This window comes from Fundulus heteroclitus, chromosome 13 (genome assembly GCF_011125445.2).
Source record: "Fundulus heteroclitus isolate FHET01 chromosome 13, MU-UCD_Fhet_4.1, whole genome shotgun sequence".
Lineage (NCBI taxonomy): Eukaryota > Metazoa > Chordata > Actinopteri > Cyprinodontiformes > Fundulidae > Fundulus > Fundulus heteroclitus.
This window is the reverse complement of record NC_046373.1, coordinates 24,802,715-24,874,803: the sequence shown is the minus strand read 5'-3', so window position 1 is coordinate 24,874,803 and position 72,089 is coordinate 24,802,715. Positions and strand designations below refer to the sequence as shown.

At 40.4% G+C, this 72,089-nt stretch overlaps 2 protein-coding genes and 2 long non-coding RNA genes across 4 annotated transcripts in view; all 4 read left to right on the top strand.

Annotated features, from left to right (window-relative positions):
• Nucleotides 1-3,599, top strand: part of LOC118565455 (mucin-5AC-like) — a gene marked incomplete at its 5' end in the record, with an annotated part of 6,998 nt that extends 3,399 nt beyond the window's left edge. Inside the window, 2 exons of the mRNA XM_036145883.1 lie at nucleotides 1,554-1,578; nucleotides 3,495-3,599. Of these exons, the coding sequence (XP_036001776.1) occupies nucleotides 1,554-1,578; nucleotides 3,495-3,599 (130 nt within the window). The remainder of the gene's footprint in view (nucleotides 1-1,553; nucleotides 1,579-3,494) is intronic.
• Nucleotides 3,600-36,504: 32,905 nt separating this feature from the next.
• Nucleotides 36,505-39,450, top strand: LOC118565454 (integumentary mucin C.1-like). Its single transcript, XM_036145882.1, has 6 exons — nucleotides 36,505-36,538; nucleotides 37,286-37,635; nucleotides 37,736-37,740; nucleotides 37,982-38,089; nucleotides 38,207-38,532; nucleotides 39,026-39,450. The coding sequence occupies exons 1-6, from the start codon at nucleotides 36,505-36,507 to the stop codon at nucleotides 39,448-39,450; spliced, it is 1,248 nt and encodes a 415-aa protein (XP_036001775.1).
• Nucleotides 39,451-45,297: 5,847 nt separating this feature from the next.
• On the top strand, nucleotides 45,298-48,852 carry LOC118565276. Its single transcript, XR_004932296.1, has 2 exons — nucleotides 45,298-46,965; nucleotides 48,345-48,852. It is a non-coding gene; the product is annotated as an uncharacterized LOC118565276 (long non-coding RNA).
• A 4,786-nt stretch (nucleotides 48,853-53,638) lies between these two features.
• LOC118565275 lies at nucleotides 53,639-55,251 on the top strand. Its single transcript, XR_004932295.1, has 3 exons — nucleotides 53,639-53,999; nucleotides 54,993-55,053; nucleotides 55,161-55,251. It is a non-coding gene; the product is annotated as an uncharacterized LOC118565275 (long non-coding RNA).
• Nucleotides 55,252-72,089: the final 16,838 nt, after the last annotated feature.

Below are 72,089 nucleotides of genomic sequence, written 5' to 3'. Positions count from 1 at the left end.
ACGACAACGACAGCTGCTCCAACAACAACCACAGGTGCTCCTACAACTCCCGCAGCTGCACCAACCACAACAACAGCTGCTCCAACCACAACAACAGCTGCACCAACAACTACCATATCTGCTCCCACAACCACCACAGCTGCTCCAACAACTACCACAGCTGCTTCAACAACTACCACAGCTGCTCCAACAACTACCACAGCTGCTTCAACAACTACCACTGCTGCACCAACAACTACCACAGGTGCTCCAACAACTACCACATCTGCTGCAACAACCACCACATCTTCTCCCACAAGCACCACAGCTGCTCCAATAACTACCACATCTGCTCCCACAACCACCACAGCTGCTCCAACCACAAGTACAGCTGCTCCAACAACAACCACAGGTGCTCCAACAACTACCACAGCTGCTCCAACAACTACCACATCTGCTCCCACAACTACCACAGCTGCTCCAACAACTACCACTGCTGCACCAACAACTACCACAGCTGCACCAACAACTACCACATCTGCTCCCACAACCACCACAGCTGCTCCAACGACAACAACAGCTGCTCCAACCACAACAACAGCTGCTCCAACAACTACCACAGCCGCTCCAACAACTACCACTGCTGCACCAACTACCACAGCTGCTCCAACAACTACCACATCTGCTCCCACAACTACCACAGCTGCTCCAACAACTACCACTGCTGCACCAACAACTACCACAGCTGCACCAACAACTACCACATCTGCTGCCACAACCACCACAGCTGCTCCAACAACTACCACAGCTGCTCCAACAACTACCACAGCTGCACCAACAACTACCACAGCTGCACCAACAACTACCACAGCTGTAGCAACAACTACCACAGCAGCACCAACAACTACCACATCTGCTCCCACAACCACCACAGCTGCTCCAACGACAACAACAGCTGCTCCAAAAAGTACCACAGCTGCTCCAACAACTACCACAGCTGCACCAACAACTACCACAGCTGCACCAACAACTACCACGTCTGCTCCCACAACCACCACAGCTGCTCCAACAACTACCACAGCTGCTCCAACAACTACCACAGCTGCACCAACAACCACCACAGCTGAAGCAACAACTACCACAGCAGCACCAACAACTACCACATCTGCTCCCACAACCACCACAGCTGCTCCAACGACAACAACAGCTGCTCCAACGACAACAACAGCTGCTCCAACAACTACCACAGCTGCTCCAACAACTACCACAGCTGCACCAACAACAACCACAGCTGCTCCAACGACAACAACAGCTGCTCTAACCACAAAAACAGCTGCTCCAACAACTACCACAGCTGCTCCAACGACAACGACAGCTGCTCCAACAACAACCACAGGTGCTCCTACAACTCCCGCAGCTGCACCAACCACAACAACAGCTGCTCCAACCACAACAACAGCTGCACCAACAACTACCATATCTGCTCCCACAACCACCACAGCTGCTCCAACAACTACCACAGCTGCTTCAACAACTACCCCAGCTGCTCCAACAACTACCACAGCTGCTTTAACAACTACCACTGCTGCACCAACAACTACCACAGGTGCTCCAACAACTACCACATCTGCTGCAACAACCACCACATCTTCTCCCACAAACACCACAGCTGCTCCAATAACTACCACATCTGCTCCCACAACCACCACAGCTGCTCCAACCACAAGTACAGCTGCTCCAACCACAAGTACAGCTGCTCCAACAACTACCACATCTGCTCCCAAAACCACCACAGCTGCTCCAACGATAACAGCTGCTCCAACCACAAGTACAGCTGCTCCAACAACTACCACATCTGCTGCAAGAACCACCACAGTTGCTCCAACAACTACCACAGCTGCTCCAACTACAACCACAGCCGCTGCAACCACAACCACAGCTGCTCCAACAACAACAGCTGCTGAAACAACAACCACATCTGCTCCAACGACAACCACAGCTGGTGCAACCACAACCACAGCTGCTCTAACCACAATGACCGCTGCTCCAACTACATCTACAGCTGCTTCAACAACAACAGCCGCTGCAACCACAACCACTACTGCTCCAACAAGAACAGCTGCTGAAACAACAACCACAGCTGCTGTGACCACAACCACAGCTGCTGCAACCACAACCAGAGCTGCTGCAACCACAACAACAGCTGCAGCAACCTCAGCCACAGCTGCATCAACAACAGCTGTTCCAACTACAGCTACCGCTCCTCTAACAACAACCACATCTGCTTCCACAACAACCAAAGCTGCTGCAACCACAATTACAGCTGCTCCCACTTCAACCACAGCTGCTCCAATAACAACCACAGCTGTTCCAACCACAACCACAGTCACTGCAACCACAACCACTTCTGCTCCAACAACAACAGCTGCAGAAAAAACAACCACTTCTGCTCCAACAACTACAGCTACTCCAACGACAACCACAGCCATTACAACCACAACCACAGCTTCTCCAACTACAACAACGACTGCTCCAACTGCAACTACAGCTTCTCCAATGACGACCACAGCCGTTGAAACCACAACCACTTTTGCTCCAACAACAGCTGCTGAAACAACAACAGCTGCTGTGACCACAACCACAGCTACTACAACCACAGCTGCAGCAACCTCAACCACAGCTGCATCAACAACAGCTGCTCCAACTACAATCACAGCTGGTGCAACCACAACCACAGCTGTTCCAACCACAACCACATCCGCTGCAACCACAACCACTTCTGCTCCAACAACAACAGCTGCTGAAACAACAATAGCTGCTGTGAGCACAACTACAGCTGCTGCAACCACAACCACAGCTGCTCCAACAACTACCACATCTGCTCCCACAACTACCACAGCTGCTCCAACAACTACCACAGCTGCACCAACCACAACAACAGCTGCTCCAACCACAACAGCTGCTCCAACAACTACCACAGCTTCTCCAATAACAACCACAGCTGCTCCAATAACAACCACAGCTGGTCCAACTACATCCACAGCTGCTCCCACAACCACAGCTGCTCAAACAACAATCCCAGCTGCAGCAACCTCAACCACAGCTGCATCAACAACCTCAGCTGCTCCAACTACAACCACAGCTGCTCAAACAACAATCCCAGCTGGTCAAACAACAATCCCATCTGCTGCAACCACAACTACAGCTGCTCCAACCACAACAACCGCTTTTCCAATGACTAAAACCGCTGTTCCAACAACAACCACAGCTGCTCCAACTACAACCACAGCTGGTGCAACCACAACTACAGCTGCTTCAACCACAACGACCGCTGCTCCAACTACAACCACAGCTGATCCCACAACAACCAATCCTGCTCCCACAACCACCACAGCTGCTCCACCAGCAACCACATCTGCTCCAACCACAACCACAGCTCCAACAACAATCAATGCTGCTTCAACCATATCCACAACTGTTCCAACAGCAACACCTGTTACTTCAACTACATCCAGTGCTGTAACAACTGCCTCCTCAACCTCAACCCCTGCTGCTGCAACCACAACCACTCCAACGACAACCACAGTTTCATCAACCAGTGCAACAGCTTCAACTGTTAAGTCAACCCAAATTAATTCTTCGCCAACCACATCAAATGCATTAACAGCCACTCCTGCATCGTCTATAACCACAGCAGTAACAGTTAGTACTGCTCCAACAGCATCAACTTCTTCTGCAACCCAAATCACTTCTTCTACAACCATAAAAAATACAGTAACAGCCACTGCTGCCCCAATAACAACCACAAGTACAGCTGCTCCAACAACTACCACATCTGCTCCCACAACCACCACAGCTGCTCCAACAACTACCACAGCTGCACCAACCACAAACACTGCAGCCCCGACAACAACCACATCTACAACAACTACTGTGTCCACAACAACAGCCTCTTCAGCTGTGACTGAGAAAGCAAGTTTCATTTTGCTCACAGTTGTCATTACAGCTGCTATTTTTTTCTGAATGTAGGACTTGAAAATGTCATGTTATGACAAGACTTTGTCATTAATTATTTATCTTTATTACTGTTATTTCGCACTGTGTATCAGCTTCAAATTAATTCTAATATTTATAAACCTATTTAATATTTAATTTATAGTTATATAATCAATCACTGTGCTTAGCATTAGTATCTAGTATCTGTGTTTTCCTTTCCAAAGAGAAACCCTATGTATTTTTTACTAGAAATGTTCATCATCCAGAACCATATTAGACACACAGAAATTCATGCAATTACACATAGTATATGTTTTTTGGAAGATGTAATCTAATGTGTTGTCTACAGCACTTGTCCTGTTTTTTTTTTTTTTTTTTTTAGAAAAGTGGCTAGTCCTAGTATTCATTTGTATTGTTCCTGTACAAAGTTAGACATTAAATGTGCTGTACATGCTGATTGATCACTAACTGTCATTTGACTGTATATATATTTCCAACAAAGACTTTTTAATAATAAAGTATAAACGGAAATTATTCAGACAAATTTGATTTTGTGTAAGTCAACGACACTCACATTAACATAACCATTAGCATATTGCAGCATTATAATGAATACACATATCATAGTGTTCATTGAAGAAAAAAAACATATTGTCTCATTATTACAATGTCCAAATGACACATTCATAACCAGCTATCCATCTTCTATATCAACACGATCATTTTCAGAATTATTGGACTGTATCCTTGCAGTCACTGAACAGGAAGAGGACCGTTAAATCCTCAACTATTTTTCAGTCCATCACAGTTTGTTACAAATCATCAACAGAATGAAACAGACACAGATACAGTCGGGGAGTAAAAGTCTAAAATAATGGGTTGAACCTGACATGGTCTGCCATACTTTTTTATTTGTGTTTTCTCTATTAATTTTGACCCTGGGAACCAGCTTGTTCATCTCAGTCTAAGTCTCCCCTATCTGCTGCTCTATGTGTCTGATGTTTAGTTACTCCTCTGCCTCCTTTAGTGATAATGGTACGTGTTATAAATGTAGGCTTTTTGTAGCTTTGAAGGTGAGGGTGTCAGAAATGAAGGCCCAGCTCCTTGCGTTTGAAATACCAACAGATAGCCGATGCCCCATATCCAGCGCGGAGCCACAGAGATTAGCTTCACATAGCAGTCCCCCAGCAGTATCTGAGCAGCCGGGCAGCCAGGGCCGGCTGGGTGACAATACACAGGAATCATAGCTCTAGATTCCAGCCCCAATGTCACCACCAACCCATCTGCATTTCCAACAGATTCTCTCCACTCAGCAACACACCTGCTGAGAAGCCGACTCTAGTAATTGACAGCGCCATGGTCAGAAACCTGGCACTAGAGACACCAAGGACCTTAGTCAAATGCCTTCCAGGGGTCAGAATGGGCAACATCAAATCCCACCTGAAACTGCTGGCTAAGAAAAAGTGCAAATACAGTAAGATTGTTATTCACGCTGGCAGTAATGACATCCTGGTTACGCTAATCAGAGGTCACTAAAGTTAGTGTTGCTTTGGTGTGTAAGTTTGTTAAAAAGATTTTCTCTAGTCCCCTGCCTGATCTGACCAGTGATGACATGTTTAGCTGCATGTCATCATTCAACTGCAGGTTGTCTAGGTGGTGTCCTGAAAATGACGTGGGCTACACTGATAACTGGCGAACTTTCTGGGGAAAACATCATCTGATCCGGAGAGACGGCATGCATCCCACTTTGGATGGTCCAGCTCTTCTTTCTAGGAATCTGGTTGGATTTATTAGTTGTCCAAAATGCTGAAAACCCAGGGTCCAGACCAGGAAACAGAGTCATAGTTTAACACACCTCTCTGCAGCTTCTGAACTGTTCCCTACCCATTACCCCATTCAGACAGTGTCTTTCTCATGGCCAAACCTAAACAGATTAAAAACTGATCTAAAAGGGGCAAATCATAAAAATCTCATAAAAATCAATACAACCCAATTTCCATAGCTTCACGATGGATGAATCTAACTATATTGAACAAGTACTTATTTATTAACATAGTACAATTTTTCAGTTCTTCCTCCTTGTCAGGGTTTAGTTTTGGTCTGGTTTTATTTATGGTTAGTTTTCAGTTCCTCCTCCCTCTCTCACTCAGCTTACCCTTCACTCCCTCCGCAGTGAGTCACACCTGTTGGTCATTAATTAGTCAGACTCACTCCACCTGCCAGCCTCCCTACATAAGCCTCCCTCTGTCTTCACTTCCCTGCCCGTCCGTCTTTAGAATCCCACTAACTCCTCGGCTGTCTACCTGAGTTTTCCCTGCTTGCTGGTGGAAACCTGCCATCTCTGCTTCTCAAGTTAAGTTTTTGCCTGTGCTGGATTCTTCCTGTCTTGTAGTGATGGTGAGATGAAGCCTCATGAGGCATTGAACCACTTGAGCCAACTGGTTTGAGAAATGTTTAATTTCTTGAAGCTTCATGTGCACACGAAACCACCTACTGGCCAGGTGTATAATCACAGCCAGCTGTATCTTAACATGTGTGATGCATTGATTTTTTTGTCTATTATGGCTCTTGGGAATGACTTCACAAAAGGTGTAGGACAAAATCATTTGTCTACATAAATTATGTATACACATATGTGTATAATAAAATATTGTTTGAATGTATTCTCTGTGTGTAATTATTCCCAAAATAGTAGTGTCATGTGATATGGCATGTTGTGTAATAATGTTTTTCTGTGACTCCAGAAAAATGGCATGGGCTCAATGAGGCAGAGGACAGTGAAAGTGCTTGTGGAACTAGGGAGGGGGTAGTGAATAGGCTAATGCTTGTGTAACTTGGATGATTTCATGCATTTTTATTAACAAACAACAATTTCTCCACAGTTTTTGGTTTCAAACGATTTCTCTTTTTTGACACTACTTCTCCAGCCTTTGAAAAGACACGCTCACATGGCACAGATGATGCCGGGGTGCATAAATAAATAAGTGCAAGTTTGTACAGATTGGGGTACAGTGACCGATGATTAGCCCAGTACTCCAGGGGGTTCTCCAGCCTGCTTATGTTTGCCACTGACAGGTAGCGCTGGACCTCTACGGTGGCATCTGCTGACACATTTTGAGTCCTCTTTGCCTCCATGACACTAGTGTCCAATCTTTGCCAAAGTCTGCTACCTAAATGGAAACCACAGGTCATGTTAGTAAGTGTTGTAATAGGAATAAGTAATCTCAGAATGTAATATAAAAGATTACCTCCAGTGAATTCTTGACAGGTGGAAGCCTGGGGAATCTCGTGAGTGTTCTCTTCTGTGTTCCGTCAGATGACGGTGACACACTCTGAAGTCAAGCGCTTCACTGCTTCAGCAGCTTTTGTGTTGCTCAAAAATGCTATAAGTTTAAATCGTGGGTCCAGGAGTGTAGCCAGCAACAAGATGCTCATTGACTGGAGCATGTGCAGCTTCTCCCTGAGCTGTCTGATGAGCTGCTCTCCTTTTTCCACTGCTACTGCAGGTGCCGACTTGGTGTCTTCCTCCTGAAGGGCTTTCTCTATCATCTTCAGGAGGGGGATAACTTTTGATGCCGACACGTGTTCTTCTGCAGAGAGCTCCGTGGTGGTATCATAGAAAGGAGAGAGTAAAAAAAGGCACGCTACAACAATGTTAAACTCACTGACAGTGAAAAAGGGAATGTGAGTGTGTAATCCAGCCAATGCCGCTCCTACTGGCTCCCTCAACTCCACCAGACGTTGCAGCATCAAGTAGGTGCTGTTTCCATCTTGTTTCCACCTCCTGCATCAGCTTGGTTGCTTGCATGCCCAGCTGAAGCTGCACTTGTGTAAGCTTCTCCTTTAAAGATACAGAAGAGTAGGCCATTAAGTCACTGCAGTAGGAGTACAGACAAGCTATTAACATTATATATTGGAATAAAAGAAAAGAGCATACCTTAGCAGTGGTGCTGCTTCTAAAGTAGCCAACCAGCTTCCTTGCTTTGGCCCGGGCGCCAGAGAGCACAGGGTGCTGGTCAAGCGCCCTCTTCACAACAAGATTGAAAGTGTGAGCAACACAAATGTGGTGGCGAAGCTTCAGCTCTCCATGCATGTCACCTTGCCTGAGATTCCCCATTCCTCCATCAGGGAGGCTTTCACACAAGCAATATTTTCAGCAGTGTGAGACTGGGGGAATGCCTGCACTCCCAAAAACACCAAGCTCAGCTTTTTGTTCTCCTCCACAAAGTGGCATGTCACTGCCAGGTAGGCATCCATGTTGATGGATGTCCACATATCTGATGTAAGTCTAACAGCAGCCACCTTCTCTACTTTAGCCTTAGCATGCTCCTTAGCAGACTCATATTTGGCCTCCACCATGGCCTTCAGAGCCTAAAGGAAGAAATATATATATATATATATATATTGCTGAATTGTGACACATACAATAATGTAGTCATTTGTTTCATGTGTGGACCCACACATACCTGCCTTGTAGGGAGAACATAATTGGGATCCAGCGTAGGCACAAATGTCCTGAATCCAACGTCATCCACAATAGTGAAAGGCTGGGTATCCTTCACTATCATGGAGACTAGAGCTTCATCCAGCTCTTGTTTTCTGGCTGGTTAAAAGGGAATAAATACAGTGCCTGTTACCTGTATTTATTTGCACAACAAGCAAACATCAGCATACAAAAAATGTGATAGTGTGTCTGTAATATAGTAATGAAATACCTTGGCTGGGTGAAGCTCCAGTTTCCACCCTATTCTCATGCAAGGCACGGTAGTGCCTTAGCATGGATGAGGTGTTATTATTGTACCCCAACTCCTTGGAGCACAATAAACACCTCACCTTTACAGAAAATAAGAAACAGTGAAATATACAGTTCCTCATAAGCAAACCTAATGCATCTTCAAATGTTCAGTTCACCTTACATTGTTAGGGCTTATCAAATCGAAATGTTCCCACATAGGGGAAATCCTCCTCTTTCTCGCCGGCTCCATCCTACTCCTATCCTGTCCTCGCACTCCTAAATCTCCTATCTATCTATCTATCTATCTATCTATCTATCTATCTATCTATCTATCTATCTATCTATCTATCTATCTATCTATCTATCTATCTATCTATCTATCTATCTATCTATCTATCTATCTATCTCTCTTCTAAACTCTCCAAACACCAAACTAACTGTCTCAAACTAAATAACCACTATCCAAACTCTGCTATCCAAACTATCAAAACTCTATCCACTCTCTCAACTGACCGCAACTCGCCTACAACAACCCACATTTTGAATGGAGCCTGGGGGGTTTCTAAAGCTGTCAAACCCCGCGCCAAAATCTGAGCCACTTCCCGAAGCAGTCACGTGGTACAGCCAGGCAGCGAGGCTTCGGACGTCATCATTTTCGGCTCCTCCCCTAAATGAAGCAAGCTTCGATACGCGCATTTCTGAAACGCCCCCTCCATTACTCGACACACGCCTCGAAGCCTCGGCACATCACGTAACATCACTACTGTCTTGCCTCAATCACTAGTTTTGCCTCTGCCTGTTTGCTGGACTAATTAGACACCTCTCTGACCCAAGCCTCACCATCTGTTGGAATAACCTGTCTCTTCTGTGCTCCAGTAACCTCAGCCTGCCATTGGCATTACATGCTGCATCTGGACATTGTCTGCCAGCCCTCTGCGTCTAGCCCAGCTTCTGTGGAATTATACTACCTCATCTGTGCAGCTATCCTGCTGTGGTTCTGGCCTCCAAGCATTCACCTAGTCGTGCTGTGACTCTGGTCTGCGAGTATACACCCAGCCAAGAACTCTCTCTGGGCCGTCAGCTCCTGCCTTCACCAAGACCTCTGTTCCAGTCTCTTTGGTTTCGTCATCCACCTTCCTATTAATAAACTCTCAATTTTAGTCACATGTGTGTGGTGCAATCTCTGGGTTCCTACATAGACAAAACATGACACAGTTTTTCGATTTTCTTTTTATTCAGAAAATGATAATTTAAGTTTAGGGGAAACCGTTACAAAGCATTATACTAACTGAAAAAGTGTGACATGGATGACATCTTTATTAATGCAATTGCAGTTATTTATATTGTTCTCTACAGTGAGTACTGTATTTTTGACCCCAACATTTAGATTTTATCAAATAATAAGGACTATTTGCAGTATATCAACTTCTCAGGAAATGGTGTAGGTGCATTATACTGTTGAACATTATGTCTTGTGTTTGTGTGTTATCTGTGTGAATTATAGGCTGGTGTCTCACCAAAATGTCATTATGGTTAAATGATGAAAATATTTTTGTTTAATAAATTAAAGTGCTTTTAACTAGCATCTTAAGGTCTGGTTGCAAATACTGAAAAGCAAACACATGAAGATACATAAACATGACATAATACTAGAAAGGGTTCAGTATGCAAAATTAAGACATATAACTAATAAATATATTTTTGTAAACAGAAAAAAATATCCAGATGAGAATGAAGATTTTATGGATACTGTTTGTTGTTGCTGTCATGGTTTAGTTTTGATTCGCTTTGGTTTACTATTATTCTCAGTTTTTCCACCTTGTTTGGGTTTTAGTTTGTTAAATTTTAGTTTCCTCCTTCCCTTCCACCCAGCCATCACTTCACTCTCCTTGCAGTCAGTCACACCTGTTAGTAATTATTCAGTCAGATGCATTTCACCTGTCTTCCTATTTAAACCTCCCTCTGCCTCACTTTAGTGCTGGTCCGTCTTCTGTTCTCCACCTCTCCATGTCCAGTCCCCGTTTGCCTTGGAAGATTTGTTTTTTGTTCTTTGCTTGAGAGAACCGCTAACCTGACTAGCCACCCTGGAGAAGCTCTGCTCTGTTGCCCTGACGTTGCCACAGGGTCTGTTTGCTTCCTGGCCACTTTGTAGTTAATGGACTCCTGCTCCGGGTCGTCAGCTCCTGCCATCCTCTACACCCCTGTTCCCGTGCAGTTTTGTCTCTGGTCTCATCATCCAACAACCATCTCTTCAATAAAATCTCAAAGATTCCTTCCTCTGTGTGTAGTGTGTTCGGGTCATCATAACAAAACGTGACAGTTGCTGGTAAGTGAAAAAATATGACACCAAAAAGTGCTGTTGATAAATACCAGAGAAAGAGAATCATTATGTTGTGAATACTTTAATGACAGTTGCTGTTCAATTTAATTTAAGCATAGCCACAAGAACAGCCACTGCTGCTCCAACAACTACAGATGTTCCAACAACAACAGCTGCTCCAACAACTGCTCCAACATCAACCACAATAAATCGTCTTCTGTTTTCTTGTTTCGTATCGTCCACCAGGCCTTACTCTGTTTTCAGATCAGTTCTCAGACTTCTCATCTGATTTAGGATTAAAAACTGATAAGGTTATTATAGTGGGGGATTTTAACATTCATGTTAACACTGAATGTGATACCCTTAATGTAGCCTTTAAAACTACACTAGACTCAACTGATTTAGGCCAAAATATGGATAAACCGACGCACCCTTGCCTTCCTAATTGGACCTGACATGCGGTATTGATTGCAAATAATTAACAGTATACCCTCACAACAATGTCCTCTTTGACCATTTTAAATAACCTTTGAGTTCAATTAATAAGAATAAGCTTAAAACGTTCCTTTTTGTCAAAGCTTTTAGTTAGAATGGCTTAGGGTACCCTAGGCTATCCATGTAGTTATGCTGCTATAAGCTTAGGCTGCTGGAGAACATCAGGGTCTATTTTTCTCACTCTGCTGAGTTCTCCTACTGTTCTCCAATTTACATTGTCTGTTGTTATTTCAATTTTTAACAATTTGTTCTCTGTATTTTTTTTCTTCATCGTAGGTACACATGGTCTGGCATTCTGTTCACTGTGACATCACCCAGGGGAGACAGATCATCTGCTATTACTTTCTACATAGAAAAGATTCCTGGATCCTGCTTTGCCTTGCCTTGGATCAGTGTGTGTGTGTGTGTGTGTGTGTGTGTGTGTGTGTGTGTGTGTGCATGTACAAGGGGTAGTTTGCCGTGTCCCAGCATGCTTACTGTTTCCTGTGGAGGAGCTTGGCTACCCATGCTTTAAGGTGTTAATCAGAGACATGGCCTGGTGATAGTAACTAGATCTATGTTGAAAACTGTTGGGAAACCAACATAAATTTCATGCAGTCTATGGAGTATTTTCAAGAAGGAAATGAGGGACACCTGAGCCAACAATGTCGGTAACCTGACTCCGCCAGATGGATTTGCTCCGCATATCCGTCTGGAAACCTTCCGTTGAAGTAATTTTGGGAAGGGGCGAAAATACTGGTTGGCTGATTGGCCTATGTTGGTGATAGACGGGCCAAATAAACCAATCAGATTAACGAAGCATATGACGTACTAACAGCAACGACGAAAACACAACCACAAGCTCTTGCCGAAACCAGTCGGGAGAAGAGCAAAAACATCTTTTCCTCTGAGAAAGGCCTCCAGAGCAGTGTTTTGCTCTTCTTTCAGTGAAGAAATACTCTGTAATTCCGATAAAACTTGCTCGATAGCCACGCTAACGCTAGTTTCATCGGCTGAAGCCGCCATGTTCTTTAGACTGAACTGTCACGCTTCTCGTTGCGTCACACCTCAACCCGCCTCAAAGCCAATGCTGATTGGACATTCGTTTGGTGAACGCCTCCAAATTTTCTTTACCGGGAAGTAGCCAGACTGATATGCGAGTGAAACCTTGAAAGCTCGCGAGATCAGGATGGTCTCACGAGGCTACAATGTCGGTGAGCTGGAGCCTGTTATTAAAGCCATCTGGTCTTCTTTAATGCTACAGTAAAGGCTGACCGGATCTATATCATACTGTAGTAATGCAGTGATCCATGCAAGCCCCAACCTACTATAAAATGCATAAAAAAATCGTTGTCATTGCAACTGTGCATTTGAACAAAACTTGTCTTCTGGATGTAATTGATTTCCGTTAGGGAGCGTTGGGCAACTTACAGCCCCAGGGACCAATCTGGGGCTAAGCGTCTTGCTCAGATAACTACAGTGGTAGTCTGCAATGTTCAAACTGGTACTTCTCAGTACTCTGCTCTAACCACCAGGACACCATTCTCTGCAAAAGAGTACATTGACACCCTTCTCAATGATACAAGATTTCTCTAACAAATTTCTATAAGTGTTATAAAATAGAGCTAGATATTCTAAGAAACTGAACTTCTGGTTGCTCTTGGCTGTAAGCCATATCATTAAAAAACAACTGAAAAAATTAATCTGTCTATAGGTAATGAGTCTCTAGATGAGTTTTACTTTCTGAACTGAACAACTGAAATAAATTAACTGAGATAATATTGTAATTCATTGAAATGCAATTGTAGTAATCCTTCCAATAATGTTTATCTATTTTAGTATACACTTAAATTTCAATGACAACTCTAAATAATTATATTGGTAAGGCTATTCTGTAAATTGTCTGAGGCTTTCATAACATCTAACCATGATGTCTCACCAAGCTTTTTTAATCAGAAAGGTACTCCCATTTTTTATAAGCGGAAGGGAAAAAAATAATAACCTTGCCTAACAAAAGAGTTACTGGCATTTATGAAGGACAGGACAAACATTTAAAAGAAACGGCACACCCAGTGATTTTTAAATAATGTTCTCAGGGTCATTAGTAGCTGCTCTGAAGCAAAACAAATAATGAATTCACTGGAATCTTCTCTCAATCCTTTTTGCAGACACAACTGGAATTTAATCAGGGGTCAATAAAAAACTATACATTTGCTGGTCACAAATGTAGAGGAGGTAATCAAGGGAAAGCTATGGAAGGAAAATATGCTGTAATTAAAAAGTAGATTTTTTACAACATTTATAAAACAGTGCTGGGGTTCAGCCAAGAAATGCAGAACAAACCAAGACAATATAAAAATTATTTACTCTTAACAGCAGGGTTAAAGCCTTTTAATAGTTTGAGAATATTTTTGGTTTTAATGAGCTCTTTCTAATGAATCTTCCTCAGGAAAACATCACTTGCCATACTCATATGGATCAGTTTCCTCTGTACAGTCAGACCTTTTGATGTTTTTGGGTTTGCATCAAACAAGTACATGTGAACACAGCACAAAAACTGTTATTCTAACAACACTTTATAGGATGAGCCCTAGTTCTGTATTACATGCCCTATTGTTGCATTTCATTAATGGTGCATTTCATTAAATGTGTTTCCTTGTTTTATTCCCACTTATAATCTGTTTTGTTTGTTAGTTTTCCTCCATCATCGGTAAAACACAATTATCTTGTGAGGAAGTATGGGCACCGTTGTTGATAAAAAATGTGTTTAGTGTTTTATCAACATTTAAATTTCTCCTCTTAAAAATTGCAACTGTTTTCAAAATATTGAGAAATTATTTTGGGAATAAAGAGAAAAGCACTGGCAAAAACTTCATTATTGTTCATTTCCAGGTGGGGGAGCACCACAAAACATTTGTGCTTAGGGCCTAGAGTCGCCAACTACCCAGAATTAGCCGGGACTTTCCGTTTCCAAAGGTAGGTGTCCCGTGTTTGACACTCATTTTCCCCTATTTTGAATGTAGCCTACAATTTGCATATACGAACACTAGATGGCTCTCCACACCTCACCTTCTTAGACCTACATAGGAATGTCACATCGAAGCAGGCAAAGAAGCCGCCAGCCATTGTCCTGTACTTGTCCTGTAAGTTCGCAACCCTTTTAGGCCCCCTGATTGGCTAGCACCGCCCTGATCTAACCTTTTACCTGAAACTATGTCCCAGGCAGCATTACATTCCCTGCTGGATGCACCAGAGCTTGCTTGCAGAGTCCAACCTCCGTTTTCTTGTGAGGGACTTTTTAGAGTGCTGCTGTTATCACTCAACACTGCTCAAGTTCTGCTCTCTCATCCAAAAACACCCACATCCACTTGAATTCACGGCAAGCGTTTTGCGGTACAAAAAAAAAAAAAATAAAAAAAAAAAAAACGGGGTTCGTTTGAGGCAATGTTCATGTAATTCATCATGGTTTAAAATGTAAAACTTTTTCATTCTGTCCGTTTGCTCCACGTGGAATTTATATCTTTAACTAGCAGAAGCACCAAAAAAATAAGCATTGTTTATATTTAAATCCAAAAATATTATACTTGGAGGTACACCTATATACAGATTAGTAAAATAAAGAAACAACACATACACAAATAAAAAAAAACATGCATGGCATAGTTTTATTATCTCTGACGTGAAAACGGGTTAATTGTTGGAAGTCTAATTAAAGGGTGGACACAGTCTGCATACTGCAGGTGTCACACCAAAGGGTGTGAGCTCAGAAAACCTTCCTGTTCTGACTGCGTCATATAAAGAAACATTGCAAGTGCTGTCATTTACAAACAAAACTTTGTCATCCAATTATATGTTATTGTAAGATACATCTGGGTTATTATTAGATTCATGAAGAAAAAAATTCTGCGTCAAAGATCATAGCATTTTAAAACTGCAAATAACATTGGATAATGTTTGTTGTAATTTGTAAGAAGGTTATATCCATGATAAGCTCCCTTGACGGGAGTCTGCAGTCCAACACTTTAAAATCACCCCACTGTTACTAGCCCTTCATACGTTTACAATCCCTTAAATGTTATTGCCTACCTTCACACTATTATCTCAAAATATCTAAATGCACATTTCTGTAAATGAAGCTTTAAATCATCATTCCACAATAGCGCCACATTACCTCATTATTTGTTATCTGTGACTCATGAGGGACTTTTATGTGTACTCAAAAAGAAATTTGACAACGGTAACATGCTGTGACAATAAAGAATCTTTGAATTCCCTGTTGGATGCACTAGTACTTTCTTGCAGAGTCAGACCTCCGTTTTCTTGTGAAAGACTATTTAGAGTGCTGCTGTTATCACTCAACCCATCTCAAGATCATGTCCTCTTTGAGCCCTTTTTGAAGCCAGGTCAACATCACATCCATTACTATCTTCTTCCGGTTTTCCTCTCTCATCCAAAACACCTACATCCACTTGTATGCACGGAAGCATACAAGTTTGCTAAAAAACAAACAAACAAACAAACAAACAAACAAACAAACAAACGGGATTTTGTTTGAGGCAATGTTCTTTTTATATCAACATAGGCAACAAGATGCATACTGGAGAGATCGGTGGCAGGATGGGCAGTAAAGCACTGCTCCCAAGTAGATTCACACAACATATTGAACATTCTCGCTGAATCTGAATGTATCTGTGATATAAATGTGAGATTCTATTCTGCCACTTTGCTCCACGTGGAATTAAAATCTTTTAAAATGGGGAATCAAGGTAAAGTCAAACTATACATTTTATCTAGTCTAAACATTAAAATATTTAACCAGCAGAAGAAACAAACTTTGTATTTGAACCCAAAAGGAATGTATTTAAAGGTGCACCTAAATGCAGATTAGATAAATAAACAACACAAAAAAACAAAATGCCTGTCATAGTTTTATTATCTCTGACGTGAAAACAGGTCAAGTGATGGAAGTGTAATTAAAATGTGGACACAGCCTGCATACTGCAGGTGTCACACCAAGGGTGTGAGTTAAGAAAACCTTCCTATTCTGACTGAGTCATATAAAGAAACAATGCAAGTGCTGTCCTTTATAAACAAAACGTTGTCATCCAATTATATAATATTTTAGGATACATCTGTGTTATTATTAGATTCTACAAGAAAAAAATGTCTGTGTCAGAGAACATAATATTTCAAAACTACTAATAACATTGTAGAATGTTTGTTGTAATTTGTAAGAAAGTTATATCAGCACTGTCACATTAAACCTGAGTTTTAGTCATTGGTTGAGAAGAGGATAATATACATTGTCTTTTAAAGAAAATAAAAAATATTTTAAAAGTACAATACCAGTTAATACATATAAAACAAGAACACAAAGGTCAGTAAGCTATACTGACTTCATCTCTTTTAAATAGACACATTTCCTGCAACAACAAAGCCCAATAATTAAAGACACAAACACAAACACCATGTAAATAGCACAAAATCATCTAATCAAAAGATATGTCTGAATCACTGGCTTCTCAATTGGTATTTGTTTAAAACCAAAGCAAGACAGAGCTAATAGGAAATAATAAAAGAAAAGCACTTTATAAATTACAAAGGATTAACTTGGAAGCAAACAAATCTTGTACTAACCAAAGTTAAATTAGTAACAGTAATCTGTACAGCATTAATTAAATGATAAATTTAGAGTTTTAGAAGGTTTTTGTTCTGAATGCTTAAAATAATAGTTGAAAGTAACATCTGATAGAGTCACAATTTACATAGACAGACATGACTCATCATTTAGTGGACGTGTTCTGATGTCAGAGTTTTGTGCTTTGCGTCACATATTTCACAATCTATTACAGTGACGTGTACAGCATCAGTATTCCGAGCATAAAAACAAAGGAATAATATTACACTTTCAGACCAGCTGTTGCTCTACTTGTTATTTATGTTTGCTTTTTTGCTTTAGACCAAAAGTAATGACTGGCTGCACAGTGACCCAGAGGGTTGTGCTGTTGACATGCAGCAAGAGGGTCCTACCCTTGTCCTGGGTCTTTCTTCATAGAGTTTGCATGTTCTCCCTGTGCATGCATAGCTACTCTCGAGGTACTCCGGCTTCTTCCCACAGTCCAAAAAACATGTCTGTTAGGTTAATTGGCCTCTCTAAATTCTCCTTAGCTGTGAGCGTGTGCAAGAATGGTTATTTGTCCTTGTTGTCTCTATGTTGCCCTGCGATAGACTGGCGACCTGTCCAGGGTGTACCCCGCCTTTCCCCCATTGACAGCTGGAGATAGGCAACAGCACCCGTCCCGACCCCATGAGGGATAAAGCAAACAAGAAAATGTATGTAGGGATGAATGGACAAACAAAAATTTTTTGCTAATATTTAAAATATATTGAAAAACACTGATTATTTTTCTATATTCTGTCATTCTAGTCCTTATTTCAAATGTGCTTTTTTCTGTAGCACTGCAGATATGCTTAAATTGTGTAATTTAAGGAACATTAAAAAAACAACACGTATGTGTAAAAGACCTATAGAATAGCAACAACACAATTCATAATTTAACGTCATGTTCTTATGTCTAACAGGAAAACAATGCTGCTCAACAAGCTTACTGTAAGCAGCTCAAACAAAAAATGGAAGACAAAGAAAGGTTCCAAACAGGTAGCCACACCTAAAATAAAGCACTGTAATTAATGACTAATTTCCATCATTGCGTGCACCTGATGTCACAGTGCCGGCTCTGGGTGGATATAAAGCTTCTGCTTTCAACTGGTACACATTACCAGTTAACCAGCAAACAGAAAGGAACAGAGAGCATCACAACTTCTGTCACTGGAGTGAAAGAACCCATTGGACAAAGCCTGTAAGTAGTAAACCTCTAATAATAAAATTCTAATTTCTCAAATTTAGGATATTAAAGCTGATGAATAAAAATAAGAATTTTAAATACAGAAAAACTATATTTAACATGGTTGTTATCTTCATTGTTATTTTCAAAAAAACACTTTTCATCTATTTGTTCAGTATAGTTCACAGTTGTATAACATAGTTGTTCAATTCACTTTTTATTCAGAAAATGAGAAGATAAGTTTATGGGAAAAAATTACAAAGTTTGATACTAACAGAAAAACTGAAAAAGTGTGGCAAGGACAGAATCTTTATTAATGCAATCGAGTTATTTACATTGCTCCCCAAAATGAGTTCTATCTTTCGTTTTGACTACAACATCAGTTAATGACTATTTTCAGTATTTTAACTTCTCAGGAAGTGTTGTAGGTGCTTTAAACTGTTGACCATTATGTCTTGTTCTGTCTGTGTGTTACGTGTTTGGAGCACACATATACATATATATAACACATATATAACAACTAACAAACATATACTTTTTTAAACAGAAAAAAAAAACCCAGACGAAGATGATGAAGATTTTCTGGGTACTGTTCGTTGTTGCTGGTAAGTGAACAAATTAGGATACCAAAAAGTGCTGTTGAGAAATACCAAAGAAAGATAATTATTGTAATTTGAACAATTTAATTGACAATTGCTGTTCAATTTCTTTTTAGGCATAGCCACAAGAACAGCTACTGCTGCTCCAACTACTACAGCTGCTCCAACAACCACGACAAATATTCCAACAACCTTAGCTGCTCCAACCACAGCTGCTGCAAGCTCAACGACAGCTGCTGAAACAACAACCACAGCTGCTGTGACCTCAACCACAGCTGCTTCCACAACAACCACAGCTGCTCCAACCACAACTACAGCGGCTTCAACGACAACAACAGCTGGTGCAACCACAACCACAACTGCTCCAACCACAACGACCGCTGCTCCAACCACAACTACAGCTACTGCAATGACTACTACAGCTGCTCCAACAACTACCACATCTGCTCCAACTACAACCACAGCTGGTGCAACCACAACCACAACTGCTCCAACCACAACGACCGCTGCTCCAACCACAACTACAGCGGCTTCAACGACAACAACAGCTGCTCCAACAACTACCACATCTGCTCCCACAACCACCACAGCTGCTCCAACGACAACAGCTGCTCCAACCACGAGCACAGGTGCTCCAACAACTACCACATCTGCTCCAACAACTACCACATCTGCTCCAACAACCACCACAGCTGCTCCAACAACTACCACAGCTGCACCAACAACTACCACAGCTACTCCAACAACTACCACATCTGCTCCCACAACCACCACAACTGTGCCAACAACAACAACAGCTGCTCCAACCACAACCACAGCTGCAGCAATAACTACCACAGCTGCTCCAACAACTACCACAGTTGCACCAACAACTACCACAGCTGCACCAACAACTACCACAGCTACTCCGACAACTACCACATCTGCTCCCACAACCACCACAGCTGCGCCAACAACTACCACATCTGCTCCCACGACAACCACAGCTGCTCCAACGACAACAAAAGATGCTCCAACCACAACCACAGCTGTTCCAACAACTACCACATCTGCTCCCACATCAACCACAGCTGCTTCAACGACAACAACAGCTGCTCCAACAACAAGCACAGCTGCTCCATCAACTACCACATCTGCACCAACAACTACCACAGCTGCTACAACTACAACAGCTGCACCAACAACTACCACAGCTGCACCAACAACTACCACAGCTGCAACAACAACTACCACAGCTGCAGCAACAACTACCACATCTGCTCCCACGACCACAACAGCTGCTCCAATGACAACCACAGCTGCTCCAACCACAACAACAGCTGCTCCAACAACTACCACAGCTGCTCCAACCACAACAACAGCTGCTCCAACAACTACCACTGCTGCACCAACAACTACCACATCTGCTCCCACAACCACCACAGCTGCTCCAACGACAACAACATCTGCTCCCACAACCACCACAGCTGCTCCAACGACAACAACAGCTGCTCCAACGACAACAACAGCTGCTCCAACCACAAGCACAGCTGCTCAAACAACTACCACATCTGCTCCCACAACCACCACAGCTGCTCCAACAACAACAACAGCGGCTCCAACCACAACCACAGCTGCTCCAACAACTACCACATCTGCTCCCACAACCACCACAGCTGCTCCAACAACAACAACAGCGGCTCCAACCACAACCACAGCTGCTCCAACAACTACCACATCTGCTCCCACAACCACGACAGCTGCTTCAACGACAACAACAGCTGCTCCAACCACAAGCACAGCTGCTTCAACAACTACCACATCTGCTCCCACAACCACCACAGCTGCTCCAACGACAACAACAACTGCCCCAACCAAAACCACAGCTGCCCCAACCACAACCACAGCTGCACCCACAACCACCACAGCTGCTCCAATGACAACAACAGCTGCTCCAACCACAACCACAGCTGCTCCAACAACTACCACATCTGCTCCCACAACCACCACAGCTGCTCCAACGACAACAGCTGCTCCAACCACAACCACAGCTGCTCCAACAACTACCACATCTGCTCCAACAACCACCACAGCTGCTCCAATGACAACAGCTGCTCCAACCACAAGCACAGCTGCTTCAACAACTACCACATCTGCTCCCACAACCACCACAGCTGCTCCAACGACAACAACAACTGCCCCAACCACAACCACAGCTGCCCCAACCACAACCACAGCTGCACCCACAACCACCACAGCTGCTCCAACGACAACAACAGCTGCTCCAACCTCAAGCACAGCTGCTCCAACAACTACCACATCTGCTCCCACAACCACCACAGCTGCTCCAACGACAACAGCTGCTCCAACCACAACCACAGCTGCTCCAACAACTACCACATCTGCTCCAACAACCACCACAGCTGCTCCAACGACAACAGCTGGTCCAACCACAACCACAGCTGGTCCAACCACAACCACAGCTTCTCCAACAACTACCACAGCTGCTCCAACAACTACCACAGCTGCACCAACAACTACCACGTCTGCTCCCACAACCACCACAGCTGCTCCAACGACAACAACAGATGCTCCAACCACAACCACAGCTGTTCCAACAACTACCACATCTGCTCCCACAACAACCACAGCTGCTTCAACAACAACAACAGCTGCTCCAACAACAAGCACAGCTGCTCCATCAACTACCACATCTGCACCAACAACTACCACAGCTGCTACAACTACAACAGCTGCACCAACAACTACCACAGCTACACCAACAACTACCACAGCTGCAACAACAACTACCACAGCTGCAGCAACAACTACCACATCTGCTCCCACGACCACAACAGCTGCTCCAATGACAACCACAGCTGCTCCAACCACAACAACAGCTGCTCCAACAACTACCACAGCTGCTCCAACCACAACAACAGCTGCTCCAACAACTACCACTGCTGCACCAACAACTACCACAGCTGCTCCAACAACAACAACAGCTGCTCCAACCACAACCACAGCTGCTCCAACCACAACAACAGCTGCTCCAACCACAACCACAGCTGCTCCAACAACTACTACATCTGCTCCCACAACCACCACAGCTGCTCCAACGACAACAACAGCTGCTCCAACGACAACAACAGCTGCTCCAACCACAAGCACATCTGCTCAAACAACTACCACATCTGCTCCCACAACCACCACAGCTGCTCCAACAACAACAACAGCGGCTCCAACCACAACCACAGCTGCTCCAACAACTACCACATCTGCTCCCACAACCACCACAGCTGCTCCAACAACAACAACAGCGGCTCCAACCACAACCACAGCTGCTCCAACCACAAGCACAGCTGCTCCAACCACAAGCACAGCTGCTTCAACAACTACCACATCTGCTCCCACAACCACCACAGCTGCTCCAACGACAACAACAACTGCCCCAACCACAACCACAGCTGCTCCAACAACAACAACAGCGGCTCCAACCACAACAACAGCTGCCCCAACAACAACAACAGCTGCTCCCACAACCACCACAGCTGCTCCAACGACAACAACAACTGCCCCAACCACAACCACAGCTGCCCCAACCACAACCACAGCTGCACCCACAACCACCACAGCTGCTCCAATGACAACAACAGCTGCTCCAACCACAACCACAGCTGCTCCAACAACTACCACATCTGCTCCCACAACCACCACAGCTGCTCCAACGACAACAGCTGCTCCAACCACAACCACAGCTGCTCCAACAACTACCACATCTGCTCCAACAACCACCACAGCTGCTCCAACGACAACAGCTGGTCCAACCACAAGCACAGCTGCTCCAACCACAAGCACAGCTGCTTCAACAACTACCACATCTGCTCCCACAACCACCACAGCTGCTCCAACGACAACAACAACTGCCCCAACCACAACCACAGCTGCCCCAACCACAACCACAGCTGCACCCACAACCACCACAGCTGCTCCAACGACAACAACAGCTGCTCCAACCACAAGCACAGCTGCTCCAACAACTACCACATCTGCTCCCACAACCACCACAGCTGCTCCAACGACAACAGCTGCTCCAACCACAACCACAGCTGCTCCAACAACTACCACATCTGCTCCAACAACCACCACAGCTGCTCCAACGACAACAGCTGGTCCAACCACAACCACAGCTGGTCAAACCACAACCACAGCTTCTCCAACAACTACCACAGCTGCTCCAACAACTACCACAGCTGCACCAACAACTACCACGTCTGCTCCCACAACCACCACAGCTGCTCCAACGACAACAACAGCTGCTGCAACTACAAGCACAGCTGCTCCAACAACTACCACATCTACTCCCACAACCACCACAGCTGCTCCAACGACAACAACAACTGCCCCAACCACAACCACAGCTGCACCAACAACTTCCACATCTGCTCCCACAACCACCACAGCTGCTCCAACGACAACAACAGCTGCACCATTCACAACCACAGCTGCTCCAACAACTACCACATCTGCTCCCACAACCACCACAGCTGCTCCAACGACAACAACAGCTGCTCCAACGACAACAACAGCTGCTCCAACCACAACCATAGCTGCTCCAACCACAACCACATCTGCACCAATGACAACAACAGCTGCTCCAACCACAACCACAGGTGCTCAAACAACTACCACAGCTGCTCCAATGACAACAACAGCTGCTTCAACCACAACCACAGGTGCTCCAACAACTACCACAGCTGCACCAACAACTACCACAGCTGCTCCAACGACAACAGCTGCTCCAACCACATCCCCAGCTGCTCCAACAACTACCATATCTGATCCCACAACCACAACAGCGGGTCAAACGACAACAACAGCTGCTTCAACCACAACCACTTTTGCTCCAACAACAGCTGCTTCAACCACAACCACTTTTGCTCCAACAACAGCTGCTGAAACAACCACAGCTGCTGTGACCACAACCACAGCTGCTACAACCACAACCACAGCTGCAGCAACCTCAACCACAGCTGCATCAACAACAGCTGCTCCAACTACAACAACAGCTGGTGCAACCACAAGCACAGCTGTTCCAATCAAAACCACAACCACAGCCGCTGCAACCACAACCACTTCTGCTCCAACAACAACAGCTGCTGAAACAACAATAGCTGCTGTGAGCACAACCACAGCTGCTGCAACCACAACCACAGCTGCAGCAACGTCAACCACAGCTGCATCAACAACCACAGCTGCTCCCACTATAACCACAGCTGTTCAAATAACAACCACAGCTGTTCCAACTACATCCACAGCTGCTGCAACAACAACCACAGCTGCTCCAACACCCACATCTGCTCCAACTGCAACCACAGCTGCTCCCACACTAAACACAGCTGCTCTAACCACAACGACTGCTACTCCAATGACTACTACCGCTGCTCCAACAACAACCACAGCTGGTGCAACTACAACCACAGGTGCTCCAACCACATTGACCGCTGCTCTAACTACAACTACAGCTGCATCAATGACAACAACAGCCACTGAAACCACAACTACATCTGCTCCAACAACCACATCTGCTGTGACCACAACTACAGCTGCAGCAACCTCAACCACAGCTGCATCAACAACCTCAGCTGCTCCAACTACAACCACAGCTGCTCAAACAACAATCCCATCTGCAGCAACCACAACTACCACATCTGCTCCAACCACAACGACAGCTTTTCCAATGACTAAAACCGCTGCTCCAACAACAAACACAGCTGCTCCAACTACAACCACAGCTGGTGCAACCACAACTACAGCTGCTTCAACCACAACGACCGCTGCTCCAACTACAACCACAGCTGCTCCCACAACAACCACATCTGCTCCAACCACAACCACAGCTCCAACAACAATCAATGCTGCTTCAACCATAACCACAACTGTTCCAACAGCAACACCTGTTACTCCCACTACATACAGTGCTGTAACAACCACAGCTGCTGAAATCACAACCACAGCTGCTCCACCAGCAACCACATCTGCTCCAACCACAACCACAGCTCCAACAACAATCAATGCTGCTTCAACCATAACCACAACTGTTCCAACAGCAACACCTGTTACTTCCGCTACATCCAGTGCTGTAACAACTGCCTCCTCAACCTCAACCCCTGCTGCTGCAACCACAACCACCCCAACGACAACCACAGTTTCATCAACCAGTGCAACAGCTTCAACTGCTAAGTCAACCCAAATTAATTCTTCGCCAACCACATCAAATGCAGTAACAGCCACTCCTGCATCGTCTATAACCACAGCAGTAACAGTTAGTACTGCTCCAACAGCATCAGCTTCTTCTGCAACCCAAATCGCTTCTTCTACAACCATAAAAAATACAGTAACAGCCACTGCTGCCCCAACAACAAACACTGCAGCCCCGACAACAACCACATCTACAACAACTACTGTGTCCACAACAACAGCCTCTTCAGCTGTGACTGAGAAAGCAAGTTTCATTTTGCTCACAGTTGTCATTACAGCTGCTATTTTTTTCTGAATGTAGGACTTGAAAATGTCATGTTATGACAAGACTTTGTCATTATTTATTTATATTTATTATTGTTACTTCACACTGTGTATCAGCTTCAAATTAATTATAATATTTATAAACCTATTTAGTATTTAATTTATATTTATAAATCAATCACTGTGCTTAGCATTAGTATCTGTGTTTTCCTTTCCAAAGAGAAACCCTATGTATTTTTCACTAGAAATGTTCATCATCCAGAACCATATTAGACACACAGAAATTCATGCAATTACACATAGTATATGTTTTTTTGGAAGATGTAATCTAATGTGTTGTCTAGAGCACTTGTCCAGTTTTTTTTTTTTTTTAGAAAAGTGGCTAGTCCTAGTATTAATTTTTATTGTTCCTGTACAAAGTTAGACATTAAATGTGCTGTACATGCTGATTGGTCACTGTCATTTGACTGTATATATATTTCCAACAAAGACTTTTTAATAATAAAGTATAAAAGAAAATTATTCAGACAAACTTGGTTTTGTGTAAGTCAACGACACTCACATTGACATATCCATTGGCATATTGCAGCATTATAATGAATACACATATCATAGTGTATTCATATTGTCTCATTATTACAATGTCCAAATGACACATTCATAACCAGCTATCCATCTTCTATATCAACACGATCGTTTTCAAAATTATTCGACGGTATCATTGCAGTCACTGAACAGGAAGAGGACCGTTAAATCCTCAACTATTTGTCAGTCCATCACAGTTTGTTACAAATCATCAACAGAATGAAACAGAAACAGATACAGTCGGGGAGCAAAAGTCTAAAATAATGGGTTGAACCTGACTTGGTCTGCCATACTTTTTTATTTGTGTTTTTTCCATTAATTTTTAATAGTTTAATAGCAGTTCCGTAAAGAAGCAGACGAGAGAGTTTTGATTTATGGAACTTGAGAAATGTAAGTAACCAACATTAGCATCTCAAAATAGCCATGTTGCATTCTTTATAGTATGGGTTGGTACATTTCAGCCGGTTGTATAGCAAGGTATGTTTCTGTATCGTGTTTTAAATCCGTGCCCCATGTGCCCTCTTTTAACTTTGAGCACCTGCCCCTCCAACGGTCTCTGCACGGCCCTGCTAAGCGTCTTGCTCAGATAACCATAGTGGTAGTCTGCAATGTTCAAACTGGTACTTCTCAGTACTCGGCTCTAACCATCAGGACACCATTCTCTACAAAAGAGTACATTGACACCCTTCTCAATGATACAAGATTTCTCTAACAAATTTCTATAAGTGTTACAAAATAGAGCTAGATATTCTAAGAAACTGAACTTCTGGTTGTTCTTGGCTGTAAGCCATATCATTAAAAAAAACAACAGAAAAAAGTAATCTGTCTGTAGGTAATGAGTCTCTAGATGAGTTTTACTTTCTGAACTGAACAACTGAAATAAATTAACTGAGATAATATTCTACTTCAATGAAATGCAATTGTAGTAATCCTTCCAACAACGTTGATCTATTTTAGAATACAGTTAAATTTAAATAACAACTCTAAATAATTATATTGGTAAGGCTATTCTGTAAATTGTCTGAGGCTTTCATAATGTCTAACCATAATGTCTCACCAAGCTTTTGTAATCAGAAAGCTATTCCCTTTTTTATAAACAGAAGGAAAAAAAACCTTAATAACCTTGCCTAACAAAAGAGTTACTGGCATTTATGAAGGACAGGACAAACATTTAAAAGAAACGGCACACCCAGTGATTTTTAAATAATGTTCTCAGGGTCATTAGTAGCTGCTCTGCGACAAAACAAATAATGAATTCACTGGAATCTTCTCTCAATCATTTTTGCAGACACAACTGGAATTTAATCAGGGGTCAATAAAAAACTATACATTTGCTGGTCACAAATGTAGAGGAGGTAATCAAGGGAAAGCTATGGAAGGAAAATATGCTGTAATTAAAAAGTACATTTTTTACAACATTTATAACTATACTCCGAAGCAGTGCTTTAAGTGGACTAAAATAGTTTTCTTAATATTAAAACAAATATCATTCATCATTCAACCGCTGGTTGTCTAGGTGGTGTCCAGAAAACGACGTGGGCTACATTGATAACTGGAGAACTTTCTGGGGAAAACCTGGTCTGATCCGGAGAGACGGCATCCATCCTACTTTGGAGGGTGCTGCTCTTCTTTCTAGAAATCTGGCCGGATTTATTAGTTCTCCTAAATGCTGACAACCCAGGGTCCAGACCAGGAAGCAGAGCCGTAGTTTAACACACCTCTCTGCAGCTTCTGTACTGTTACCCACCCATTACCCTATTGAGACGGTGTCTTTCCCACGGCCAAAACTTAACAGATCAAAAACTGATCTAAAAGGAACAAATCATAAAAACCTAATAAAAATCAATATGGTTCACCTTGAACCTAAAAATAAAATAATAAAATGTGGTCTATTAAATATAAGGTCTCTCCCTCCAAAGACTTTGTTAGTTAATGAATTAATTTCTGATAATCAGATTGATTTGTTTTGTCTCACAGAAACCTGGCTACAAGAGGACTATGTTAGTATAAATGAGTCAACCCCCTCCAGTTATTCAAATTTCCACATTCCCAGATCTGTGGGAAGAGGAGGAGGAGTGGCAACTATCTTTCAGTCTGATTTATTAATTAGTCCCAGGCCAACTAATAATTACAGTTCTTTTGAACATTTAACCCTCAGTTTCCCTCATCCAAACTGCAAAGCAATAAAACCTCTTCTGTTTGTTGTTTTGTATCGTCCACCAGGCCCTTACACTCAGTTTTTGGATGAGTTGTCAGATTTCTTATCTGATTTGGTGTTAAATACTGATAAGGTTATTATAGTGGGTGATTTTAACATCCATGTTGACACTGAATGTGATAACCTTAGTGTAGCCTTTAAAACTATCCTAGATTCAATTGGTTTTGCTCAAAATGTGCATGAACCGACGCACTCTCGGCTCCATACTTTAGACCTTGTTCTGACATATGGCATTGATTGTGAAGAATTAACAGTATTCTCTCACAACCCTGTCCTGTCTGATCATTTTTTAATAACATTTGAGTTTAATCTAACTGAATTCTCCACCCCCAAAAGAGGGTTCCATTATAGTAGATTTTTATCGGATAATGCTGTATCAAAACTTAAAGAGTCTGTCCCCTTTTTAATATCCTCAGTATTGCAGAAATGCCCTGTAGATGGCAGCATTGCTGTTTCTTCCCATTCACAAATCGATACCTTTGCTAACAATGTGACTTCCTCATTGCGTTCTGCATTAGACAATGTAGCTCCCTTGAAAAAGAAGGTGATTATTCACAGGAAGCTGGCTCCTTGGTTTAATTCAGAGCTGCGTTCCTTGAAGCACAATGTTAGGAAATTGGAGAGAAAATGGCGCTCTACACACCAAGAGGAATCCTACTTAATCTGGAGGGACAGACTATTGTTGTATAACAAGACCCTCCGCAGAGTTAGAGCAGCATATTTTTCATCATTAATTGAAGAGAATAAAAATAATCCTAGATTTCTCTTTAGTACAGTTGCCAAACTTACCCAGAGCCACAGCTCTGTTGATCCATCCATTCCCTTAGCTCTTAGTAGTAATGATTTTATGGGATTCTTCATAAATAAAATTGATGCCATTAAAAATAAAATAATTGGCATCCTCCCAAACATGATTACCTCATCCTCAGTAAGTGAGGCAGCATTGGAGGAATCTTTAGAATCTGTGCAGTGTTTGAACTGTTTAGAAGCAGTAGAGCTTTCTGAGCTATCTAAAATTTTAGCTTCATCTAAACCTTCTACCTGTATGTTAGACCCAATCCCAACCAAGTTGTTTAAGGACATATTCCCTTTGATCAGTGGCACTATTTTAGACATGATTAATCTATCCTTAGTAAATGGATATGTACCACAGGTTTTGAAAGTAGCTGTTATTAAACCTTTACTTAAGAAACCTTCTCTTGATCAAGATGAGTTAGTAAATTACAGACCTATATCTAATCTTCTTTTCTTATCTAAAATTCTTGAGAAAGTAGTTGCTAATCAACTTTGTGAACATTTACAAAGTAATGACCTACTTGAGGAGTTTCAGTCAGGCTTCAGAGCTCATCATAGCACTGAAACAGCTCTGGTGAAGGTCACTAATGATATTCTCATGGCCTCAGATAATGGACTTGTGTCTATACTTGTCCTGTTAGATCTCAGTGCTGCGTTTGATACAGTTGATCACAATATTCTCCTACAAAGACTTGAACATACTGTAGGGATTAAGGGGAAAGCATTAGGCTGGTTTAAATCTTATCTGTCAGACAGATTCCAATTTGTTCATGTTAATAATAAATCTTCCTCAAACTCTAGGGTCACCTGTGGAGTACCACAGGGTTCAGTCCTTGGACCAATTCTCTTTACTATATATATGCTTCCGATAGGCAAAATTATCAGACAGCATGGGATTAATTTCCACTGTTATGCTGATGATACTCAGCTATATTTATCCATAAATCCTGATGAATCCAATCAGTTACTTCGACTGCAGTCATGTCTTGATGACATCAAAAGCTGGATGACTTTAAATTTCCTGCATCTAAATTCTGACAAGACCGAAGTTTTAATCTTTGGGCCAGAGTCCTCAAAAAATAAACTTCTTAACCAATCACTTAATCTGGGTGGCATTAATCTGGCCTCTGGTAATAAAGTAAAAAATCTTGGTGTTATTTTTGACCAAGACATGTCATTTAAATCCCATATTAAACAGGTTTCCAGAGTTTCCTTTTTTCACCTCCGGAATATCGCCAAAATTAGAAACATTCTGTCCAGGAGTGATGCTGAAAAACTGGTCCATGCATTTGTTACTTCAAGGCTGGACTATTGTAATTCTTTACTATCAGGAAGTCCACAAAATGCAGTTCAAAGCCTTCAGCTGATCCAAAATGCTGCAGCAAGAGTTCTGATGAAAATCAACAAGAGGGATCATATTTCTCCAATTTTAGCTTCCCTTCATTGGCTTCCTGTTAAATCAAGAATAGAATTTAAAATTCTTCTTCTAACGTATAAAGCCCTTAATAATCAAGCTCCATCATATATCAGAGCTCTGATTACCCCGTATGTTCCTAACAGAGCACTTCGCTCTCAGACCGCAGGTCTGCTGGTGGTTCCTAGAGTCTCTAAAAGTAGAATGGGAGGCAGATCCTTTAGCTATCAGGCTCCTCTTCTGTGGAACCAACTCCCAGTTTTGGTCCGTGAGGCAGACACCCTGTCTACTTTTAAAACTAGGCTTAAAACTTTTCTTTTTGACAAAAATTATAACTAGTGACTCATGTTACTCTCAGCTACCTTTATAGTTTTACTGCTATAGGCTTAGGTTACTGGAGTATATCAGGATCTAATTTTCTCACTATATTGAGTTCTACTGTTCTTCAATTATGCATTATGTGTTGTCATTTCTGCTTTAACTTTCTGTTCTCTCTCTTTTCTGTTCATAGTAGGTACACCTGGTCTGGCGTTCTGTTAACTGTGACATCATCCAGAGAAGACGGCTCACCCGCTACTACCATCTAATGTAGAACAGATTACTAGATCAATGTGTGCTTCTGTGCTTTTTTGTTTCTCTTGTTGTGTCTCTGTTCTGTCTTCTGTAACCCCAGTCGGTCGAGGCAGATGACCGTTCATACTGAGCCCGGTTCTGCCGGAGGTTTTTTTTTCCCGTTAATGGGTGGTTTTTCTTCCCACTGTCGCTTCATGCTTGCTCAGTATGAGGGATTGCAGCAAAGCCATGGACAATGCAGATGACTCTTCCTGTGGCTCTACGGTTCCCCAGGAGTGAATGCTGCTTGTCGGGACTTTGAAGCAATCAACTGGTTTCCTTATATAGGAAATTTTTGACCAATCTGTATAATCTGACCCAATCTGTATAATATGATTGAACTTGACTTTGTAAAGTGCCTTGAGATGACATGTTTCATGATTTGGCGCTATATAAATAAAATTGAATTGAATTGAATTGAAATTGAATATGGGATACAAAAATGGTTAATATTTTTTATAAGATTTAGTACAGCGCTGGGGCTCAGCCAAGAAATGCAGTACAAACTAAGACAATATATAAATGATTTACTCTTAACAGCAGTGTTAAAGCCTTTTATTAGTTTGAGAATATTTTTGGTTTTAATGAGCTCTTTCTAATGAATCTTCCTCAAGAAAACAAAACTTGCCATGCTCATATGGATCAGTTTCCTCTGTACAGTCAGACCTTTTGATGGTTTTGGGTTTGCATCAAACAACATGTGAACACAGCACAAAAACTGTTATTCTAACAACACTTTATAGGATGAGCCCTAGTTCTGTATTACATGCCGTATTGTTGGGCACCGTTGTTGATAAAATGTGTTTAGCGTTTTATCAACATTTAAATTTTTCCTCTTAAATATTGCAACTGTTTTCAAAATATTGAGAAATTATTTTGGGAATAAAGAGATAAGCACTGGCAAAAACTTTATTATTGTTCATTTCGAGGTGGGGGAGCACCACAAAACATTTGTGCTTAGGGCCTAGAGTCGCCAACTGCCCAGAATTAGCCAGGAATTTTCGTTTCCAAAAGTAGGTGTCCCGTGTTTGACACTCATTTTCACCTATTTTGAATGCAGCCTACAATTTGCATATACGAACACTAGATGGCTCTCCACACCTCACCTTCTTAGACCTACATAGGAATGTCACATCGAAGCAGGCAAAGAAGCCGCCAGCCATTGTCCTGTACTTGTCCTGTAAGTTGGCAACCCTTTTAGGCCCCCTAATTGGCTAGCGCCGCTCTGATCTAACCTTTTACCTGAATCTTTTAAAATTGGGAATATAAGTAAAGTTAATTTTAATATTTAACTAGCAGAAGCAACAAGAAAATAAGCATTGTTTATATTTAAATCCAAAAATATTATGCTTGGAGGTGCGCCTATGGGCAGATTAGTCAAATAAAGAAACAACACATACACAAATAAAAAAAAACATGCATGGCATAGTTTTATTATCTCTGACGTGAAAACGGGTCAATTGTTGGAAGTCTAATTAAAGGGTGGACACAGTCTGCATACTGCAGGTGTCACACCAAGGGTGTGAGCCCAGAAAACCTTCCTGTTCTGACTGAGTCATATACAGAAACATTGCAAGTGCTGTCATTTGCAAACAAAACTTTGTCATCCAATTATATGTTATTGTAAGATACATCTGGGTTATTATTAGATTCATGAAGAAAAAAATTCTGCGTCAGAGAACATAGCATTTTAAAACTGCAAATAACATTGGAGAATGTTTGTTGTAATTTGTAAGAAGGTTATATCCATGATAAGCTGTTTTTTTTTTTTTTTTTTTTTTTTTTTTTACAGATCAGAGCAGTGTGCATATTCCATTTTTGGTCCGTACCAAAACATTGAAAGGACATCTCTGTCCTTTCAATTTCAACTCAATCAATTACATTTTGACATAAGGTGTGTCCATGTATCTCCCACAATAAATAAACTTAGAAACAACTTCTTCCCAAGAGCTGTGAGGGCAATTGCCCTCTGATGGGAGTCTGCAGTCCAACACTTTAAAATCACCCCACTGTTACTAGCCCTTCATACGTTTACAATCCCTTAAATGTTATTGCCTACCTTCACACTATTATCTCACAATATCTAAATGCACATTTCTGTAAATGAAGCTTCAAATCATCATTCCACAATAGCGCCACATTACCTCATTATTTGTTATCTGTGACTCATGAGGGACTTTTATGTGTACTCAAAAAGAAATTTGACAACGGTAACACGCCGTGACAATAAAGAATCTTTGAATTCCCTGTTGGATGCACTAGTACTTTCTTGCAGAGTCAGACCTCCGTTTTCTTGTGAAAGACTATTTAGAGTGCTGCTGTTATCACTCAACCCATCTCAAGTTTATGTCCTCCTTGAGCCCTTTTTGAAGCCAGGTCAACATCACATCTATGACTATCTTCCTCCGGTTTTCCTCTCTCATCCAAAACACCTACATCCACTTGTATGCACGGAAGCATACAAGTTTGCTAAAAAACAAACAAACAAACGGGATTTTGTTTGAGGCAATGTTCTTTTTATATCAACATAGGCAACAAGATGCATACTGGAGAGATCGGTGGCAGGATGGGCAGTAAAGCACTGCTCCCAAGTAGATTCACACAACATATTGAACATTCTCGCTGAATCTGAATGTATCTGTGATATAAATGTGAGATTCTATTCTGCCACTTTGCTCCACGTGGAATTAAAATCTTTTAAAATGGGGAATCAAGGTAAAGTCAAACTATACATTTTATCTAGTCTAAACATTAAAATATTTAACTAGCAGAAGAAACAAACTTTGTATTTGAACCCAAAAGGAATGTATCTAAAGGTGCACCTAAATGCAGATTAGATAAATAAACAACACAAAAAAACAACATGCATGGCATAGTTTTATTATCTCTGACGTGAAAACAGGTCAAGTGATGGAAGTGTAATTAAAATGTGGACACAGCCTGCATACTGCAGGTGTCACACCAAGGGTGTGAGTTAAGAAAACCTTCCTATTCTGACTGAGTCATATAAAGAAACAATGCAAGTGCTGTCCTTTAAAAACAAAATATTGTCATCCAATTATATAATATTTTAGGATACATCTGTGTTATTATTAGATTCATCAAGAAAAAAAATGTCTGTGTCAGAGAACATAATATTTCAAAACTACTAATAACATTGTATAATCAGCACATTAAACCTGAGTTTTAGTCATTGGTTGAGAAGAGGATAATATACATTGTCTTTTAAAGAAAATAAAAAATATTTTAAAAGTACAATACCAGTTAATACATGTAAAACAAGAACACAAAGGTCAGTAAGCTATACTCACTTCATCTCTTTTAAATAGACACATTTCCTGCAACAACAAAGCCCAATTATTAAAGACACAAACACCATGTAAATAGCACAAAATCATCTAATCAAAAGATATGTCTTAATAATTGGTATTTGTATAAAACCAAAGCAAAAGGGAAATAAACTGAAAGATTTAACGAAAAACACTATTAAAATACAATGGATTAACTTGGAAGCAAACAAATCTTGTACTAACCAAAGTTAAATTAGTTATGTACAGCATTAATTGTTAAGATAAACATAAATGAGAAATTTAGAGTTTTGGAAGGTGTTTGTTCTGAATGCTTAAAATAATAGTTGAAAGTAACATCTGATAGAGTCATAATTTACATAGACAGACATGACTCATCATTTAGTGGACGTGTTCTGATGTCAGAGTTTGGTGCTTTGCGTCACATATTTCACAATCTATTACAGTGACGTGTACAGCATCAGTATTCCGAGCATAAAAACACAGGAAAAATTTAACAAATAATCTAAAAATAACACTATGGCTTAAATACCACTGACATTAAAAGCTAAGACCTGATTTGATTCAATCTTTTTGATACACCTTAAAATGTAATATTACACTTTCAGACCAGCTGTTGCTCTACTTGTTATTTATGTTTGCTCTTTTGCTTTAGACCAAAAGTAATGACTGGCTGCACAGTGACCCAGAGGGTTGTGCTGTTGACATGCAGCAAGAGGGTCCTACCCTTGTTCTGGGTCTTTCTTCATAGAGTTTGCATGTTCTCCCTGTTCGTGGGTTCTCTTTGGGTACTCCGGCTTCTTCCCACAGTCCAAAAAACATGTCTGCTAGGTTAATTGGTCTCTCTAAATTTTCCTTAGCTTTGAATGTGTGCAAGAATGGTTATTTGTCCTTGTTGTCTCTATGTTGCCCTGCGATAGACTGGCGACCTGTCCAGGGTGTACCCCGCCTCTCGCCCATTGACAGCTGGAGATAGGCACCAGCACCCCTTGAGGGATAGAGTGAACAAGAAAATGGATGGATGGATGGACAAAAAAACATTTTTTGCTAATATTTAAAATATATTGAAAAACACTGATTATTTTTCTATATTCTGTCCTTCTAGTCCTTATTTCAAATGTGCTTTTTTCTGTAGCACTGCAGATTTGCGTAAATCGTGTATTTTAAGGAACATTAAAAAAAACCAACACGTATGTGTAACACAATTCATAATTTAACGTCATGTTCTTATGTCTAACAGGAAAACAAATGCTGCTCAACCAGCTTACCGTAAGCAGCTCAAACAAAAACTGGAAGACAAAGAAAGATTCCAAACAGGTAGCCACACCTAAAATAAAACACTGTAATTAGTGACTAATTTCCATTTTTGCGTGCACCTGATGTCACAGTACCGGCTCTGGGTGGATATAAAGCTTCTGCTTTCAACTGGTACACATTACCAGTTAACCAGCAAACAGAAAGGAACAGAGAGCATCACAACTTCTGTCACTGGAGTGAAAGAACCCATTGGACAAAGCCTGTAAGTAGTAAACCTCTAATAATACAATTCTAATCTCTCCCATTTGGGATATTAAAGCAGATGAATAAAAATAAGAATTTTAAATACAGAAAATGTGTGTATATATTGTATTGTAAAATTCTCTATGATGACATTTGTTGGGAAATGGCAATATGCCAATTTCCATAGCTGCACGATGGATGAATCTAACTATATTGAAGAAGTATTTGTTCAATATACAGTAGTATAACATAGTTGTTTAATTCTCTTTTTATCCAAAAAATGAGAAGATAAGTTTAGGGGAAAAAATTACAAAGTGTGATACTAACAGAAAAACTGAAAAAGTGTGATAAGGACAAAATCTTTAGTAATGCAATTGAGTTATTTACATTGTTCTCCAAAATGAGTTCTATCTGTCTTTTTGACTACAACATTTACATTTTTTCAGTTAATGACTATTTGCAGTATTTTAACTTCTCAGGAACTGTTGTAGGTGCTTTAAACTGTTGACCATTATATTTTGTTCTGTCTGTGTTACATGTTTGCAAAAAACTCCTTAAGACATATAACAGCTAACAAACATATACTTTTTTTAAACAGAAAAAAAAAAACCCAGACGAAGATGAAGATTTTCTGGGTACTGTTTGTTGTTGCTGGTAAGTGAACAAATTAGGATACCAAAAAGTGCTGTTGATAAATACCAAAGAAAGAGAAATATTGTAATGTGAACCATTAATGACAATTGCTGTTCAATTTATTTTTAGGCATAGCCACAAGAACAGCTATTGCTGCTCCAACTACTACAGCTGCTCCAACAACCACGACAGATGTTCCAACAACCACAGCTGCTCCAACTACAACCTTAGCTGCTCCAACCACAACGACAGCTGCTCCAACTACAACCTTAGCTGCTCCAACCACAACCACAGCTGCTCCAACCACAACGACAGCTGCTCCAACTACAACCTTAGCTGCTGAAACAACAACCACAGCTGCTGAAACTACAAACACTGCTGCTTCCACAACAACCACAGCTGCTCCAACCACAACAACAGCTACTGCAATGACTACTACAGCTGCTCCAACAACAACCACAGCTGCTCCAACTACAACCACAGCTGCTCCAACAACAACCACAGCTGCTCCAACTACAACCACAGCTGCTCCAACCACAACGACCGCTGCTCCAACTACAACTACAGCGGCTTCAACGACAACAGCCGCTGCTCCGACTACAACTACAGCTACTCCAACAACAACCACAGCCATTACAACCACAACCACTACTGCTCCAACAACAACAGCTGCTGCAACCACAACCACAGCTGCAGCAACAACAGCTTCTCCAACTACAACTACCGCTCCTCTAACCACAACCACAGCTGCTCCCACTTCAACCACAGCTGCTCCAATAACAACCACATCTGCTCCAACTACAAGCACAGCTGTTCCAACCACAACTACAGCCGCTCCAACCACAACCACTTCTGCTCCAACAACAACAGCTGCTGAAACAACAACCACATCTGCTCCAACCACAACGACAGGTGCTCCAACTACAACTACAGCTACTCCAACGACCACCACAGCCATTACAACCACAACCACTACTGCTCCAACAACAACAGCTGTTGAAACAACAACCACAGCTGTTGTGACCACAACCACAGCTGCTGCAACCACAACCACAGCTGCAGCAACCTCAACCACAGCTGCAGCAACCTCAACTGCTCCAACTACAACCACAGCTGCTGCAACCACAACCACAATTGCTCCCACTTCAACCACAGCTACTCCAATAACAACCACATCTGCTCCAACTACAACCACATCTGTTCCAACCTCAACCACAGCCGCTGCAACCACAACCATTTCTGCTCCAACAACCACAGCTAATCCCACTTCAACCACAGCTGCTCCAATAACAACCACATCTGCTCCAACTACAACCACAGCTGTTTCAACCACAACCACAGCTGCTGCAACCACAACCACAGCCGCTGCAACCACAACCACAGCCGCTGCAACGACAACCACTTCTGCTCCAACAACAACAGCTGCTGAAACAACAACCACATCTGCTCCAACCACAACGACAGGTTCTCCAACTACAACCACAGCCGCTGCAACCACAACCACAGCTGCAACAACCTCAACAACAGCTGCTCCAACTACAACCACTGTTGCTCCCACTACAACCACAGCTGGTGCAACCACAACCACAGCTGCTCCCACTTCAACCACAGCTGCTCCAATAACAACCACAGCTGTTCCAACCATAACCACAGCCGCTGAAACAACAACCACATCTGCTCCAACCACAGCGACAGGTGCTCCAACTACAGCTACTCCAACGACCACCACAGCCATTACAACCACATCCACTACTGCTCCAACAACAACAGCTGCTGCAACCACAACCACAGCTGCAACAACCTCAACCACAGCTGCATCAACAACAGCTGCTCCCACGACAACCACAGCTACTGCAATGACTACTACTGCTGCTCCAACAACAACCACAGCTGGTGCAACCACAACTACATCTGCTCCAAGCACAACGACCAGTGCTCCAACTACAACTACAGCTACTCCAACGACAACAACAGCCATTACAACCATAACCACTACTGCTCCAACAACAACAGCTGCTGAAACAACAACCACAGCTGCTGCAACCACAACCACAGCTGCAGCAACCTCAACCACAGCTGCTCCAACTACAACCACAGCTGTTCCAACCACGACAGCTTTTCCAATGACTAAAACCGCTGCTCCAACAACAACCACAGCTGCTCCAACTACAACTACCGCTCCTCTAACAACAACCACAGCTGCTCCCACTTCAACTACAGCTGTTCCAACCACGACAGCTTTTCCAATGACTAAAACCGCTGCTCCAACAACAACCACAGCTGCTCCAATAACAACCACATCTGCTCCAACTACAACCACAGCTGTTCCAACCACGACAGCTTTTCCAATGACTAAAACCGCTGCTCCAACTACAACCACAGCTGCTCCAACTACAACCGCAGCTGCTCCCACAACAACCAATCATGCTATAACAACCACATCTGCTCCAACCACAGCTCCAACAACAATCAATGCTGCTTCAACCATAACCACAACTGTTCTAACAGCAACACCTGTTACTTCAACTACATCCAGTGCTGTAACAACTGCCTCTTCAACCTCAACCCCTGCTGCTGCGACCACAACCACTCCAACGACAACCACAGTTTCATCAACCAGTGCAACAGCTTCAACTGCTAAGTCAACCCAAATTAATTCTTCGCCAACCACATCAAATACAGTAACAGCCACTCCTGCATCGTCTATAACCACAGCAGCAACAGTTAGTACTGCTCCAACAGCATCAACTTCTTCTACAACCATAAAAAATACAGTAACAGCCACTGCTGCCCCAACAACAAACACTGCAGCCCCGACAACAACCACATCTACAACAACTACTGTGTCCACAACAACAGCTTCTTCAGCTGTGAGTGAGAAAGCAAGTTTCATTTTGCTCACAGCAGTCATTTCAGCTGCTATTTTTTTCTGAATGTAGGACTTGAAAATGTCATTTTATGACAAGACTTATTATTTATTTATATTTATTATTGTTATTTCGCACTGTGTATCAGCTTCAAATGTATTCTAATATTTATAAACCTATTTAATATTTAATTTATATTTAATCAATCACTGTGCTTAGCATTAGTATCTGTGTTTTCCTTTCCAAAGAGAAACCCTATGTATTGTTTGCTAGAAATGTTCATCATCCAAAACCATATTTGACACACAGAAATCGTAGTAGAAATAGTATATGTTTTTTGGAACATGTAATCAAATCTGTTGTCTACAGCACTTTGACACTTTTTTTGACATAAGTGGCTAGTCCTAGTATTAATTTTTATTGTTCCTGTACAAAGTTAGACATTAAATGTGCTGTACATGCTGATTGGTCAGTAACTGTCATTTGAATGTATACATATTTCCAACAAAGACTTTTTAATAATAAAGTATAAAAGAAAATTATTCAGACAGACTTGATTTTGTGTGACTCAACGACACTCACATTGACATATCCATTAGCATATTGCAGCATTATAATGAATGTTGGTTAACTCTGTGGCCTGGCAGTGCACATAGCATGGAGTCTGCATGGTCACTATCAGGCTATAAATTCACCCAACCTTCTTGTGCGATACCAGGGCACAAAAGGGTCACACGATGTTTTATGGTTGGTAAGTTTCACGAAGCTTTATGGTTTAAAAGCTTTACATTGTTTTGGAATGTTTATCTGGGTAGACTCCTAGACACATATGGTATATGTATCAAGAAGCCAACTCTTTATTTAACACTGGAATGCAGATCTATTTTATTTGTGGGGAGACAAACACAGATAGAATAAGTGTGACTGCAGCCCCCCAATATCATTTATTCATTTACTCAGTGAGGGGCCAGGCTATTACAGTTTTTATTGATTGCTTGGATGCAGTAATCAACTCAAAACCTACATTTTTCAACACAGTTAACGCAGAGGCCTAAACAGTGGCAACAATGGTCAAAATAACACATTTTGTTTGCAAAAGGCTCCAACTCTGCCAAAACATTTAAAATATGAACCAAAAGCAAATTTTGCCCTCAAACAACACAACCTGCACACAAATGTTTGAGCCCTTCCAATCATTCATTACACAAGGGGCAACAAAATACAAAATACCTCACTCAATGTGAATCAGTGCAGCATTGCTGGCCATTGTAGCCAAAGACTGTATGTAGCTTACATGTCAGTGTCATTTGTACTCAAATTCACCTTCTTGGAAAAATTTATCTAGAATGAGATATGCTGTGATGCACATTTGATTGATTATACATTTTTTTAGATTGTGGCTACGAATGAAATATTCCTACAGAAGACACTAGAGCTATCTGTCTCTTCTAGTGTCTTCTCTCTTTGACGAATAGGCCACATGGCCTCATCTTAATCACACTCAATATTTTCCCTTGCAATGTACCTAGGGAAAAGTCTTATCTGCATCTATATTATGGGCAGCAGCAGTTATTGCATTGAGCAAGGGCATCTGCTCATAGGGGCGGTGATCATATACCTTCCATCTCCATGCACTGAATAATTCCTCTATAGGAATAGATACAGATATATCTGTATATACTGTATAGCAGCAATACTTGCTCTCCCATCGAAAAACTCTTACAATGGATGCAACCGTGTTTCTATTGAGAACAGGGTGGACTCTTTGTCCCGCCCCTCTAAGTGAAAGGCCATGATTTACCACATGGTCAATTATAGTTGCCTGAATTTCATCTGTAACTTGAGCCCTTCCAGCTACACCTCCACCTCGCACACAGGTTCCTCTTCCTCAAAATCTTCTTCCCCTGACCCATCTACCTCCTACTCTGACTCTCATTTGCCTTAGACCATCCATGCTTGCAAAGAACAACACACCACATGGCACCTTTTACGTAAAGCCTGCAAACTGATTGCAAATTGAAAAATTGTGTAAAGAAGTGTCAATCAGGTGCTTCAGTGATTTCATTCCGATCAAGAAGTTTCTAAGAGCTTGGAACATATGGTTTCTGTTTTGCTACCACAGCTAAAGCAATGGAGTTTGGACTGCAAGAAGGACATCTGTGTTAACTGTTTTGCAAAAGTAAAATAATTTTATAACTATAATGAGCACTTTTGCAACTCTTTAATAATTTAAACCCTTCCTGGTGTTCAGTTTGCTCATTTAGTTATTTTTTGCTGTGTGTAAATGTACTTTAAGTTCATTATCGTGTTGCCCTGCTACAGCAACCTACATTTCACCGCAGGAAAGTCCTGAAAGGACCAATACAGTTTGTGCTTGTTGCTACATATCTGGGGTCAAGTTTGTCGTTTTGGAGCCCTGTCATCTGCTGGTGTTGGTTCCCCGTGTTTTATAAAGTCTAAGGTCAGTGGAGCAGTTTATCACAAACTTTTAGAGCACATTAACCTTCCCACTACTGTTAGATATTCTCATTCAGGTCTTTCTCTACTGTTCACATTGTTAAAATAAAATCATAGCATGCTGGTTCTCAAGTAGTTTTGGCAGACAGTAACTTTAAACTTTAACCCAGTGCATGAGACAAAACGGGGAAAAGTTAAACGATTAAATAAATGAGGTGGAGAAAACAGCTTTAATAATATTCCAGCAATTAACCAAAGCTCTCTTGGCAGAATCTTTCTACCTATTGCTGTGGAAGTGATTCAGTTACCTCTACGACATCTAATGTACATTGTATAATTCCCTTTTCTGGGAAAAAATAAAATAATAATATATATATATATATATATATATATATATATATATATATATATATATAAATAAATCTAGCTCCAGGTTATAAGATACTCAGAATCTTGCAACATGATTTTATTCATATCTGCACAAATATGCTTGTTATATTTAGGCTGTAACTTTATAAAGTTGATACTGTTTAGCTTTTTAATCCTAATGATGTCATACAATGTTATTTTTAACCTTCAGGGATCAGTTTATTATTAAATAGAGTATATCTGCGTGCAATTGAACCTCATAAGGAATCCAGTTTTTGCTTTATTCCCACCCTTATTTTATGTTTTATTCATAAGAACATTATTGTACATAGATATTGAGTTTAAATGTAATGATTTTACAGGAGATGAGAACCTGGTATTCAGCCAGACACTGAGTTAATGCTTCACAGAGTTTATTGCAGGGATGATGAAGGTGGGTAAGGCAGGCAGACAGAGAACAATCCAAGGCAGAAAACAGAGCTGACAATCCAGGCAAAAAACAAACTGACAGGAACTGGGTAGACTCAAAAACAGGAGAACAGATCAAGGTCAGGTAACATACAAAAAAGCTGGAGAGCTCTTACCCGAGGACTGGTGAACAAGAGGTGAGAAAGGAGACATGAGGCATGGGGATGTGAGACGAGACGTTGTGGCAGGGAGCAGAGAACTGAGGCATGTATAAATAGGCAGAGGAACAGGTGAGCAGATTGAACAACTAATTAATCAGAACAGGTGGAAGTGATCAAAGATGGGGATGTGACTGAGGGAGCTGACAGAACAAGTGGAAGGGAACAGAATCTAAACAAGGTAAATACAGAACCAGAATAACATAAGGACCAAACCTAAGCTTGAAAATAAAGCAGAAACTAACAGAGCACATGATGAAAACCAAAACTAATACAGGGAAAGATAACAAAAATAGTACACAAGCAAAATAAGAATCCAGACAAGACAGAACCCAAAACCGAATCTGAGGCAGGAGAGAGGACTAATTGATCAAATAATAAAGATAAACCAAGAAAGAAGCCAGAATATTACATTAAATGCTTATTTTTGGTTCAACATCATGACTTCCATATCCAATGGCCCCACTGGGGGTGGCCAGGGCTGGCCATGTCCTGACCACCCAACTCTCCAGTGTAAATTGTAATAGCGTTAGTTTATCATTTCATCCCATCATGCACAACCAGCAAAGCAGCCGCTCTTCTTGACCTTCTATCACACTTTTATATGTATCGGCCAGTATCTACTTTCCCCTAGTGACTGTTTTGTGTTTCAATAAATGAGTAAATGTACACCTAATTCCTAATACAATTACACATTAAAAAGGAATTGTTGTTCGACTCAAAATGTTAACTGTACTGTTATTGGTCTATGGACATTAGATCATTAGTCACATTAAAAATCAAACAATAAACCAAAAGATATTAGCAGGTGTTTGTATAAGTCTTTAAGATTTATTCAGGCAGCTTTACTACAAAATAAATCCTGAAATTATGGCTTTTAGTTTCAGTGTGCCACCCCAAGAGTTTATGTGGCCCCATCTGGCCCCACCTATGAAGCATTTCTGGAGGCGCCACTGTCCATATCTTGTACTGTCACCCAATGTTAGACCTGGATCTCTGGATATTGATAACAGCTTTTATCCTTATCTTAATTTTGAAGCTGAAATACTTTCTCAAAGTAAATTTTAAATCCCGTCACTCTTCCAACACAGTTACGCGTTTTGCACCACAAAGATAATCATATTGATAAAACGGTTTGCATATCCAAATTCTCTACAATATAAAGCCCGTTGTTTCCTAGACCTATATATATATATATATATATATATATATATATATATATATATATATATATATATATATATATATATATATAAATAAATATTTTTTTTATTCTTTTATTTTTTATTTTTTTTATTTTTTTTTGAAGCGTCCTCATATATATGGCATTAATTTTATGGGGGGGACAATTCTTGAAAGAATTGTCAACACAATGCTGCCCCCTACCATAAACCAGTTGAACTGCAGGCCGTTTGGAAGAGCGCAGGATATTCCCTTAGTATTTGAAAGCATGTAATTTAGGCAATATCCTGTGTGCAAACCTGTTAAGTCACTATTTAATCCTATGGATCATTTCAATGCTATCCCAAACTCCTAAAAACGTTTTTTTTTGTTTTTCAACCAAGCATACTAACGTTTCAAACAAAACCGAAAGTGGAACATGGCTGAGCCACAAGCAGCTCCTTCGCCATCTAGTGGTCGCTTGCCGTAGCTACAATTCGATCAATCGCCCAGAATGCCTTGTGACGTCACCTGCCTTCTGCCTGGCCAAGCATACTCGTCACCGACTATGACGTGTCATAGCTCCCATTATGACGCAACTCTCTCTCTCTCTTTATAGTTCCATCTCTGTATAGTTTCAATCACTCGCGATCGACCTTGCACCAGGATAGACAGAGTTTTTTGCCCACCACTTGTTTTCAAAATGAATTTTTTCAGAAGGGAAAGCAGTTTTCACAGGGATCTACCCTACCAAGAGCATCTCAGAATCGCTGTAGTATCTATATTGACTAAAGTATTTACAACCCTGACAGGGTTAGATCAATGTAGAGCTCTCTGTGAAAGGGAAAGGAGAACGTTTACAAGTATCCTTGATGCAACTTTGGAGACTCTTCAAGTCCCACAGAACAAGCACCTGAACATGACGATAATTCAAGAGGTTTGTAGGATTATGGTCAACTATTTTAGAGATAAGTACCATTTAGATGCAAAGGATATTTTTTCAAATGGAAGTGAAGAGTTAATTGAGGAGTTTGCTTTCAAACTGAGGAAGACGATAAGGAAAGCTGTCCGTCACTTCTATTCACTGTAATAGTCTCTTTGGATTCATGAAATTATTGATGTGATGTTTGCGAAACTTACTCTGCTTGCTTGAAGTTTCACATGAAAAAGGGATTATGGTGTGTAGAGACTTGCCAATTTAATTTTATTTGATTTATTTATGTATTTATTTTAAATTGCTAATAAGTATTAACCCATACAAAAAAAAAGAAGGAAGAAAACAGAAGAACATGTTTTCTGTGGGTTTTCTCCAGGCGCTCTGGTTCCCCCAGTTGTATTTTGTCTTTTTCCAGTCTGCCTCCTTGCTGTCTACAACGTAGACAAGGGAAAGGGAAAAGAGAACGTTTTCAAGTATTGTTGATGCAACTTTGGAGACTCTTAAAGTCCCACAGGACAGGCCCCTGAACTTTAAAATAATTCAAGAGGTTTGTAGTATTATGGTCAATTATTTTGAAGAAAAGTACCGGTTATATATGCAGGTTAGGTTTGCAAATGGAAGAGTAGAGTTAATTGAGGAGTTTGCTTTCAAACTGAGGCGGACAATGAGGAAAGTTGTCCGTGTCTTCTATTTGCGGTAATAGTCTCTTTGGATTCATGAATTATTGATGTGATGTTTGTGTTTGTGACTAGCTGTATAACTGGCAGCTTAAACAGATTTTTTTTTTTTAAATTGCTAATAAGTATTCATTCATTCAAAAAAAAGGGAAGAAAACAGAAGAACGTATGTTTTCTGTGGGGTTTTTCTCCAGGCGCTCTGGTTCCCCCATTTTAATTTTAGCAGTTTGATGGTAAAATGTTGTACCCAGAGGAACCCAGAGTGCAGGCTGTGGGGTTCGAACCAGGTATTTGCAACCTTCTCAGAGCGCAAGCGCACTGCTCTAACCATTAGGCCACCACTCCCCCAGTTTAAGTACTAAGACAGAGATCTGTGGTTTTATTTAAGCCATAATTTACTATCTTCTTATAAAATTGAGAACAGCATGGGACACATGTCCAGGAGAGGGTCTGGTCTATCCTGCCCCAATTTTGTTTTAACTAGACAAACAAATCACTCCCTTATATACCACTGTTATCTATGCGAGATATCCCACTACAGTTTCTCACGGGAAGGTCCTTGGAAACCGCAGGATGGCTATAATGAGCACTTTTGCAACTCTTAGGAAAAAAATGTTAGCTCCGAAACTAGACAAAGCTATACCTTCAACCTAGGGGAGAGCTCTGTCCTTATGTGTATCAGACACCTCCTACCAACTACTGAAACTGTCTCCAGGTCCAAGAAAGATGAAAAACAGTAGGCTCAGAAATAAACTAAGCTCTGCAGCTGTAGCACGCAAGTGAATACGTTTGCCAAGTCATACCAAATAATAAAGAGAAGCTTCTTTCAAAATTTTATTTAAAACCCTTTAAAATGTTTATTAAATAAATCGGACACCTGATGCAGACAGAAAAAAAAAAACACTGCTGGGGTCTACAGAAGCCTAGTGATACTGAGTGGACACAGATGGAGCTAGCAGACAGGTTGACAGAGGCTGAATTCAGTTCTGTAGGATAAGCATGGGTCATATACAGGCATATAGAGACAGACAGACAGACAGACAGATCCAATGGGCTTGGCAAGGTTTATCGTTGTGAGAACAGTCCTTGTCGTGTCCAGAAAAACAGAAGGCAGATTTCCAACAGGGGATGGACAAGGTTGGAAAATCCATGGTCATGAGCAGAGACCAGGCAGGGAAAGCAGCTGGATATCTACTAAAACTAGGCTTTGAATAATCTGGCCTCATCTGCTGTCTAAGTCGAGCTCATAAAAACCTTGAAACATGTGAAAGAGACGGTGATCTTGCAGTGGTGCGGTGAGGAAGCTGCAGAGGTGCCATGAATCAAAGTGACTAGACAGAACAGGAATGGTGAGGTAAGATGCTGACAGACAGGCGTGAACATTTTGTAATGTTCACGTAATTTTGTAAAAAGAAGGGACATTTTTAATAAACTTACCTGACAATAGAGCTACTGACATTTATGAAAGGCAGAAAAGACACACCCGACTATTTCACTCCTTGTAATTTTCTCAGATTTGTCTTTTGTCAGCTTTTACCTGAAAATAGTTAACAAATCAACCAAACGCTGCTGTCAGCCTTTCTGCTGACACAGCTGGAATTTTAGCAGGGGTCAATAAAAAACACTATGATTAAAGTTTTTACAACATTTATGACTATACTCAAAAGTCGGTTCCCATTCAATACTTTGAATTTCATTAATTTACTAATTCTGGGTTTACATGTAATTTAATCCCGTTGAGTATTAGTGTGTCTGTGATATGAATATGAGTGTTTTTCTCTATATTAATTAGGTTTTAATATTTTAAAAACCTTTTATTCTATCAGTTTGCTCCCTGTGGATTCTAAATCTTAGAAAATGGGAAATATTAGTAAAACCAGCATTTATATTAGTCAAACTATTTTAACAAATTTTACCTTGTCTAAAAAATAAAAATACATTTAACCGTTAAAAAATCTCTGTTTATATTTTAATCCAAAAACAACATTTTTGAATTTGCACCAATGTGGAGATTAGTTAAAAAGATAAAGAAACAAAACATTTCCAGCATGCATGATGTAGTTGTATTATCTCTGACGTTAAAACTGGTCAAGTGATGGAAGTCTAATTAAAGGGTGAACTCACAGTCTGCATACTACAGTTGTCACAACAAGGCTGTGAGCTCAGAAAACCTTCCCGTTCAGACTGAGTCATATAAAGGAACATTGCAAGTGCCCTCCTTTGAATAAAGAAACCTTTTCATGCAATTATATAATATTTAAAAATACATCTGGTTTATTGATTCATGAATAAAAACGTGTTTGGGTCAGAGAACATATCACTCCAATGCTGTTAGTAGTTTTAAAAAAAAAACACTAAGACCATTTATCTATCTAACAAGTAATTAAGTAATTACTAAGAGTCGAGCAACTATTAAAGACATAAACACTGTATATATGTGGTAAAACATCATCCCATCAAATATGTGGCTGATAAACTGGCTTCTAAATCGGTATGTGTATAAAACCAAAGCAAGACTGAGCTAATCAGAAAGAATAAATCTATTAAAAGGATTTACTTACAAGCAAACAAATCTTGTACTGACCAAATTTAAATTAGTTATGTAATCTGTACAGCATTAATTGTTAAGATGAACACAAATGCATAATTTAGAATTTTAAAAGGTGTGATAAATGAATCTTTACATTAATATATCAGAATGGTATATACTAAAGTCATAATTTATGTTGACAGACATGACTCATCATGCAGTGGATGTATTCTGATGTCAGATGTTGATGTTTCACGTCAGATATTTGACATTCCAGTACAGCAAGACACCGTCACACTGTGTACAGCATCAGTATCCTGAAAAAAAAAAAAAAAAAAAAAAACATTTTGATTGCTATAAATCATGACTGAATATTTTCTGCTAAAAAGTCTTAAGAATTAAAGCAAACCTTCCATAAAATATTCTAAAGATAACACAAATCTAAGCTTCAAGCCCTGGATTGTTCAAACCAAACTCAATGTCGTTGCGTTAACAATAATTTGCAGGTGGTCTGTCGTGGTCACAAAATGTATTTCTATAAATACTATATATAAAAATTAATGCAACATTGATGTAACTGGAAAATCTAGAAAAACTGTTAAGATTATAAATATTTGTATTCTTAGGCTTGCTACCTAAACAACTAAAACTGGATTAACCTGACAGGAAAAAAAACTTTAAACCAGCCACAACACAATTCTTAACATGTTCTTACGTCTAACAGGAAATGAAATGCTGCTCAACCAGCTTTCCTCAAGAGGCACGCACACACACAAAAAAAGAAACCCAAACAGGTAGCCACACCTAAAATAAATCATTATTCACACAACCACAACTGATGTCACAGTACTGGCTCTGGGTGGATATGAAGCTTCTGCTTTCAACTGACAAACACTACCAGTTAACCAGGAAAGAGGAATGATCAGTCACTGGAGTGAAAAAACCTGTAAGTGTGACACTTGAATATTAAATCAGACCAATACAAAGAAAGTAAACTGCTTGAAAGTCGTTATTTTCAATGCTATTTTCAAAAGTGTGTGTGTGTGTGTGTGTGTTAGAGAGAGAGAGAGAGAGAGAGAGAGAGAGAGAGAGAGAGAGAGAGAGAGAGAGAGAGAGAGAGAGAGAGAGAGAGAGAGAGAGAGAGAGAAAGTATGTTTTAAAACAAAGGCTAGTGCTTTGGTGCTGTACTTTATAAATATGTAATAACCTTATAAAATAACTGTCATAAAAGGAAACAGGACAAAGAAATGTTCCAGCACAACCACATGCTTACTCAGGAGGAGTAATTTCTGTAAAGTCAATAGTTTAATGCAATCAGCTGAGCTCTTTTAGAGATGAAACATTTTACCAACTGAAATTACAACTGAATGTGATTACTTTATGACTAGGATAAAATTGGACAGTGGTTAATTTTATTCAATCTGTCTTGGATTGATTTGAAGTATTTCTCCATTAGCATTGGATGTGTTTTTTGTTGTAAAATGGCTTAAAATCAAATTTGTGCGGAAATGGGCATTTTACAAATTTACACAGCAGAATTTATATAAATTGAACTGAACTGAACAAGTCCTTGATTCACATCAGCAAACTCCACTGATGCAGTTCTTAAAACACTATCAGAAAACTATCTTAATCAATTTAGTTTATATATATATATATATATATATATATATATATATAGATAGATATAGAAGTATATAGAAAAAAGGGTCAATAAAGTTTTCCTTCATTTTGCATTCTAGCCTATCATATACGTTAATACTGCAGTCACTACATCCTCCCAACCAATCACAAATGGAGACCCAGGATCGCTCCTACACTAAGCTCAGGCCCCTTCAGAGTTCAGAGAGCACACAGCCTTTTTTCCTTTTTATAAATTTATTCAACCAAATAACGTTGGTTTAATAAAGGGTTGAGTTAGAATTCATTGTTTGTGTGTGCTGTATCTAATAATAAGTCATTAAGCAACAATATAAAATTGCCAGGGCTGCTCTTAAACTATATGTTTTTAATTAGTTGATAATTATCAATATTGATCAATATGATTTTTATTTTATCGATATGCTTTTTTCTATATATCGTCCAGCCATGTGTATTTTTATATATATATATATATCTTTCACAAAGGAGAGCCTCAGGTGTGTGATCACCACTCTAAGGCCTGCCTGCTGGGTAAGTGCAGCTCCTAGAAAAGAAGAAAGGAGACAATACCCCGAGGTACCCATTTCACCATGACAAAATAAACAATCACCTGACCACATTACCATTCATAAGATGCTTTGCATTGACTATTTAAGGTTGAATGTGGCTGTGTAGATGGTAGAGCAAGAAACAGAACCTGGTATGCAAATTTTCAGGTTAAGGCAAAGTAACAACAATTTTATTATTATTTATTATTTTTTGCTTAATATATACTCTTAGTATGGATTCTACACACTGTTTTACAAGTGAGACCTCAGGTCATGTCCAGAAAACAGAAGGCAGATGTCCGACAGGAGCTAGGGCAAGCAGGAACTGTGAGATATGATACAGACAGGAATGAATATGACATTTCGAAAAAAAAGAAGGAATATTTTTAATAACCTTAGATTTACTGACATTTACGCAAGGCGGGACAAACACAAAATGAAAAACAAAAAACAAAAACACACCTGACTACATCCTGTAATATTCTGGCAGAATTCATCTGTTGTCAAATCAACTATGCTCCTGTCATTCTTTTTTGCAGCCACAACAGGAATTTTAGCAAGGGTTACAAAATATGTATATGTATTAGCAAATTGGTTTTAAAAATCACTGAGATTAAAGTTTTTACAACATTTATGACTATACTCAAAAATCAGTTCCCATTGAATAAACTGCATTTCATCAATTTACTAAATTTGGGATTACATGTCATATGAGTACATTAAGTATTAGTGCGTCTGTGTTTTTCTCTATATTCATCAGGTTGTAATATTTAGAAAAAGATTTTCTGTCAGTTTGCTCCACCTGTATTTTAAATTGCATAAAATTGGAAATATAAGTAAAATCACTACTGCCATTATCAATTAAACTGTATCACACATTTTATGGAGGACAAAGCCGTCCATATTTAGAAATAAATAAATGCTCAATAAATAAATAAGCATACAATTAGCTTCCCTTAAGAAGTCGGACACTGAACGTCTGCCTGCTGAGTTTGACATTACTAAACAATGCTTTAGTGCGGGGAAAAGCCATGTAGATTTGACCGATGAAGTTAAATGCTAACCAACCAATGGGCTGAAGTTGAGCCCTTAAGACACAGCCCCTCCTCATTTGCATAATGAGGCAGAAATGCATACAGAAATGTAAAAAGGACAGGCAGAAATGTAAAAAGGACAGGCAGAAATAAATAGCATCACAGAAATATATAGGGTAAAAAAATACAAAGGAAGAATAAAACAGACAAAAATATTATAACGTGCACATAAATAAATACTTAAAAAATAAGTAATAAATAAAGTAAAAGATTATAACGGACAATAAATAAATAAGGTAATTATTACAAAGGCAAATAAAGAAATAAAGAAGCTAATTAAAAGATATATACATTTTTGTCTCACTGTACCTACATTTATTTGTTTATTGTATTTTTGGTGGCAATTAATTGTATGTTTATTTATTTATTGAGCATTTATTTATTGCTGTATTTATTTTTTTAATATGAAAGACTTGGTCCTCCATACATTTTACCAGAACTAAAAAATATAAATATATTCAACACGCAATAGCAAAGATCTCTGTTTATATCTGAATCTAAAAAGAAGATGTTTAAAGGTGGACCTATGTACAGATTAGTTAAAAAGATAAAGAGACATTTCCAGTATGAATGATGTAGTTTCATTGTCTGTGACGTTAAGACTGGTCAAGTGATGGAAGTCTAATTAAAGGGTGGACTCTCAGTCTGCATACTACAGATGTCACAACAAGGGTGTGAGCTCAGAAAACCTTCCCGTTCAGACTGAGTCATATAAAGGAACATTGCAAGTGCCCTCCTTTCAATAATGGAACCTTGTCATGCAATTATATAATATTTTAAGATACTTCTGGTTTATTATTAGGTTCGTGAGAAAAAAAAAATTGGATGAGAGAAAATATCACTGACTTCTACAACGTGGTTAGTATTTTAAACAAATCATTTAATTATTTAATGTATTATTGTATTTAAGTACTTTTAAATAAGCATAATAGTGATAAAGCACACACTCAGACATAAATAAAAGATTTTCAATTTAAGCCAAAGAAGGCTCCTCAGTGGGTCAATAAGGGGGAAACATTGACAAAAAATGGGTCCTGTTCAGATTCAGAGAATTACTGAATCCTATCCCAGCAATGGGGCTTATCAGTATGTCTGTTGTAATCTTTAAGAAAGTTATCTCAGAACTGTCACAGCAAATGAGAGCTTTTAGTAAACAAATATATATATATAGGACATGTTTAACAAGTCACAAAGGCCCGTAAACTTTTCTGACTTCATCTGTTCTACATAGAAACATTTCATGCTACAACACCGGCCAACTGCTCATAACATAAAGTCGGTGTATATTGCACAAATCCCATCAGAAATATGGCTTAAAACCAGGTTTCTAAATAAGTAATTGTATGAAACCAAAGTAAGACCAAGCTGATCACATAGAATAAAGGAAAAACTGTGTTAAATACAAAGGATTCACTGTGAAGAAAACAAATCTTGTGCTTTTCTGAACAAGCTTAAATTAATTATGTAATCTGTTCAGCATTAATTGTTAAGGTAAACACAAATGTGTAATTTAGAGTTTAAAAAGTGTTTGTTGCTGTGATATATGAATGTTTCAATGAGTAGACAACATTTAATAAAGTCATAATTTACATAGACAGACATGACTCATTATGCAGTGGTTCTGTTTTGATGTCAGAGTTTGGTGCTTCACGTCATATATTTTACATTCCAGTACATTGAGACACCGTCATGTTGTGTTCAGCATGAGTATCCTGAGCATAAAAAAAGAAAAAAGTAGGATAAAAAAGGATAAAGCCTGATCTGATTTAATCTTTTTCCCACATCTTAAAAAATGCGATGTTGCACCTCTATACCACCTGTTGGTCTATTTGTTACACATGTTTGCTCTCTTTTAAACCAAAACTAATGGCTGAAAATGAGTTTTTCAGGGAAAAACTTCAATGTAAAACAGACTAAAAAAAAACACCTCATCATGCAGCTTGCTGGCTCTTATCTGAATTCTGGTCCTACAACAACTTGCACAAACATGAAACTTTCATGAAACCTAATGAGGATAACAAAAACAGATCACTAAACTTTATGTCATGGATAGTTATTTACATTAAACCAAACCCAATCCTGTTGCCTGAACAATGATGTAACTGGAAAAGATAGGATAACTGTTAGAAATTCCAAATGTCAGTGTTATTTTGCTTGCTACCTAAACAAGTAAAAACTGTATTAACATAGGAAAAAAACAAACATCCTTTTTGGTAATATAATTGTGAATTTACAGAGCTTATAGGTGTAAAAGACCTATAAACCAGCAACAACACAATTCATAATTCAACGTCATGTGCAGCAAAAGAAATGCTGCTCAACCAGTTTACCTCAAGTAGATCAGATAAAAAAAACAAAGACAAACAAACATTGAGGATTGGTAGCCACGTTCATGAACCATTGTTCTCCTAATTACTGACTAATTTCCATCATACGTGCACCTGATGTCATAGTACCTGCTCTGGCTGGATATAAAGCTTCTGCTTTAGACCACTAAACATTACCAGTCAACCAGCAAAGAGAAAGGATCAGAGAGCATCACAAAATCACAAAGGGAACTCCTTGGACAAAGCCTGTAAGTGTAACACTTTTAAATTCTAAACTTTTGAATCAGTTTATATATATATATATATATATATATATATATATATATATATATATATATATATATATATATATATATATATATATATATATATATATAGAGAGAGAGAGAGAGAGAGAGAGAGAGAGAGAGAGCCATCTATCTATCTATCTATCTATCTATCTATCTATCTATCTATCTATCTATCTATCTATCTATCTATCTATCTATCTATCTATCTATCTATCTATCTATCTATCTATCTAGCAAGGGTTTAGGTGATTTTTAAGCTTCAGCTAACTACATCACATTACTGTATGACTTTTTTGAATAACTGTCAAAACAGAAAGCATGACCATGAACTTTAAACCTACTGTTTTCCTTAAACTACATGTTCACAGAAGTGATTAGTGAAAGGTCTATGACTTAATACAAACAGTTCAGGTATGAAACTTTTTACTAACTGGCATTACAAACTAAATTTGACTACTTTATGTAATGACTAGGATCAGATTGGAAAGCATGCAATTGAATTTTAATCCATCTTGGATTGATTTGATTAAGTATTTCCCCATTAGAATGATGAAATTTGTTGGGAAATGGCCATATACAAACTTATACAGGTGAACAGTATTAAATGTAAGTCAAATTAAGTTGCTGTTGTCTCATATCAGCAAACTCCACCGGTGCAGTTCTTAATACAGTATCAGAAAAAACTAAGTTAATGCATTTTCTTTTGATTCAGAAAATTGAAAGAGATAGGTTTAGGGGAAAATAAATTACTAAGTATGATACAATCTGAGATTTTTTATTTTTTTAAAAAGGACGAAATGTTTATTAAGAAAATAAATTAAAGCCCAGGTTATATATACAGAAAAGGAAACACATGAAAAAAGTAAAAATGCCAGAACACTAGAAAAGCTTCAGTCTGAAAAACAATCCTTAACATAAATACCAGCTAACAACCATATCATTTTTAAACAGGAAAAAAATATCCAGGAGAGAATGATGATGAAGAATTTATTGGTGCTGTTTCTTGTTGCTGGTAAGTGAATGAATATGACACAAAGATGTGATGTTGAAGAAAATCATGAAAAGATACGTTTTATAATGGGTACCATTTTATAACAATTATTATCCTATTTAATTTAGGCATAGCCACAACAATGACGACTGCTGCTCCAACAACTGCTGTGCCAACCACCACCACTACTGCTTCAACAATAACCAGTGCTGTTCCAACCACAACTGCTGCCCAAACAACAACCACTTCAGCACCAACCACAACTACTGCTGCACCAACCACAACCAATGCTGCTTCAACCACAGCTGCTGCCCAAACAACAACCACTTCAGCACCTACCACAACCACTGCTGCACCAACCACAACCACTGCTGCTTCAACCACAACTGCTGCCCAAACAACAACCACTTCAGCACCTACCACAACCACTGCTGCTTCAACCACAACTGCTGCCCAAACAACAACCACTTCAGCACCAACCACAACCACTGCTGCACCAACCACAACCAATGCTGCTTCAACCACAGCTGCTGCCCAAACAACAACCACTTCAGCACCTACCACAACCACTGCTGCACCAACCACAACCACTGCTGCTTCAACCACAACTGCTGCCCAAACAACAACCAATTCAGCACCTACCACAACCACTGCTGCACCAACCACAACCAATGCTGCTTCAACCACAACTGCTGCCCTAACAACAACCACTTCAGCACCAACCACAACCACTGCTGCACCAACCACAACCAATGCTGCTTCAACCACAACTGCTGCCCTAACAACAACCACTTCAGCACCAACCACAGTGACTGCTGCACCAACCACAACCAATGCTGCTTCAACCACAACTGCTGACCAAACAACAACCACTGCAGCACCAACCACAACCACTGCTGCACCAACCACAACCAATGCTGCTTCAACCACAACTGCTGACCAAACAACAACCACTGCAGCACCAACCACAACCACTGCTGCACCAACCACAACCAATGCTGCTTCAACCACAACTGCTGCCCTAACAACAACCACTTCAGCACCAACCACAGTGACTGCTGCACCAACCACAACCAATGCTGCTTCAACCACAACTGCTGCCCTAACAACAACCACTTCAGCACCAACCACAACCACTGCTGCACCAACCACAACCAATGCTGCTTCAACCACAACTGCTGCCCTAACAACAACCACTTCAGCACCAACCACAACCACTGCTGCACCAACCACAACCAATGCTGCTTCAACCACAACTGCTGCCCAAACAACAACCACTTCAGCACCAACCACAACCACTGCTGCACCAACCACAACCAATGCTGCTTCAACCACAACTGCTGCCCTAACAACAACCACTTCAGCACCAACCACAACCACTGCTGCACCAACCACAACCAATGCTGCTTCAACCACAACTGCTGCCCAAACAACAACCACTTCAGCACCAACTACAACCACTGCTGTACCAACCACAACCAATGCTGCTTCAACCACAACTGCTGCCCTAACAACAACCACTTCAGCACCAACCACAACCACTGCTGCACCAACCACAACCAATGCTGCTTCAACCACAACTGCTGCCCAAACAACAACCACTTCAGCACCAACCACAACCACTGCTGCACCAACCACAACCACTGCTGCTTCAACCACAACTGCTGCCCTAACAACAACCACTTCAGCACCAACCACAACCACTGCTGCACCAACCACAACCAATGCTGCTTCAACCACAACTGCTGCCCAAACAACAACAACTACTTCAGCACCAACCGCAACCACTGCTGCTTCATCTACAACCAATGCTGCCACAACCCCTCATGCCCCAACCACAACTGCTACTGGCCCAACCATTGCCAGTGCTGCCCCAACCACATCTACAACAACCACTGCTAGCCCAATGACAACAACATCCACCCCAACAGCAACCACAGTGTCCACAACAACAGCCTCTTCAGCTGTGAGTCAGAAAGCAAGTTTCCTTTTCCTCACAGCAGTCATTGCAGCTGCTATTTTTAACTGAAAATAGAACTTGAAATGTCATAAAATTCCTATGAAATGTTCATTATTTATTTATGTATGTATGTATTTATTTATTTATATTATTGTTATTTATTTTATCTTCTTTTGCACTGTACTTCAAATGGATCATTTTCATAAAACACATTCATATTTATTATATATTTATAAATCAATCACTGTGATGGTATTATTTTCTCCAATTTCCATTCAGTAGAGAAACCTTTATTTATTTATTTATTTTAGCTAGAAATGTTCATGCAGAACCAAATTATCCACATAAAAATGTTTGCAAATATTAAACATAGTTAATTTATGTTTTTTGGAAGAAGTTATCTCAGGTTTTACCTGCAGCATTTTTCCAGTATTTATTTATATTATTGCCTTAAAATGTTAGACACAATATGTGCTACGCATAGTAGTGCCTGGTTTGTAACTGTAATTTGAATGTTTTATTTATATATATAAATATCTCCTATGAAGTTTTTATAGTAATAAAGAATAAAAAAATGTTATTCAGACAAACTTGATTGTGTGTGACTCAATGGCATGCGCAATGACACATCTATCAACATATTGCAGCTTCATAATGAATGAACATATCATAATATTCATAGAAGAAAAAACAAGGTATTCTTTTTTTTATTGGAGTCCTGTCTTGCAATGTAGCAATGACAATTGTTACATTGTCTTTGGATTGGATTGTCTTAATGCCAAAAAGAGCCCCACAGATTTTACTTTCACAAGCGGAGCCTTACCGCTTTCGCCATAGTGCTCCACTTGACTTATACATGCAAGAAGCTTTATTATAATTATTGCAGTGAATATTTCATATTATATGGACACTGAAACAAGAAGGTAGAAGAGAGAAAAAAAGGAGAAAAGGTGAACAAGAAAGAGGAGATAAAATGGAGAGAACAATACATCCTATATCCGATAAGAAAGTATTAGAGATACAATCAAGTAAAGCCTTGATACCATCACTGAAGAATATACACTATTAATACGACATGTATAAAGTGACAGCTGAAGATAATAATAGGGGTTTTCTGTATAGAAGTGAGTCTGTAATTACCTGGATCCAAGTACCTGCAGGTGTTTTTGAGAGTGCACTTGTGTACGTAAGGTTTATCCATTAAAAAGACGCTCAATAGTGGTTGTGAAAATTAATTATGAGGGACAGTTGAAAACAAAGCATCTGGTTTTTAGTTTAAAGATATTGGGGACAACAAAGCAGAGCTCCTTCACTGCAGGATGAAAATAACTCTAAGAGCAGGTTCCACTACAAACCTGCAGAGACATATCAGAGCTGTCAAGCTAGAGGAGAGTTTGGTTCTGGTTCTGTGGATGTCAGTTTTTTGTTAATTTGTTCAACAAAACAAAGTTACATTATTCTGTAATTCAACTGATGTTTTTTCCTCAACCTCTTACTTGAACACAATGTTTTGCTCGTGACCATTTTCACTACAGAAGAAGCTAATGTGTTGATGTTAGGTCAACCAGAAAGGACTGAGCTTTTAAGATTGTGATTCTAGAACATTTTAGCTGTAGCTCTATCCTTGTTATTCAAAATATAATAGATTTTTCTTTGCCAATAGCATTTTAAAGTAATTATGTGAACAATCAGTAGTATGTACCAATTAATTATCCGATTACTCGATGATTCATCAGAATAATTGATAGAATGATCAATTACTAAAATAGTAATTTATGACAGCCACTTGAGTTCTATTAATGTTATTGTTTGTCCAGGACACAATTAAGACACAAATTCGTAATTTATGCAGCTAGAGGGCGGTGTAGCGGACAATTGGTAATGTAGCCATTAGCTTGATGGATTAATGGAACTCAACAATGAAATGACATTAATAACTGAATGTTCACAAATTCTTTAAAATGTTATGGTTCTTTAATTAGTAATAATTAGCAGCATAAACTTGTCAGGGTTCAGTTTTGCCCGCTTGTCCCTGGACTGTTTGAGATCCTTCCACCACTCATTCAGCCCAGTTCTCCACTCCACCCTTGATCAAATCCACCTGTCATCACTATTCAAGCCTCAGCACACCTGCCAATACATAAACTTCCCTCAGTCTGATCTTCCCCGCTGGATCGTCTGCAGTATTCCTCTGACAGCGTCCTCACTGCATATGAACTTCATTCATACCTCGTCCTTGCCTCATGTCTTGCTGTCTGCTCCCTTCGTCTGCCAAGCCTCTGCTCCCCTCATCTGACAAGCCTGTGTCTTCTCACGTCTACCAGCTCCAGCCATCAACACACGTCTACTCCAGTCTGTTACAGCCTTTTGGCTCTCCATTCCACTATTTAACCTTCCAATAAAGACTCTCTAAATATGGCTCTGCTCTGTGTGTAGCTGAATTTGGGTTCAAAACTCCACAAGCCTTGACAAAACTAGCAGCAGAATCAACAGAGTATTTCGAATCACAAGACTATGTTTTATTTAACTAAGCTAACTCTTCCTAATTTGCTGATACTAATGAAACCCTAAAATATAACTTTGAATAGCAGAAGATCTTTCTGTATTCCAAATCTGATCTTTATCCTCTAGGTGTCAACTTCCTAGACCTCCTGGAGGGGAGGCAATGATGGTCTGTGGTCCTCCTTTCTGATGACCATGCATTCTCTGTTGTTCGACTCAGTTTGCTTACACCCCATGAGCTAGGCTTCTCACACATATGTAGAGACTTTCCGGTCTTGGAGGGTCTGGAATGGGTATCTGCGAACACTATTTTTGACACATGTTGGAATCTTCCACCAAAACAAGCTACGCTGGTCAAGGCACTTCTTGCTGTTCTTTCAGAAAAGAAATTGTGGCTTCTGATAAAACAGAAGCAGCTTCTCATGCTTCCTCCTGCTCTGCCATGTTTCTTTTTGTTCCACTGTGGGCTCTGCAGCATTTGCTTTCGTCACAGTTGTATGTCCGTCCTTAAACCATAATACTGCAATAGGATTGCCCTGAACCGTTTTTGGTTTGGTCCCAAACGATTGAGGTGGGAGCAGGACAAGATGGGTTCTTGTGTGTTAGTGAACGCACAAATACTGTGACAATACCGTTTGCAGACAAGGTTAGATTTTAATCATAGATCGACTTTATCATAAGCATTAAAAACCACAGCGTGTTAATAATATAACCTACAGGGGACAGTGGGTACATCCGCCACCCAGGTGCTGGGACCTAACCTGCTCTCCAAACACCGCTCATACAAATGCAGAGTGCAATGTCCCATCAGCTTACACATTTATCAAACTTCTCTGATGTTTCTTCACAGTTTCTTGGCTTTTTTTCCATTGGTACTGTTTCACCATAGAACGAATAAACGATTAGCTCACTCATTTAAATACACTTTAACATTCATGAGGGGCTTTGTATTGACATGATATGCAAACGTTCAGGTGCAGCTGTGGTCTATAAAGAAAAATGGCATGCTAGTGTGTGTCTGTGAGTGTGCATGGTTTTATAAATCAGATTTTTCCCCCCATTTTTTTGTTTTGGCTTACATACAATTTTAGTATGGATTCTATGCAATGTTTTATATTTTAGACCCTAGATTGTGCCTGACAAAACAGAAGGTAGATGCAGGGTCCTTGGGGCAAGCTAACCTGGTTCTCGCCAGATGGATTTTTGTTCTGCAGATCTCCACACATCCATTTATGATTGCTCCATTGGAGATGTACTTCAGAAAGAGGGGCCTTATTAAAAATCCTTGCATATGATTGGATAAACCAATTGTCTGTCATCTTTACTGACACACATGCTAAACGCTCTCGCCAAACACGGTTGGAAGATAAGCAAAAACATAGTTTTCTGTAACAAAAAGTCTCCAAAGGCGTTCTGCGGTGTTATTTTAAATAATTAATATTCGGTAAACACTCCTGATGAAATAGCAGAATAAATTCTACCGCTTGCTTCCTCACTGCGAGCCGCCATTGTTGTCTGAATCCAAACAGTTGCTTCTCTGATACATCACATCTACAAAAATCCCGCCCGGTGATCCTGATTGGCTTGTCCATTTTATGTGGTATTGAAACCCTCCCAATGGCAGCGATTCCAGATGGATATTTGGAGACGTGTGGAGCTCTGAGGAACTACATCCATCTGGCGAGAGTCAGGTTAGAGGCAAGTAGTAACAGTGAGATAAAATGCAGACAGACAGGAATGAAAATGATATAAAAAAAGAAGGGATATTTCTAATAACGTTACCTAGCAATAGAGTTACTGACATTTATGAAAGGCAAGACAAACATAACAGGAAAAGACACACTTGACTATTTTAGATCTAAATTTTCAGATTTATCTGTTCTCTGCTGTTTTGCAGGAAATAGTTAATAAATCAAATAGATGCTCCTGTCAATCCATTCTGTGGATATAATTGGAATTTTATCAGGGGTCAATAAAAAAAAAAGAATACATTAGCAAACAATTTTGAAAATACACTAACATTTTTGACTATAGTCAAAAGTTGGTTCTCATTCAATAAACTGCATTTCATCAATTTACTAATTCTGGGTTTACATGTCATTTAATCACATTGAGTATTAGAGTGTCTAATCCAAAAATCCAACAACAAGGTGTTTAAAGGTGAACCAATGTACAGATCAGTTAAAAAGATAAAGAAGCAAAACATTTCCAGTATGAATGATGTAGTTTCATTGTCTGTGACGTTAAAACTGGTCAAGTGATGGAAGTCTAATTAAAGGGTGGACTCACAGTCTGCATACTACAGATGTCACAACAAGGGTGTGAGCTCAGAAAACCTTCCCGTTCTGACTGAGTCATATAAAGAAACATTGCAAGTGCGCTCCTTTGAATAATGAAACCTTATCATGCACTAACAAGTATGTAAGTACTTTTAAATAATTGTGCTGAAAAAAGAGAGCACACACTCAGACATAAGAAAGAGTAAAAGAAGGCTCCTCAGTGGGTCAATGAGAGGACAGGACCACAAAGAAGCGGTCCCGTTCAGAGTCATAGATTTACTGAATGCTATCCCATCAAATCAATGGGGCATATCAACATGTCTGTAGTAATCTTTAAGAAAGTTATATCAGAACTGTAACAGCAAATGGGAGCTGTAGACATTGGTTGAGGAGAGCTTAATATATATTGTCCATTAAAGAAAATGTAAAGACAAATCTCTTTATATCAAATATGCAATTAATTTAATAACTATATGTTATTAAATTAACAGTAGTAGTCGTGAGTTGAGATATAAGGTGGAACTTATCTTTTAAAAGTGCATTACCCGTTAGTACATGTGAAACAAAACCAGAATGTGAGATTTTATGACTTTGTTTGTTCTAAATAGACACACTTCCTGCAACAACACGGCCCAACTATTAAAAACATAAAGGTGTTGTATATCGCATAAAATTATCTCATCAAATATATGGCTGAAAAACAAGCTTCTGAATTGGTATTTGTATAAAACCAAATAAGACCGAGCTGATCATAAAGAATAAAGGAAAAACTGTGAAAAAACAAAGGATTAGCTGTGAAGAAAACAAATCTTGTGGTTTTCTGAATAAGGTTAAAATAATTATGTAATCTGGACAGAAATACACTCACCGGCCACTTTATTAGGTACCCCATGCTAGTAACAGTTTGGACCCCCTTTTGCCTTCAGAACTGCCTCAATTCTTCGTGGCATAGATTCAACAAGGTGCTGGAAGCATTCCTCAGGGAGTTTGGTCCATATTGACATGATGGCATCACACAGTTGCCGCAGATTTGTCGGCTGCACATCCATGATGCGAATCTCCCGTTCCACCACATCCCAAAGATGCTCTATTGGATTGAGATCTGGTGACTGTGGAGGCCATTTGAGTACAGCGAACTCATTGTCATGTTCAAGAAACCAGTCTGAGAGGATTCCAGCTTTATGACATGGCGCATTATCCTGCTGAAAGTAGCCATCATGGGTTGGGTACATTGTGGTCATAAAGGGATGGACATGGTCAGCAACAATACTCAGGTAGGCTGTGGCGTTGCAACGATACTCAATTGGTACCAAGGGACCCAAAGAGTGCCAAGAAAATATTCCCCACACCATGACACCACCACCACCAGCCTGAACAGTTGATACAAGGCAGGATGGATCCATGCTTTCATGTTGTAGACGCCAAATTCTGACCCTACCATCCGACAGTTGCAGCAGAAATCGAGACTCATCAGACCAGGCAACGTTTTTCCAATCTTCTATTGTCCAATTTTGATGAGCTTGTGCAAATTGTAGCCTCAGTTTCCTGTTCTTAGCTGAAAGGAGTGGCACCCGATGTGGTCTTCTGCTGCTGTAGCCCATCTGCCTCAAAGTTCGATGTACTGTGCGTTCAGAGATGCTCTTCTGCCCACCTTGGCTGTAACGGGTGGTTATTTGAGTCACTGTTGCCCTTCTATCAGCTCAAACCAGTCTGGCCATTCTCCTCTGACCTCTGGCATCAACAAGGCATTTCCGCCCACAGAACTGCCGCTCACTGGATGTTTTTTCTTTTTCGGACCATTCTCTGTAAACCCTAGAGATGGTTGTGCGTGAAAATCCCAGTAGATTAGCAGTTTCTGAAATACTCAGACCAGCCCTTCTGGCACCAACAATCATGCCACGTTCAAAGTCACTCAAATCACCTTTCTTCCCCATACTGATGCTCGGTTTGAACTGCAGGAGATTCTCTTGACCATGTCTACATGCCTAAATGCACTGAGTTGCCGCCATGTGATTGGCTGCTTAGAAATGAAGTGTTAACGAGCAGTTGGACAGGTGTACCTAATAAAGTGGCCGGTGAGTGTATGTTTAACATAAACACAAATGTGTAACTTAGAGTTTAAAAAGTTTTTTTTTTCTTGTGATATATGAATGTTTAAATGAGTAGATAACATTTAAAAAAGTCATAATTTCCATTGACAGACATGACTCATCGTGCAGTGGATGTATTTTGATGTCGCTTCACGTCATATGTTTTACATTCCAGTTCAGTGAGACACCATCATGTTGTGTTCAGCAACAGTGCCCTGAGCATAAAAAAAGAAAAAAAAATATCATTATCATTATAATTCATTTTTACAATGATTAAGAAGTAACAACACCTGTGTGGTTTAAATACAACTGACTGACTTAATCTTTTTCCTACACCTCAGTAATGAGATGTTTCACCTCCAAACCACCTGATGGTCTATTTGTTATTTATGTTTGCTCTCTTTTAGACCAAAAGTAATGGCTGAAAATGAGATTTTCAGGAAAAAAACTCAAACTAAAACAGTCTTAAAAATCACTCTTCACCTTATCATGCAGCTTGCTGGCTCTGAATCCTGGTCCTACAACAACTTGCACAAACATGAAACTTTCATGAAAGCTTATGAGGATAACAAAAACAATTCCCTAAACTTTGTTATGGATAGTTATTTACATTAAACCAAACCTAATGCTGTTGCTGGGAACAATGATGTAACTGGAAAGGATAGGAAAACTGTTAGAAATCCTAAATATCAGTGTTATTTTGCTTGCTACATAAACAACTAAAAACTGTATTAACATAGGAAAAAAAAATAACATCCTTTTTGGTAATATAATTGTGAATTTACACAGATTCTAAGTGTAAAAGACCTGTAAACCAGCAAAGACAAAATTTATAATTCAACGTCATGTTCTTACGTCTAAATGCAAAAGAAATGCTGTTCAACCAGTTTACCTCAAGTGGAACATATAAAAAAACAGAGACAAACAAAAGTAATAGGTAGCCACGTTCATGAACCATTGTTCTCATAATTACTGACTAATTTCCATCATGCGCGCACCTGATGTCATAGTACCTGCTCTGGCTGGATATAAAGCTTCTGCTTTAGACCACTAAACATTACCAGTCAACCAGCAAAGAGAAAGGATCAGAGAGCATCGCAACAAGGGAACTATTCGGAAAAAGCCTGTAAGTGTTACACTTTTGAATTCTACACTTTTTAATAAGTGCTATACATACATACATATATATATAAATATATATATATATATATATATAAATATATATATATATATATATACATACATATATATATACATATATATATATATATATATATATATATATATATATATATATACATATACATACATATATATACATATATATATACATACATATATATATACATATATATATACACATATACATACATATATACATACATATATATACACATATACATACATACATATATATATACACATATACATACATACATATATATATACACATATACATACATACATATATATATACACATATACATACATACATATATATATATATATATATATATATATATATATATATATATATATATATATATATATATATATATATATATATATACAGATAGATAGATAGATCTAAGATGGATGAAAATTAAAAATGTTTTCCTTATAACTACATGTTCAGAGAAGTGATTAGTGCAAAGTCTATTTGCAAACTAAATCTGACTAATTTATGTAATAAATAGGATCAGATTGGAAAGCATGTAATAGAATTTGAATCTGCCTTGGTTTGATTTGATTACGTATTTCCCCCATAGAACGGTAACATTTGTTGGAAAATGACGTTATAAAAATTTATACATTTGAACAGTATTGAATATAAGTCAAATTAAGTTGGTGTTGTCTCACATCAGCAAACTCCACCGGGGCAATTCTTAATACAATATCAGATAAACTGTTAATCCAATTATTAAGTATGATACAATCTGAGACTTTTTTTTTAAAAAAAAGGACAAAAGTTTAATAAATTAAAGGCCTGGTTACATATACAGAAAAGCAAACATGAAAAAAGGAAAAATGCCAAAACACTAGAAAGGCTTCAATTTGAAAAGCAATCCTTGAAGTAAATACCAATTAACAACCATATAATTTTTTAAACAGGAAAAAAATATCCAGGAGAGAATGATGATGAAGAATCTATTGGTGCTGTTTCTTATTGCTGGTAAGTGAATGAATATGATACAAGATGTGCTGTTGAAGAATATCATAAAAAGATAAGTTATATAATGGGTACCATTTTATAACAATTACTGTCCAATTTAATTTAGGCATAGCCACAACACTGACGACTGCTGCTACAACAACTGCAGCACCAACCACAACCACTGCTGCTCCAACCACAACCACTTCAGCACCAACCACAACCACTGCTGCACCAACCACAACTAATGCTGCTTTAACTACAACTGCTGCCCAAACAACAACCACTGCTGCACCAACCACAACCAATGCTGCTTCAACCACAACTGCTGCCCAAACAACAACCACTTCAGCACCAACCACAACCACTGCTGCTTCAACCACAACCAATGCTGCTTCGACCACAACCGCTGCCCAAACAACAACCACTTCAGCACCAACCACAACCACTGCTGCACCAACTACAACCAATGCTGCTTCAACCACCACTGCTGCCCAAACAACAACCACCTCAGCACTAACCACAACCACTGCTGCACCAACCACAACCAATGCTGCTTTAACTACAACTGCTGCCCAAACAACAACCACCTCAGCACCAACCACAACCACTGCTGCACCAACCACAACCAATGCTGCTTCAACCACAACTGCTGCCCAAACAACAACCACCTCAGCACCAACCACAACCACTGCTGCACCAACCACAACCAATGCTGCTTCAACTGCTGCCCAAACAACAACCACCTCAGCACCAACCACAACCACTGCTGCACCAACCACAACCAATGCTGCTTCAACCACAACTGCTGCCCAAACAACAACCACCTCAGCACCAACCACAACCACTGCTGCACCAACCACAACCAATGCTGCTTCAACCACAACTGCTGCCCAAACAACAACCACCTCAGCACCAACCACAACCACTGCTGCACCAACCACAACCACTGCTGCTTCAACCACAACTGCTGCCCAAACAACAACCACCTCAGCACCAACCACAACCACTGCTGCACCAACCACAACCAATGCTGCTTCAACCACAACTGCTGCCCAAACAACAACCACCTCAGCACCAACCACAACCACTGCTGCACCAACCACAACCAATGCTGCTTCAACCACAACTGCTGCCCAAACAACAACCACTTCAGCACCAACCACAACCACTGCTGCACCAACCACAACCAATGCTGCTTCAACCACAACTGCTGCCCAAACAACAACCACCTCAGCACCAACCACAACCACTGCTGCACCAACCACAACCAATGCTGCTTCAACAACAACTGCTGCCCAAACAACAACCACCTCAGCACCAACCACAACCACTGCTGCACCAACCACACCCAATGCTGCTTCAACCACAACTGCTGCCCAAACAACAACCACCTCAGCACCAACCACAACCACTGCTGCACCAACCACAACCAATGCTGCTTCAACCACAACTGCTGCCCAAACAACAACCACCTCAGCACCAACCACAACCACTGCTGCACCAACCACAACCAATGCTGCTTCAACCACAACTGCTGCCCAAACAACAACCACCTCAGCACCAACCACAACCACTGCTGCACCAACCACAACCAATGCTGCTTCAACCACAACTGCTGCCCAAACAACAACCACTTCAGCACCAACCACAACCACTGCTGCACCAACCACAACCAATGCTGCTTCAACCACAACTGCTGCCCAAACAACAACCACTTCAGCACCAACCACAGCCACTGCTGCACCAACCACAACCAATGCTGCTTCAACCACAACTGCTGCCCAAACAACAACCACCTCAGCACCAACCACAACCACTGCTGCACCAACCACAACCAATGCTGCTTCAACTACAACTGCTGCCCAAACAACAACCACCTCAGCACCAACCACAACCACTGCTGCACCAACCACAACCAATGCTGCTTCAACCACAACTGCTGCCCAAACAACAACCACCTCAGCACCAACCACAACCACTGCTGCACCAACCACAACCAATGCTGCTTCAACTACAACTGCTGCCCAAATAACAACCACCTCAGCACCAACCACAACCACTGCTGCACCAACCACAACCAATGCTGCTTCAACCACAACTGCTGCCCAAACAACAACCACCTCAGCACCAACAACAACCACTTCAGCACCAACCACAACCACCTCAGCACCAACCACAACCACCTCAGCACCAACCACAACCAATGCTGCTTCAACCACAACTGCTGCCCAAACAACAACCACTTCAGCACCAACCACAACCACTGCTGCACCAACCACAACCAATGCTGCTTCAACCACAACTGCTGCCCAAACAACAACCACTTCAGCACCAACCACAACCACTGCTGCACCAACCACAACCAATGCTGCTTCAACTACAACTGCTGCCCAAACAACAACCACCTCAGCACCAACCACAACCACTGCTGCACCAACCACAACCAATGCTGCTTCAACCACAACTGCTGCCCAAACAACAACCACCTCAGCACCAACCACAACCACTGCTGCACCAACCACAACCAATGCTGCTTCAACTGCTGCCCAAACAACAACCACCTCAGCACCAACCACAACCACTGCTGCACCAACCACAACCAATGCTGCTTCAACCACAACTGCTGCCCAAACAACAACCACCTCAGCACCAACCACAACCACTGCTGCACCAACCACAACCAATGCTGCTTCAACCACAACTGCTGCCCAAACAACAACCACCTCAGCACCAACCACAACCACTGCTGCACCAACCACAACCACTGCTGCTTCAACCACAACTGCTGCCCAAACAACAACCACCTCAGCACCAACCACAACCACTGCTGCACCAACCACAACCAATGCTGCTTCAACCACAACTGCTGCCCAAACAACAACCACCTCAGCACCAACCACAACCACTGCTGCACCAACCACAACCAATGCTGCTTCAACCACAACTGCTGCCCAAACAACAACCACTTCAGCACCAACCACAACCACTGCTGCACCAACCACAACCAATGCTGCTTCAACCACAACTGCTGCCCAAACAACAACCACCTCAGCACCAACCACAACCACTGCTGCACCAACCACAACCAATGCTGCTTCAACAACAACTGCTGCCCAAACAACAACCACCTCAGCACCAACCACAACCACTGCTGCACCAACCACACCCAATGCTGCTTCAACCACAACTGCTGCCCAAACAACAACCACCTCAGCACCAACCACAACCACTGCTGCACCAACCACAACCAATGCTGCTTCAACCACAACTGCTGCCCAAACAACAACCACCTCAGCACCAACCACAACCACTGCTGCACCAACCACAACCAATGCTGCTTCAACCACAACTGCTGCCCAACAACAACCACCTCAGCACCAACCACAACCACTGCTGCACCAACCACAACCAATGCTGCTTCAACCCACAACTGCTGCCCAAACAACAACCACTTCAGCACCAACCACAACCACTGCTGCACCAACCACAACCAATGCTGCTTCAACCACAACTGCTGCCCAAACAACAACCACTTCAGCACCAACCACAGCCACTGCTGCACCAACCACAACCAATGCTGCTTCAACCACAACTGCTGCCCAAACAACAACCACCTCAGCACCAACCACAACCACTGCTGCACCAACCACAACCAATGCTGCTTCAACTACAACTGCTGCCCAAACAACAACCACCTCAGCACCAACCACAACCACTGCTGCACCAACCACAACCAATGCTGCTTCAACCACAACTGCTGCCCAAACAACAACCACCTCAGCACCAACCACAACCACTGCTGCACCAACCACAACCAATGCTGCTTCAACTACAACTGCTGCCCAAATAACAACCACCTCAGCACCAACCACAACCACTGCTGCACCAACCACAACCAATGCTGCTTCAACCACAACTGCTGCCCAAACAACAACCACCTCAGCACCAACAACAACCACTTCAGCACCAACCACAACCACCTCAGCACCAACCACAACCACCTCAGCACCAACCACAACCAATGCTGCTTCAACCACAACTGCTGCCCAAACAACAACCACTTCAGCACCAACCACAACCACTGCTGCACCAACCACAACCAATGCTGCTTCAACCACAACTGCTGCCCAAACAACAACCACTTCAGCACCAACCACAACCACTGCTGCACCAACCACAACCAATGCTGCTTCAACTACAACTGCTGCCCAAACAACAACCACCTCAGCACCAACCACAACCAATGCTGCACCAACCACAACCAATGCTGCCCAAACAACAACCACTTCAGCACCAACCACAACCACTGCTGCACCAACCACAACCATTGCTGCCCAAACAACAACCACTTCAGCACCAACCACAACCACTGCTGCACCAACCACAACTGCTGCCCAAACAACAACCACTTCAGCACCAACCACAACCACTGCTGCACCAACCACAATTGCTGCCCAAACAACAACCACTTCAGCACCAACCACAACCACTGCTGCACCAACGACAACCACTGCTGCTCCAACCACAACCAATGCTGCCACAACCCCTCATGCCCCAACCACAACTGCTACTGGCCCAACCATTGCCAGTGCTGCCCCAACCACATCTACAACAACCACTGCTAGCCCAATAACAACAACATCCACCCCTACAGAAACCACAGTGTCCACCACAACAGCCTCTTCAGCTGTGAGTCAGAAAGCAAGTTTCCTTTTCCTCACAGCAGTCATTGCAGCTGCTATTTTTAACTGAAAATAGAACTTGAAATGTCATAAAATGCCTATAAATTTTGTATTATTTATTTATATATTTATATCATTGTTATTTATTCTTTTGCACTGTGCATTTTCTTCAAATAGATAATTTGTCATAAAACAAATACATATTTAATATATATTTATAAATCAATCACTGTGATAGCATTATTTTCTGCATGTTCCGTTCAGAAGTGAAAACTTTATTTTATTTATTATTTCAGCTAGAAATGTTCATGCAGGACCAAATTAGCCACATAAAAAATGTATGGAAATATTAAACATAGTTAATCTATTTTTTCTGGAAGATGTTACCTAAGGTGTTACCAGCAGCATTTGTCATGTATTTATTATTATTATTGTTATTGCAATACAAAGCTACACTATACAAAGACACTATATGTGCTGCGCATAGTAGTGCCTGGTTTGTAACTGTAATCTGAATATATATATATATATATATATATATATATATATATATATATATATATATATATGAAGTTTTGAAGTAACAAAAGTTTGTAGTAACAAAAAATAAAAATATATTATTCAGACAAACTTGATTTTGTGTGACTCAGTCGTATGCACAATGACATAACCATTAACATATTGCAGCATTATAATGAATAAATATATCATAATGTTCATAGAAGGAAAAACAAGGTATTCTTAACTCATTATTGCAGTTTGCAAATAAGCCTTACAAAACCATCAATCATCTTTCAACTTGATCCTTTTCAGGGTAGTTGTGGTTGGAATCCTTGCAGTCACTGGACAGGAAGAGGAAAGTGAAATCCTCAACTACTCTGTCCATCACAGATCAAAAACAGAATCAAACATAAAAAAGAACTACATTTTATAGATAGATTTGATTTCACTTAGAAGTTAACAAATAACTCATTAAAAGTGAAAAATTCTTAACGGACATTCTGTCAAATGTATACACAGTTCTACAGCTATATTTAAATATATATACATTTACATGCACTTCAACCTCACACTCACATTAATATTTTCAGATTTCAACGACTAGATGGGGATAAAAGGACATTATCCACACATGCAATGACATAAACGGTGGTTAAGCACATCAGTTATAGTTTTCTGTAAGTTATCCAAACCACCTGTCTGGATATATTCAGAGATTTTTAAATACATCTATGTATTTAGAAAGAAATTTTCCTATAACAAAACTGTTATTTTTTTCTTAAAAAAATATTTTTAAAGGGAGCAAACAGGGAAACAGTGGCTTTTCTTCTGCCCCCCTGTCTGTCAAGGATTTATATATTTTTTTATTTTTCCCCTGTGTGGACTACT

Coding starts and splice junctions, on each gene's coding strand:
- LOC118565454 (XM_036145882.1), top strand. CDS start 36,505: ATGAAGATTTTCTGGGTACTGTTTGTTGTTGCTG. Junction 38,090..38,206: donor TCCCACTACAACCACAGCTG/GTGCAACCACAA, acceptor CTCCAACCACAG/CGACAGGTGCTCCAACTACA. Junction 38,533..39,025: donor CTGCTCCAACAACAACAGCT/GCTGAAACAACA, acceptor CTGTTCTAACAG/CAACACCTGTTACTTCAACT.